The sequence below is a fragment of the Zingiber officinale genome, chromosome 9A (assembly GCF_018446385.1).
Source record: "Zingiber officinale cultivar Zhangliang chromosome 9A, Zo_v1.1, whole genome shotgun sequence".
NCBI classification, from domain to species: Eukaryota; Viridiplantae; Streptophyta; class Magnoliopsida; order Zingiberales; family Zingiberaceae; genus Zingiber; species Zingiber officinale.
In genome coordinates, this window is record NC_056002.1 from 98,205,051 (window position 1) to 98,276,663 (window position 71,613).

General features: G+C 39.7%; 6 protein-coding genes and 1 pseudogene across 6 annotated transcripts; 4 read left to right on the plus strand and 3 right to left on the minus strand.

Moving 5' to 3' along the window:
- The first annotated feature begins 556 nt into the window (after positions 1–556).
- Positions 557–1,465, plus strand: LOC122019362 (probable pectinesterase/pectinesterase inhibitor 13). The gene has a single exon (XM_042576835.1). The coding sequence runs from the start codon at positions 557–559 to the stop codon at positions 1,463–1,465; it is 909 nt and encodes a 302-aa protein (XP_042432769.1).
- An 11,503-nt stretch (positions 1,466–12,968) lies between these two features.
- On the plus strand, positions 12,969–13,845 carry LOC122019363 (pectinesterase 3-like). The gene is made up of 4 exons (XM_042576836.1): positions 12,969–13,110; positions 13,175–13,268; positions 13,349–13,503; positions 13,730–13,845. The coding sequence occupies exons 1-4, from the start codon at positions 12,969–12,971 to the stop codon at positions 13,843–13,845; spliced, it is 507 nt and encodes a 168-aa protein (XP_042432770.1).
- An 8,641-nt stretch (positions 13,846–22,486) lies between these two features.
- Positions 22,487–36,765, plus strand: LOC122020471. Its single transcript, XM_042578416.1, has 5 exons — positions 22,487–22,654; positions 22,804–22,835; positions 24,292–24,483; positions 36,258–36,322; positions 36,415–36,765. The coding sequence occupies exons 1-5, from the start codon at positions 22,602–22,604 to the stop codon at positions 36,469–36,471; spliced, it is 399 nt and encodes a 132-aa protein (XP_042434350.1). The 5' UTR covers positions 22,487–22,601; the 3' UTR covers positions 36,472–36,765.
- Positions 36,766–37,066: 301 nt separating this feature from the next.
- LOC122019364 lies at positions 37,067–38,506 on the minus strand. The gene has a single exon (XM_042576837.1). It carries the CDS (start codon positions 38,504–38,506, stop codon positions 37,067–37,069), a length of 1,440 nt encoding a protein of 479 aa, XP_042432771.1.
- Positions 38,507–41,686: 3,180 nt separating this feature from the next.
- LOC122020029 lies at positions 41,687–42,517 on the plus strand (annotated as a pseudogene).
- A 546-nt stretch (positions 42,518–43,063) lies between these two features.
- On the minus strand, positions 43,064–44,817 carry LOC122020028 (fructokinase-1-like). Its single transcript, XM_042577738.1, has 4 exons — positions 44,346–44,817; positions 43,919–44,251; positions 43,553–43,669; positions 43,064–43,482 (listed from the first exon to the last, which is right to left on the minus strand). Exons 1-4 carry the CDS (start codon positions 44,736–44,738, stop codon positions 43,354–43,356), a joined length of 972 nt encoding a protein of 323 aa, XP_042433672.1. The 5' UTR covers positions 44,739–44,817; the 3' UTR covers positions 43,064–43,353.
- Positions 44,818–51,155: 6,338 nt separating this feature from the next.
- On the minus strand, positions 51,156–54,452 carry LOC122019365. The gene is made up of 6 exons (XM_042576838.1): positions 54,355–54,452; positions 53,707–53,783; positions 53,433–53,508; positions 53,272–53,335; positions 53,143–53,194; positions 51,156–53,064 (listed from the first exon to the last, which is right to left on the minus strand). The coding sequence occupies exons 1-6, from the start codon at positions 54,450–54,452 to the stop codon at positions 52,925–52,927; spliced, it is 507 nt and encodes a 168-aa protein (XP_042432772.1). The 3' UTR covers positions 51,156–52,924.
- Between the last annotated feature and the right edge of the window lie 17,161 nt (positions 54,453–71,613).

A 71,613-nucleotide genomic window follows, 5' to 3' on the forward strand; every position in this document is an offset into this window, starting at 1 on the left:
TTAGTTGTTTTGGGGAACTTTTTTTTGTAATCAATACTTTAGTTGTTGTTAATGATTAATCGTATTTTTTCAAATTTTATTGTTTCTTGTCAATTTGTTAATGTTTTGTTATTTTAAATAGCAGTATTGTGTGACTTCTGATTTAATTATATTTCTTAGTATCAAACTGATTTCAGTACACCAAAATTTTTGATATAGAGAAATCTTTGATATGGCCGATATGCAATTTATACTATACCGAAAATTTGGTATACCGAAGTTTCGAAATGCCAAATTTTTAGTAAGGTATCGGTACAAATTATTTTGCACAGAATGATACTCATAATTGCAATAAATCAGAATATACAATTCTTAATGTATTTATTAGTTAAACTAGTTTTGATGGGTTCCTTAGTGAAACATTAAACAGCAATAAAGAAAGATTGTGGATTATTTTGTAAAAAAACATTGAGATTCAACATTATATATGAGTTTGTTTCTTAATCCCACACCACCACTCCCTCCGGAGCCACAATGCCCGCCTTCCAAGACTTTATCAACCTATCTGAGCGTCGTCATGCCGAGCGAGCGCCACAAGCACATGATTATTGCAGCCAATTCTCTCTCTATGATCCTTGTTGTCGCCATTTGCGCGGTAGTTGCCATTGTCAATAACTCCAAGTCCACCATCGCCAATTCCACTTCTTCCTCCTCCACCTCCTCCTCCATCTCCTCCCATAAATCCTCCTCTACCTCATCCTCGTTCACCTCCTCCTCCAACTCCACCAAGTGGTTTCAAATTTCCAATGCCATTCAAGTCCTCTGCTCGCCGACTACCCACCTCACCATCTGTGAATCCAACTTGAAAGACGCAGTGAATGCTATATCTACCCCTAAAGACCTCGACCGTGTCGCCATAGACGTCATTGTCGACGAGGTCAGCAAAGCATTCGAGCACTCTGACACGGTCGGGACGATGGCGGTAAAGAGCGCCGTGGAGGTCTGCCAAAAGCAGGTGGCGGAGCTCAACAGCGCGCTGAATGCCATCGACGCTTACCACCTGAACCAGCTCCCGGAGCAGGTGCACGAGCTCAAGAACTGGCTCAGCGCGGCCGCCACTTACCAAGAGACCTGCATCGACGGCTTCCCTGACGGGGAGCAAAAGGACAAGATACTGGCCGCCATGACCACCGCCAAGCAGCTGACATGCAACGCTTTGGCCATCGTGGGCCGCTTGTCCTCGTTCCTTTCGCTCATCAAAATCGGCGGCGGGAGCAGCAGCCGGCGTCTCCTCGCCAAGGACCGATTGATCGAGGAGGATGGGGCTCCCAACTGGCTTCGCGACGGCGACGTCAAACAGTTTCTCCTCGGCGGCGCAGTCAAGCAGTTGACCCCTAACATAATAGTGGCCAAGGACGACAGCGGAGACTTTAAGACCATCTCTGAGGTGCTTGCTAAAATACCGAACTCCTACGATGGCAGGTAGCTTCATCTCATCCTTGTCTCATGCTCAATCCCCTTCTAATTAGAAATCATTATTGTGTTCTTGGAAGTCGATGAAGGTATGTGATCTACATGAAGGAAGGCGTGTATGAGGAGTAGGTGGTGGTGGACATGATCAACGCCACCATGTATGATGACCACTTGAGGAAGAGTGTCATTATCAAAAGCAAGAACTTCATTGACGACACCACATTATTTGAAATCGCCACTTTTGGTAATCGGCCAATCGGAATTAGAGCTCGAATTGTTGGTTAAGATTAATGAATGATAAATTGAATTGTGGTACTGGAAATATCTATAATTAATTAATTTAGCGGTGATCGAGCATGGATTCATTACGATAGTGATCGGGTTCCACAACATGGTGGGGGTTGTGAAGCACTACACGATGGCACTCCATGTTCAGTCAGACTGCACCATCTTCCTCAACTATCACATCGAGGAGTACCAGGACACACTCCATGCTCACACCCACCGTACAACATGGAGGTGTATCAGGACACGCTCTACACTCACACCCACCGTCAGTTCTATCACGGTTACCATATCCTTAGCACCATCGACTTCATCTTCGGCAAGTGTGTTGTGTGACTATTACAGTGAAGGATATCATTTATGTTGATTTTAAAGTTCTCATTCATGCATATCTTAAAATAATTAACAGTCTATTATCTTCATCTTGCATCTATTTCTACAAGTGTGTTGTGTGCCTAATACAATGAAGGAGCAAATGTGAGATGTCACTTCGCATTCGTTTAGAAAGTTGTTTGATCCAAATACAAATTATAAAGTATTTTCTTTTTTTTTTTTGGATAAGGAAATGTTCTTGGATAAGAAAAAAAATACTTCTTTTATAATCAATATATATATTTTAGTTGATGTTAATTGTTGTTGGTGAACTTTCTTTTGTAATCAATACTTTATTTATTGTTAATGATTGATCATATTTTTCAAATTTTATTATTTGTTGTCAATTTATTAATATTTTGTTATTATTAACAGGAGTATTGTATGACTTCTGAATTAATTATATATTTTAGTGGCAAAATGATTCCAGTATACCAAAATATGCGGTATAGCGAAATCGTCGATATGATCGGTATGCAATTTATAATATACAGAAAATTCGGTATACCAAAGTTTCGATATACCGAATTTTTGGTAAGATATCGGTACAAATTTTTTTACACAAAATCATTATCATAATTGCAATAAATCAGAATATGCAATTCTTGATGTATTAATTAGTTAAACTAGTTTTGATGGGCTCATTAGTGAAACATTAAACAACAATAAAAGAAAGATTGTAGATTATTTTGTAATAGAACATTGAGATTCAACCTTATATATGAGTTTGTTTCTTAATCCCACACCGCCACCGCCATTGCCTCCGGAGCCACAATGCCCTCCTTCCTAGACTTCAACGACCTATCCAAGAGCAACTGCATTGAGCGAGCGCAACGCGACAAGCGGTTGATGATTGTCGTTGATTCCGTCTCTGTGATCCTCATTGTTGCCATTTACACGGCTGCTACCGTTGTCTATAACTCCAACTCCACCATGGGGTTTCAAGTTTTCAATACCGTTCAAGTCCTTTGCTCGTCGACCGACAACCACACCATTTGTGAATCCAACTTGAAAGACGCAGTGAACTCTACGTTTACCCCTAAAGACCTCCTCTGCGCCACCATAACTGTCATTGTCGACGAGGTCGGCAAAGCATTCCAACACTCCGATGCAATCGAGTCAGCGGTGGTAAAGAACGCCGTGGAGGTCTGCCAAAATGCAGGTGGCGGAGCTCAAAGCGAGCTGAATGCAATGAGCTTACAACCTGAACCACTTACCAAGAGACTTGCATCAATGGCTTCCCCGATCGGGAGCAAAAGGACAAGATGCATGCCGCCATGACCACAACCAAGTAGCTCACCTACAACGCTTTGGCCATCGTCAACAGCTTGTCCTCGTTCCTTTCGCTGATCAAAATTGATGGCGGTCCCGGAAGCCGACGTCTCCTCACCAAGGACCAACGACTGATCAGGGAGGAAGCTTTTCCCAATTGGCATCACGATGGCGACGTCCGGCAATTTCTCCTTGGTTGTGCAGCCAAGCAGTTGATCCCTAATGTGATGGTAGCCAAGGACGACATCGGAGACTTTAAGATCTTCTCCGAGGTGTGTGGTAAAATATCAAGCTCCTACGAGGACAGGTAGCTTCATCTCATCCTTGTCTCTCACTCAATCCCTTGGTAATTAGAAATTGTTAATGTGTTCTTGGAAATCGATGCAAGTATGTGTTTTGGTAAGTGCTGATCGGAATTAGAGCTTGAAATTTTGGTTAAGATTAATGAATGATGAATTGAATTATGGTGGTGGGAATATCTATAATTAATTAATTAAGTGGTGATCGGGCATGGATTCATTACGATAGCGATCGGGTTCCAGAACACGGTGGGGACTACGAAGCACTAGGCGGTGGGGTTCCATGTTTAGTCGCACTGCCCCATCTTCCTCAACTGCCGCATGGAGGCGTACTAGGACACGCTCTACGCTCACACCCTCCATCAGTTCCACCGCGGCTACCTCATCCTTTTCACTAACGACTTCATCTTCGGCAAGTGTGCTGTGTGCCTACTACAGTGAAGGATATCATTTATTTGATTTTAAAGTTCTCATCCATGCATATCTTAAAATAATTATCAGTCTCTTATCTTCATCTTGCATCCACTTCTACAAGTGTGTTGTATGCCTACTATAGTGAAGGAGCAAATGTGAGATGTAATTTCACATTTGTTTAGAAAGTGGTTTGATCCTAATGCAAATTACAATGTATTTTTTTTTTTTTATAAGAAAATTTTCTTGGATAAGAAAAAAAAATCCTTCTTTTGGTATTAATATATACTTTAGTTGATTTTAATTGTGGTGGGTGAACTTTCTTTTGTAGTCAATACTTTTGTTGCTAATGATTGATCATATTTTTTAAATTTTATTATTTGTTGTCAATTTATTAATATTTTGTTATTATGAACAGTAGTATTGTGTGACTTCTGAATTAGTTATATTTCTTAGTATCAAAGTGATTTCTGTTGGTGCAATATCCCTTAGGTCAAGGTTGACCTGGTTGACCAATCTTGAGTCTTGGTTTGAGTTTCGATGTTTGAGAATATATTGGGTTTAGATGATATGGACAATGCAGGTGCAGTTGTTCATTTGGGGAGATTGTTGATATAATTCCCGTTTGATCAAGGTTGACCAGTTGAGATGTGAAGGAGAGTCAAGTAGGTCAAGGTTGACCGGATACTTGACTGGAAAGTCCTGGTGAGTGAAGCCAGACAGAAGGAAAGTCCTAGTGAGTGAAGCCAGGCAGAACGAAAGTCCTGGTGAGTGAAGCTAGGCAGAAGGAAAGTCCTGGTGAGTGAAGCCAAGCAGAAGGAAAGTCCTGGTGAGTGAAGTCAGGCAAAAGTAAAGTCCTGGTGAGTGAAGTCAGGCAGAAGAAAATCCTAGTGAGTGAAGATAGGTGAAAGTCCTGGTGAGTGAAGCCAGGCAGTTGGAAAGTCCTAGTGAGTGAAGCTAGGCAAATGGAAATCCTAGTGAGTGAAGCTAGGTGAAAGTCCTGGTGAGTGAAGCCAGGCAAGGGAAATCCAGATGGGTCAAGGTTGACCAGACATCTAGTGGAAGTCCAAGTAGGTCAAAGGAATTGACCGGATACTTGTCACGAGGAGAAAAGTTCGAGTGGGTCAAAGGGATTGACCGGACACTTGGTGAGAGAGTCCTAGCTGGTGAAGGGTGATCGAATGCTAGGTTTTATGTACCAACAAGTTATGGTTGACTGGATGTTGGTTTAGGAGGCTTTAGACTTGATTTTAGGGAGAAATCATGAGCTGGATCGATCAGCCGATCGATTGGCTCATGCCCAATCAATCGACCGATCGATTGGGCGAGTCTTCGCGACAAGCCTCCTCCCAATCGATCAGTGAATCGATTGGGACAAGTGCGCGATCGCACAGAACAGCGCTGAATCGATCGGTCGATCGATCCAGATCCCCCAATCGATCAGTGGATCGATTGGGAGCTGTGATTTTGCGCGACAAGCCCTGGATCGATCAGCCGATCGATCCAGGCTATTCCAGAGAGCACAGAGGCGCTCTGGATCTATCGGTTGATCGATCCAAAGCCTCCCCGATCGATTGAGAGCAATCCAATCGATCGGGATCCGATAGTTGGCGCAGATAAAGGTCGTTGGCGTGCGTCTTTTTCGGCAGACTTTGCACTATTCACTCCAGATCCTTGACAGCAACTCCACAACTCTCTCTAAGCTCCAGATCGCCAGTTCTTGAAGGTTCTTGGAGGTTCTTCCAAGTCAAGAGGCGGATCAAAAGCAAGAAGAAGAAAGCTAGGGTTAGGGTTTCTTGTATTCATTATAAGCTTTGCTTATACTTTTGTTCCCTTTCCTTTCTTTCTGTATTGAGAATCTTATAGGACTTCTCCACCTTCGGTAGTTACCGAAAAGGAGTATTTATTAGTGGAGGTGTGTGTGCGTGCGTGGATCCTTGGACTAGTCACCTCTTGTGAGGTGGATACCAAGTAAAATCCATTTGTTAGCATTGTTGTAGTTGTTTCTTGTATTTCCGCTGCATAACTTTGAAGAAACAAGCAACGTCAAGCACAAAGGAAGAATCGAGCTATTCATATTCACCCCCGCTCTTCATCGAAATCATTGCCGGAAGGGGCAAACATAACAAGAAGAGCTAGAGGGTGAAGAAGTTGGAGCAAAATTATCAAAGTCAAAGAATTCAAGAAGCTCAACTTCAAGATGCAATTCCAAGATGGACTTGGATTTGACATAGGGTGGCTCCACCGTACACATCTACAAGCTTCGATCTTTGGAAATCAAGGATCTAAAACTTCTTAATGATGGAGATAGAGCAATGGTTTGCTCTTATGGAAGGCTTCGAAGCTCCAACGAATTCAAAAGGCAAAGTTCTCAAGAGGAGCAAATGGAGCCCGGAGCAAGTCCAAAGGTGCGAAGCAAATGACAAGGTAACCAAATTATTTGTTAATTTATTACCTAGCACAATTCTATGCAAAATTGGACAATATGAAGATGTCAAAGAGCTTTGGAGCAAGTTGTCTAAGCTCCATGAAGAACCCTCTACTGTACCGAATCAAGAGGAATCCAAAGAGGGTGACTCATTGGAGCAGGACCAAGAGGAGGACTCCGAAGTTGAGAAATACTCAACTTCCAAAGAAGAAGTCCAAGAAGAAGCCTCGTCTTCAAAGGAATGCAATGAAGAGGGCAAGGAGAGGGTATACTCCTTGTTCCATGTACAAGATGAAGATGAAGAAGCCTCCACCTTTAGGATTGAGGGGGAGCAATCTTCGATGACACCGGATCAAGAAGGAGGAGAAGTCTCCACATCCGTGTCAAAAGAAGAAGAGGATGAAGAAGCTTTCACCTCCACAAGTCAAGACAAATCTATTGGAGGAGTATCAAGTTCGGATCAAGAGGAAGCTTCTACCTCCGGATCAAAAGGAGAAGACGCCACCCCTACAAGCAAAGGTATAACAATTTCAATAGAAGATAACAAAAATCATATCATTTGCTTTGAGTGTAGGGAAAAGGGGCATTACAAAAGTAAATGCCCTAAATTGGCCAAGAAAAAGGGCCAAGTGGCACAAAAGGGCAAGGCGAAGCCTAAGGAGATCGCTCCCGAAACAAAAAGGAGCAAGGAGCACATTGTGTGCTTTTTGTGCAATCAAAAGGGACATTACCGGAGTCAATGCCCCAAGGTGAAGAAGGCGGTCAAGGCTCAAGGAGGAAGCACACCTCAAGGGGGAGTCTCCAAGGTAAAAAGAAAGGTATCATTTATTGAGCCTACTCCCTTGAACAATGGTAAAAAGCATGCTAAGTCAAGTTTTTATCATTTTAATGCTATTTACCATAAGAATAGAGAGCATGATAGCATTAAGGAAAAACGCATGGCTCTCCATGCTAAAACTACCACACCTAGGGTTAGGAAGGTAGATGGAATTTTAGGCAAGAACTCTAAGAATTTTAGCTACAAGCCTAGAAACAAAAATGCTCATGGACTTAATGGAAAACCAAAAACTAAGGACTTAGTGATGGAAAATCAAGTCTTGAGGTCAAGACTTGACAAACTAGAAAAGACTCTAAAAAGGATGGAAAATATCCTTAAAGGGAAAAATGAGCAAAATCTAGGTTTAAGACAACAAGGGTCATCCAAGGGCCATAGAGGTTTGGGATACAAACCTAAAACCAAAAGGGATGTACCTACTTACCATAGAGTTCCATATAGTTATGGAACAAACCCTAGGTCTAGTGGTCAAGTCAAGGATACTAGGGAGGTTATTCCTAAGAGTATTTTTACAACAAATGTGACTAAGACTTCTAAGAAGTCCAAGAAAGTCACAAAGAAGGTCACAAGGGAAACAATCCCTAGGGTTGACCTAGAAAATGTGACCAAGGCTTCTAAGAAGCCAAACAAGGTCACTAGAAAGGTATCTAGGGAAGTTATCCCTAGTGAGTACCTAGAGCATCCAAGGAGCACCAATAGGTTTTGGGTTCCTAGGAGCATCTTCTCTACCCCATAGATGGGTTAGAGAGTGTCAACTCTAAGTGGAAGGGTAGTTAACCCAATCATGACGAAGTTGACGCTCAAGGAGCATTTTCAAGGTTACTATTAACCTTTGAAAATGAAAAGGATAAAGGGGTTACTCTTGGAAAGAGTAAAATGTGTCATATTTTGAGAAATTGGATGAAATTTTAAATGACACAATTTGAGAAAATCATAAGAACTACCAAGTTGGGATTTCGGTATGTTCTTAGGAAGTTAAAGGTAAATTTAAGCTTTAACTCAATTGATTACTCTCTAAAAGAATAAATTGTGTCAAAATTTGAGGAATATGCTTAATTTAAATTGGCACAAATTAGGAAAAGAAAAAGAAATGTCAAATTTGGTTTTTGACATTCTCTTGGGAAATAGCGGGCAATCTAGGGTTTAAATTTTTAAGTTAGCTATGGGTTAAGGATACTTAGGTAGGTAATCTAGGTATTTTATCTATGCTAACTTGCCATGCTTTGCTTGCCCATCAAATGCCATGACATCATATTTATTTATTTGTGTTTGCACTCATGCCTTATTATGAAAAACACAAAAATACCGTGTCATGTCATCCATACATCATATAGTTATAGGAAATTTTCTTTTGAAAATTATTTCTTTTTGATGTATGCCATAACATCATCATGAATCAATTTAATTCCTTGTTTATTAAGGACTAATGATATTAATTAACAAGTAACATCCTTGTTGGATGTCTATAATTCAAAAATGCCTAGATAGATATGCATGATCCCTAGATTAGGGCAAAACCAAACTTTACATCTCACAAAGACCCATAAGGTGACTTGTATGTGTTTTAGTGCACATTAGATACAAGTGAGATGTTAGGATGATGAACAAAACTCAAGATGTTGATTTAGTGCATTCTTTTGAGTTTTAAGTTCATCAAAACACATAGTTATGTGTTTTTCAATCATTGGGAAAGCTAATGTACAAGTCATGTGCATTGAGCCCAAGGAACATGGTTGGATATTGATTTTGAAAATTATTTTAAAAATATTTTTGGAAAATCTTGGTGAAAGCTATCTTTTGATAGTAATCATCATTGAATAGTTGAGCACAAACTAGAGGAAAAACACTAAAGTTTCTCTAAGTTTTCTAGTTTGTGTCAATCTTTGAAAATATGAAGTATTTTCTTAGAAAACTATTTTTCCATGATACTATATGCCCTAAATAATGTCTACAATGATTTTCATAATTTTTCAAATTTTGTAAAATTTTTGGGGAGTTTCTGAAATTGACTGAAATTGTATTTCAGCCTTTTCAGAGCTTCAATCGATCAGTGGATCGATTGAAGTGCCTCAATCGATCGGGTGATCGATTAAGAAGGTAAATCCCGCAAGCAGAAGCTCTCTGGATCGATCCGTCGATCGATCTACACTATCTGAATCGATCAGTGGATCGATTCAAGAAGGTTCAATCGATTGGGACCAACTCCAATCGATCGAAGATGCTGATTTTGGCTGGGAAGACCTAATTTCAGCATCTTTGAACCATGGTTAGTCTATGTAACCATTCCTATCCCCTCAAAATATATTTGTAGACATAAAAAGGGTGCTTTCATGTTGAAAACAAGGATCAATTAGTTAAGGAAGACTAAGTAGAGGTTTAGGTTGATGTTTGGTTTCATTATTGAACATTTGAACCTCTAAACTTCTAAATTCGGGTTTCCTAAAGGTTTAGGGATTCCAAGTCATTGTTGGTGCAATGACAGAAGGTACGACCATGTCTTTAGGGGGAGGTACTCTTTAAGACGTGAAATTTTTTTTTTTCATAAACCTTGGAAGGTGGTTAACCTTCTTGCGTGAAAATGCTCAAGGTTGAGCATTTGAAATTAATGGGGAGTGGATATCCTCATTGTTTAAGTGGTGTTTGCTCATGGATGGACATTCGATACAAATGAAGGGTATGAGACCTTCATTTGGGTTATTCAAGTGGTTAATGCTCAAGGGTGAGCATTGATGATAATGAAGGGTATGAGATCTTCATTATCGTGTTGATCACAACGAGTGAAGTTGTGAACAACGATATGTAACTCTTCAGGGGGAGAGTTTGTGTTTGATGTGTGCCAATAGGGGGAGAATGTGTGGTTTAAGTTAGGCCTTCATTTCCTGAAAGGAGGAGAATGAAGGGAACCATCATTCATACTTTGGTATGAAGAGAGTTAAGACTATGGGATTAGCTTAACTCAAAGGTGTCCTAACTTAAAGGTATTGTCAAACATCAAAAAGGGGGAGATTGTTGGTGCAATATCCCTTAGGTCAAGGTTGACCTGGTTAATCAAGCTTGAGTCTTGGTTTGGGTTTCGATGTTTGACAATATATTGGGTTTAGATGATATGGACAATGCAAGCGTAGTTGTTCATTTGGGGAGATTGTTGATACAATTCCCGTTTGGTCAAGGTTGACCAGTTGAGATGTGAAAGAGAGTCAAGTAGGTCAAGGTTGATCGGATACTTGACTGGAAAGTCCTGGTGAGTGAAGTCAGGCAGAATGAAAGTCCTAGTGAGTGAAGCCAGGCAGAAGGAAAGTCCTGGTGAGTGAAGCCAGGCAGAAGGAAAGTCCTAGTGAGTGAAGCCTGGCAGAAGGAAATCCTAGTGAGTGAAGATAGGTGAAAGTTCTGGTGAGTGAAGTCAAGCAGTTGGAAAGTCCTAGTGAGTGAAGCTAGGCAAATGGAAATCCTAGTGAGTGAAGCTAGGTGAAAGTCCTGGTGAGTGAAGCCAGGCAAGGGAAATCCAGATGGGTCAAGGTTGACCAGACATCTGGTGGAAGTCCAAGTAGGTCAAAGGAATTGACCGGATACTTGTTACGAGGAGAAAAGTCCGAGTGGGTTAAAGGGATTGACCGGACACTTGGTGAGAGAGTCCTAGCTGGTCAAGGGTGACCGGATGCTAGGTTTTATGTACCAACAAGTCATGGTTGACTGGATGTTGGTTTAGGAGGCTTTAGACTTGATTTTAGGGAGAAATCATGAGCTAGATCGATCAGCCGATCGATTGGCTCATGCCCAATCGATCGGTCGATCGATTGGGCAAGTTTTCGCGACAAGCCTCCTCCCAATCGATCAGTGGATTGATTGGGACAAGTGCGTGATCGCATAGAACAGCGCTGAATCGATCGGTCGATCAATCCAGATCCCCCAATCGATCAGTGGATCGATTGGGAGCTGTGATTTCACGCGACAAGCCCTGGATCGATCAGCCGATCGATCCAGGCTATTCCAGATAGCACAGAGGCACTCTAGATCGATCGGTTGATCGATCCAAAGCCTCCCCGATCGATTGGGAGCAATCCAATCGATCGGGATCCGACTGTTGGCGCAGATAAAGACCGTTGGCGTGCGTCTTTTTCGGCAGACTTTGCACTATTCACTCCAGATCCTCGACAGCAACTCCACAACTCTCTCTAAGCTCCAGATCGCCAGTTCTTGAAGGTTCTTGGAGGTTCTTCCAAGTCAAGAGGCGGATCAAAAGCAAGAAGAAGAAAGCTAGGGTTAGGATTTCTTGTATTCATTATAAGCTTTGCTTATACTTTTATTCCCTTCCTTTCTTGTAGGGCTTCTCCGCCTTCGATAGTTATCGAAAAGGAGTGTTTATTAGTGGAGGTGTGTGTGTGCGTGGATCCTTGGACTAGTCACCTCTTGTGATGTGGATACCAAGTAAAATCCATTTGTTAGCATTGTTGTAGTTGTTTCTTGTATTTCCGCTGCATATCTTTGAAGAAACAAGCAACGTCAAGCACGAAGGAAGAATCGAGCTATTCACCCCCCCCTCTAGCTACATTTTCGATCCCAACAATTTCGGTATACCAAAGTTTTCGGTATAGCAAAATCTTCGATATGATCGATTTGCAATTTATTCTATACTAAAAATTTGGTATACCGAAATTTCAGTATACTGAAGTTTTGGTATATCATGATATTTAGTACACCGAAGTTTGGGTATGTCAAATTTTCGGTATACTGAATTTTCGATAAGATATCGGTACAAATTTTTTTTACAGAGAATGATAATCATAAATGAAATAAATCAAAATATACAATTCTTGATGTATTCATTTGTTAAATTAGTTTTGATGGGTTCATCAGTAAAACACTAAACAACAATAAAAGGAAAATTATGGATTATTTTGTAAAAGAGCATTGAGATTGAACCTTATATATGAGTTTGTTTTTAATCCCACACAGCCACCACCTCCGGAGCCACAATGCCCGCCTTACAAGACTTCAATGACCTATCCGAGTGTCGCCGCGTAGCAAGCGCATGATTATTGTCGTTAGTTCCATCTCTATGATCTTCGCCGTCGCTATTCGTGTGGTAGTTGTCGTTGTCTATAACTCCAAGTCAACCACCACCACGACCACTACCAATTCCGCTTCTTCTTCTTCCTCCTCCTCCTTCATAAATCTTCCTCTTACTCATCCTCCTTTAACTCCACCAAGGGGTTTCAAGTTTCCAACTCTGTTCAAGTCCTTTGCTCACCGAACTACAACCACACCATCTCTTAATCCCTTGAAAGACGCAATGAACTCTATGTCTACCCCTAAGACCTTGTCCATGCCATCGTAGCCATCATTGTCGACGAGGTTGACAAAGCTTTCAAGCACTTCAACATGATTGGCATGATGGTGGTAAAGAATGCTATGAATGAAGGTATGCCAAAAGCTGCATAAGTACGAGGTGGTGGAGCTCAACAACACACTGAATACCATCAACGCGTACCACCGGAACTATCTCCCAAAGTAGGTGCACAAGCTCAAGAACTGGCTCAGCGGGGTTGCCACTTACCAAGAGACCTGCATCGATGGCTTCCTCGATGGGGAGCAAAAGTACAAGATGCAGGCCGCAATGACCACCTCCAAGCAACTCACCTGCAACACTTTTGCTGTCATTGGTAGCTTGTCCTCATTCCTTTCACTGATCAAAATCAACGGTGGGAGTGGCAGTCGACGTCTCCTCGCCAAGGACCATCGACTGATCGGGGAGGATGGTTTCCTAATTGGCATCACGACAGCTACGTCCGACGATTTATTCTCGACCGTGCAACGAAGCAGTGACCCCTAATGCGACGGTGGCCAAGGACGGTAGCAGAGACTTTAAGACCATCTTCGAGGTGCTTGCTAAAATACTGAGCTCCTACAACAGCAGGTAGCTTCATCTCATCCCTGTCTCATGCTCGATCCCCTGCTAATTAGAAATCGTTACCGTGTTCTTGGAAATTGATGAAGGTATGTGATTTATGTGAAGGAAGGCGTGTATGAGGAGCAGGTGGTGGTGGACTTGATCAGTGTCAGCATCTACAGTGACAACTCAAGGAAGAGCGTCATTATTAGAAGCAAGAACTTCATCGACGACACTACATTATCTGAAACCACCACTTTTGGTAATCGCCCGATTGAAATTAGAGTTCGATTTTTTGGTTAAGATTAATGAATGATAAATTGAATTGTCGTGGTGGGAATATCTATAATTAATTAATTAACTGATGATCAGGCACGAATTCATTGCTATAGTGATCGGGTTCTACAACATGGTGGGGGTTGCGAAGCACTAGGCGGTGCCTCTCCATGTTCAGTCGGACCGCACCATCTTTCTCAACTGCAACATAGAGGTGTACCAGGACACGCTCTATGCTCACACGCACCATCAGTTCTATCGTGGCTGCCTCATCCTCGGCACCATCAACTTCATCTTCGGCAAGTGTGTTGCATGCCTACTACAGTGAAGGATATCATTTATGTTGATTTTAAAGTTCTCATCCATACATATCTTAAAATAATTAATAGTATATTATCTTCATCTTACATCTACTTCTACAAGTGTGTTGTGTGCCTACTAAAATGAAGGAGCAAATGTGAAATGTCACTCCGCATTCGTTTAGAAAGCGGTTTGATCCTAATGCAAATTATAAAGTTTTTTTTTTTCAGATAAGGAAATTTTCTTGGATAAGAGAAAAAAAATACTTCTTTTGTAATACACACACTTTAGTTGATGTTAATTGTTGTTGGTGAATTTTTTTTTGTAATCAATACTTTATTTGTTATTAATGATTGATCGTATTTTTCAAATTTTATTATTTGTGGTCAATTTATTAATATTTTGTTATTATTAACAGGAGTATTGTGTGACTTCTGAATTAGTTATATATTTTAGTGTCAAAGTGATTTCGGTATACCAAAATATATGGTATAGCGAAATCTTCGATATGGCCGGTATATTTATTATACTATACCGAAAATTTGGTATACTGAAGTTTCGGTATACTGAATTTTTGGTAAGGTATTGGTATAAATTTTTTACACAGAATTATTATCATAATTGCAATAAATTAGAATATGCAATTCTTGATGTTTTTATTTGTTAAACTAGTTTTGATGGGTTCATTAGCGAAACATTAAACAACAATAAAAGAAAGATTGTGGATTATTTTGTAAAAGAACATTGAGATTCAACCTTATATATGAGTTTGTTTCTTAATCCCACACCGCCTCCAGAGCCACAATGCCCGCCTTCCAAGACTTCAGCGACCTATCCGAGGGCCCCCGCGTCGAGCAAGTGTAGCGCCACAAGGCCATGGTGATTGTCGTCGATTCCGTCTCTATGATCCTCGTTGTTGTCATTTACATGACTACTGCCATTGTCTAAAACTCCAAGTCCACCACCGCCACCACCACTGCCAATTCCGCTTCTTCTTCTTCCTCCTCCCATCAATCCTCCTCCTCTTACTAGTCCTCCTCCAACTCCACCATGGGGTTTCAAGTTTCCAATATTGTTCAAGTCCTTTGCTCGCCGACTGACAACCACACCAATTGTGAATCCAACTTGAAAGACACAGTGAACTCTACGTCTACCCTTAAAGACCTCGTCTGCACAGCCATAGCCATCATTGTCGACGAGGTCGACAAAACATTCGAGCACTTTGACGTGATCAGGACGGCGGTGGTAAAGAACGCTGTGGAGGTCTGCCAAAAACTGCATAAGTATGATGTGGCGGAGCTCCACAACATGCTGAATACCATCGATGCGTACCACTTGAACCAGCTCCCGGAGTATGTACAAGAGCTTAAGAACTGGCTCAGCGCAACCGCCACTTACCAAGAGACTTGTATCGATGGCTTCCTCGATGGGGAGCCAAAGGACAAGATGCAAGCTGCCATGAGCACTGCCAAGTAGCTCACCTGCAATGCTTTGGCCATCGTCGACAGCTTGTCGTCGTTCCTTTCGCTGATCAAAATTGGTGGCGGGAGTGGCGGCTGGCGTCTCCTCGCCAAGGACCAACGATTGATCGGGGAGGAAGGTTTTCTCAATTGGCATCACGATGGCGACGTCCGACGGTATCTCCTTGGCCATGCAGCCAAGCAGTTGACCCCTAATTTGATGGTGGCCAAGGACGGAAGCGAAGACTTTAAGACCATCTCCGAGGCACTTGGTAAAATACTGAGCTCCTACTATGGAAGGTAGCTTCAACTCATCCTTGTCTCTCACTCGATCCCTTGCTAATTAGAAATCGTTAATGTGTTTTTTGAAATCGATGAAGGTATGCGTTTTGGTAAGCGTCCTATCGTAATTAGCACTCGAGATTTTGTTTAAGATTAATGAATGATGAATTGAATTGTGGTGGTGGGAATATCTATAATTAATTATTAACCGACGATCGGTCATGGATTCATTGCGATAGCGATCGGGTTCTAGAACACAGTGGGGACTGTGAAGTAATAGGCGGTGGTGCTCCATGTTTAGTCAGATCGCGCCATCTTCCTCAATTGCTACATGGAGGTGTACCAGGACACACTCTATGCTGACACCCACCGTCAGTTCTACTACGGTTGCCTCATTCTCTGCACCATCGATTTCATCTTCGGCAAGTGTGTTGTGTGCCTACTACAGTGAAGGATATCATTTTGGTTGATTTTAAAGTTCTCATCCGTGCATATCTTAAAATAATTAACAATTTATTATATTCATCTTGCATCTACTTCTACAAGTGTCCTATGTGCCTACTATAATGATGAGATGTCACTTCGCATTCGTTGAGAAAGTGGTTTGATCCTAATGCAAATTACAATGTATTTTCTTTTGTTTTTTTGGATAAGGAAATTTTCGTGGATATGAAAAAATTCTTTTGTAAGAAATATATTAATTGTTGTTGGTGAACTTTCTTTTGTAATGAATACTTTAATTGTTGTTAATGATTCATCGTATTTTTAAAATTTTATTGTTTGTTGTCAATTTATTAATATTTTGTTATTATGAACAACAGTATTATGTGACTTCTGAATTAGTTATTTTTTAGTGTCAAAGTGATTTTGGTATACCAAAATTTTTGGTATAGCGAAATCTTCGATTTGACCTGTATGTAATTTATACTATATTGACAATTTGGTATATCAAAATTTTAATATACCGAAATTTTGGTATATCAAAGTTTCGGTATCTGAAATTTTTAGTATACCGAAGTTTTAGTATGCCAAATTTTCGGTATACTAAATTTTTGATAAGATCTAAGTATAAATTTTTTTGCACAGAATGATAATCATAATTGCAATAAATCAGAATATGTAATTCTTGATGTATTTATTGGATAAACTAGTTTTGATGGGTTCATTAGTAAAACATTAAACAATAATAAAACAAAGATTGTCGATTATTTTGTTAAAGAACATTGAGATTCAACCTTATATATGAATTTGTTTCTTAATCCCTCATCGCTGTCGCCTCCGAACGCAGAATGATCGCCTTCCAAGACTTCAGCAACCTATCCGTGTGTCGTCGCACCGCAAGCACATGATTATTGTCGTCGGTTCCGTCTCTGTGATCCTTGTTGTTGTCATTTGTGTGATAGCTGTCGTTGTCTATAACTCCAAGTCCACCGCCACCACACTGCCAATTTTGCTTCATCTTCTTCCTCCTTTTCCTCCTCCCATAAATCCTCCTTCTCTTACTCGTCCTCCTCTAACTCTAACAAGGGGTTTCAAATTTATATTGAGCATGCATGATTATTTGAGCATGCATGATTTTTCAAAATATCTACTTGCATTTTCAAATTATCATTTTCTAATTTTAATTTATCATTTTCTACTTCTAATCTTTTAAGATCTTCCGACGGACAAGATTTATCTAAAGTTAATTTCAGCTTTTTATTTTCTTTTTCTAGCATGCAACAATCTTTAGTTAATAATTTAACAAATTTAAACATTTGGTCAAGTGGTAGAGATCGTACCTGACTTACCTTGTCGATATCTGATCCTCCCCCTGTAGAGTTGCTTTCCTCCAAAGACTCTCCCCCTTCATCGATGCTCATCTGGGATGAATTTTTGTGTCCTCGGGAAGGAATTCAACTATAAGCGTTGTCCCGACAATTTCTTCGGTCTCAGATTCTTCTGACGACGACTCAGTGCCCATCGAGGAGTCGGATTCGGCTTCAATCGGTTCTTCGTGGAGCTTCAAGAACTTTTCCCAGAGTTCTTTTGTACTTTGGTAGTTGCCGATTATGTCGAGATCCTTCACCGGTAGTACACTTATGAGATGATATTCAACCTTACCGTTTGACATGAAATCGTCACGTTGCTCTTTGGTCCAGAGGCGTTTTCATTTTCTTCTCCGTTCGCATTCTTTGATTCTTCATAACCATATTTCATTATTAGTAAAATACCGAAGTCTGTTTTAAGAAATACCTCCATTCGTTGCTTCCAAACGTGAACTCCCCCTTGAACTTTGAGGGGTATATGCTTGGTCCGACCATCGTCTTTGCTTCGATCGACGGTTAGCCCTCCTGAAGTGTCCTGGCTCTAATACCACTTGTTGGGGACCGTTGGTGGCCGACTAGAAGGAGGGTTGAATAGTCCTGCACAAAATAAAAATAAATACCCTTCTCGAACTTATAACTTAAACAAGCACTTGCATAAATAATTAAATAAACAGAAAGACGAGGCTCACAGGATTTATTTGGCTACAACCGGAGAGGTTGTTAATCCAATGAAGTTGAAGTGCAATAAAGATCTCCTTCAGGCGGAGAAGCCTCTTACAGCGTTCAAGCACAGAAAATGAGAAGCTAAACTAAACAAGAGAAACGTACAAGTGTTGAATATCAAATTGCTTGTTCATTGAAAAGCTTCTGGACCAAGGCTGTATTTATATCCTTGGTCAGGGCGCCTGGAGGGTTTCAGGCGCTTGGAAGGGGATAAAAATTTATCCTCTTCGCAACAGATCATGGTCAAACGTGATCTGGTCAAAAGTCGCATTTCGGGCGGCCGGAAGGGTTCTGGGCGCCCGGACTCTTAAAGTCAACTTTGTTGACTTTTTGTGGTCCAGACTCTTTACTCTGGTTCTGCTCACCTCGATCCAGATCTTCCGCTCCGTTCGCTTGGGTGATTTCGGCCAACCAAAATAAGGCTCACCCGAACCCAATTTCAGCCTTCTCGAGCAGGCTTCCACTTCGGCTTCTCGTCCCTCGAAATCATCGCGTGCTTCCTTCTCTTCCGCTAGCATACTCATCTACAGCTCTTCGTCCCTCGGACGCACGGAGCCCGTCAGCTCTTGTAACACCCATAGGATCCCTAGAAATTTTACATAAATTATGCATGATTAAATGTGTTTTATGTGGATCCTTTTTTAAAAAAATATATATAATAAAAAGAACCAAAAAGATGCATGACAAGGATTGAACCTTGGACCTCTTAATAAGTGGTTCCATATTATAACCAGTAGCCCCAGTAGGGGTGTGCTGTTAAAAAGAGGACGAAAATGATAGTTAAAGGTAGGAAAGGTGAAGACCCCCTTCACTTAAGAAGAAAAGTTTGAGTTTTCTTCTTCTTCCTCCAATGAAAATTTCATTTGTCTTCTTCTTTTCATGAATGAGAGTAAGAGAGCTAAGGGAAGAAAAGACCATTTTTCCTTCTTCTTCTCATTATGAATAAATAAGAAAAATGAGTAGGAAAATTTCATTTGTTCTCTCTTCCTTCTCCTCCTTCTCTCCACCGAAAACCAACCTCTTCTTCCTCACCATTGCCAAACCAAGCAAAGGAGCTTCTCTCTAGGAAAAAAAAGTTTCACCAAGCAAGGTTACTTTCCTTAGTAAATCAAGCGAGAGGAAGTAGGTATCCCCCTCACCTGCAGTACAAGTAGCCTCCTACGATTTCTATGTTTGAAAATGTTTTAAAAAAAATTAGGATGTTATCTTGTAGGGTTCGACCATGCTAAGAAAGATGGAAACATGCTATCTATTAGTTTTTGGTCATCTATGGTTATTAAATAGTTTTATGGACTCATGTTGTTTAAAACTTGGAATCACACTCTTGAAGTTTCGGCCATGAAAAGATAAAGTGGTTATTAGAAAGTTTAAGATATAAACTATGCTTGTTCATGATTTCTTATGGTTTGTACCTCACTACATGATGTTAGGTTAAGGTTTTTCATGTTGATATTGCTTAGATTTTTTGGAACCTTGCTCTTTAGGGTTTGGCCATGTATAGATAAAGACGTTTAGGGAAAGTTTAAGATATAAACTATGCTTGTTTATGACCCCTTATGGTTTATAACTCACTACATGATGTTAGCCTAAAGTTCTCATGTTTAGGTTGCATAAAAGGGTAGATCCATAATTTAGGGTTTCGGCCAAGCAAGAAACAAAGGCATAGGAGGAAGTTTAAAAATTTAACTAAGCTTGTTATGATTCCTCATGATAAATAACCCATTGTATGATATTTGCTTAAAAGGTTTTATGCTTCAAGTTGTTAAAAACCTAGATGTATGTTCCTAGGGTTTCGGCCAAGAAGGAATAAGGAGACTAGAGGAAGTTTAGAAACTTAACTATGTTACTAATGATTTCCTCATGATGTGTACCCACTATATGATGATTGGTTTAAAAGTTTCTAGTTTCATATTGTTTTAAAAAAAAAAGAGAGAGAAAAGAGAATCCAAAACCAAGACATGTATGTTTCGGTAGCGGAAACAATTATTTATTTGTAACTAAACTAATCATCATGCTTATCAACTGAACACCTGGTGAGTGAAGTCAAACATTGAAATATCCAAGTGAGTCAAAAGGTGACCGAACACCTGGTGTTTGGAAGTCCAAGTGGGTCGTGGAAGACTAGATACTTGGCACCAGGAGAAAAGTCCAAGTGAGTCAAAGGATTGACCGGACACTTAGTGGAAAAGTCCCAACAGGTTAAGGGTGACCAGATGCTAGGCAATGAGGAATCCTAACAGGTCACGATTGACCGGATGTTGGGCAAGGAACCCTAGGACTTGAGTTTAGGAGCTAGGGTTGCCAAATTGATTAGGATAATCGATTTGGCAGAGCTTAAACAATTAAGCACTATTCTTAATCGCTTAAGAGCTTAGAGTCGCGATCGAATAGTGAGGTGTCGACTTGCTTAGGTTAAGCAATTCAACAGGCCTTAAGCGATTAATGTAATTACATAAGAAACCTTTTGTTCAAAATAGAAGTTGTGGGAAGTGATTAAGTAGGGAAGCTTAATCATTTACAACTTTTCTTGCGATCAAGCAGAAGGGAGTGGAATCAATTAGGCTAATCAATTACTCCTCTCTTAAGCGATTTGGGTAATCGCTTAAGGTTCAAAAATATAATCGTTTTGAGCAAGTTGCAAAGGTGGTAATCGCTTAAGAGATTCTTAAGCGATTAAGGTGCTTGAAGAGCCCTAGAAAAGAGTTGACACAATCACTATTTCAACACTCTCTCGCTATCAGTTTCTCAACCACACACGATCAGTTTTTGGAAACTTAGAGTGAAGTGATGTGTATTTCCAAGTTGATCAAGAGGTGCTTCCAAGCAAAAAGAGAGCAAGTTAGGATTTCATTGTTGTAATCTTATAAGATTTCGATTATATTAGCTTCTCATCTTTTTCTTCTTTTATTTCTTCGTGTGTGAATTTGTACAAAGCTTCTCTGCCTCCACAGTGTTTCCGAAAAAGAGCTCTTTCATAGTATATATGTGAGAGAGGGCCGAATCCTTGGAGTAGTCATCTCAAAGAGGTGGATACCAAGTAAATCCTTGTGTTAGCATTAGAGAATTTTTTTACTTCAAGTATTCCATTGTAAGATCATCTTAATCGAAGCAAGCGACCCCTTAGTTCCAACAAATATGATAGTGCATAATTTTTTTATTGTAAATATTATTTTTTCTTTAAAATTAATAAAAATAAAATAAATTTGGAAGTTATTCATTTTTAAATAAATTCTTTTTTTTTTGAATTTTTTGCCCTTTCTACCTGTTCCAATAATTCAGTTATTTTATTAAACTTTTTAAAAAAATTATTTCAATAAATTCACATTGTTATAAGTTTACAATTATAATTTGAGTAAAATATAATTTCATAGCTATTATAATTTTATATCTATAATTTCACATGAATTATAGCGGCTAAAAAATTTTAATGGTACAATATGAATATGAATACTGTTGAACATATCCACCTAGCTAGTTCAAAGTTTAAACTTAAAATTGACAGTAAAAGAATCAAAACTAGTCAAACAATGTATTTAAAGGCAACTATATCATTTTATAGGAGGAATTAGGGGTGAATACAAGTTCCAGTAAATAGAATAAATTGATCAAGTGGACTGAATTTAAAATTTTAATTTGGTTATTTTAAAATTTTATTTTTTTTAAAAAAAATCAATTATATTGATTAATTCAATTCATTTTAATTTTAAAATCCCTTATTCAAATAAATCAAAATAAATAAATTCCTAAGTAGGTGAATATATAAATTTCTAATTAATAGTTAAATTTTTTAAAAATTTAATTAAGTCAGTTGAAAACTAAATTAGTCATATTTTAACTGTCGATTTATTAGATTTTTATTAAAAAAAATTGATCAGAATTGTCTATTAGAAAATTTTAATTTATTAATTTTTATTAATTCGATTTTAATTTGATATTCCAAGGTGAGCACTTGATTAAAAAACATTAAAAAATAATTTTAATAAAAGATGCTTCTATAATGAAAAAAAGATCATTTAAAAAAAATTGATAAATTCAAATAATTACTGTGATAATATATCATAGTCGCAAGAAATTTTTTCATCGGACTATCAGGATAAATCGATAAGTACACATATAATTTAGAAATCTAATATCTTTTACTTGCGTATCTAATTTTTTTAAAAAAATTCTTAAGTAACAATCTGAAAAAATTCTTGCAAATATATATTTTAAGGTCGTCACTCTTAAGTAGATTATAAGCGTGAATGCATAATTTTCTTATTGCAATTATTATTATTATTTTTTAAAAATTTGATATAAATAAATACATTTCGAAGTTTTTTTTTTTAAATTTCCTAGCCCTTTTTCATATTGTTCCAATAATTTAGTTATTTCATTAAATTATTTATGGGCTCCTAATTTTGCTTCCCCTTTCCAATCGAGTCGCCATCGCTCCGGGCGAGAGGAAGGGGGCGGGTGGTGCGCGCGCGCTCTCCCTCGATCGCCGGCTTCTCTTCGCTTTCTCGGCTAATATGCTGGAGACCGACCCTGAGAACGCCAAGCGGTTCGCACCTCCTCCTTCCAGGTCAGTTGCTTCGCGTTCCTTCGGTTGTTGATGCGATCGATCGATCCGGGGACGCCTGACTGCTGTTCGTTCAATTTCCTATCGTTTTAGCCACTGGGAGTTCCCCTGATGCCTGCTTGATTATTGTTTTTTGCTCCTTGGTGTTGCAGGAATCGATCCCTCAATCGGCGCAAGTCTGGAGGTATCGTGCCTTTCTAACTCTACACCTTCCTTAGTTGAGATTTGTTGGTTCTTTAGTGTGTTGACCATTTCCGGTGCACTTATGGCCGTTTAAATTTAGCTTTTGTGGGATGTCAATTGATGAGCATATGGGTCTTAGCGTTTTCCTGGTACCACGGGATTTGTGGCTCCTTGATCCTTTAGATATGTTCATGTTTTAGTTTCAATTCTAGCACAAATGCCTTCTAATCTGTAAAGAAGAAAACTTTGCGTATATTAATAAAGCATAAACTTTGCATATATTAATAATAAACATGGGTAGAGGAGACTCTCAAGGATTATAACCTAATTTTCCTTTTACTCTAACATATTATATCTGCTTACTCTTCTTCCATTGGCAAATTTTGTGCCAACAATTGCAATCCTGTAATGCTCCTGGTTTTCTATTGGATCTTTGTTGATCAGTGACTACAAATCAATGCTCATGAATCTGAGAACTATTTATTCTTTATGTTAATACATTTATTTGTTTAATTTTTTTTGCACGACTTCAGAGATTTTTGATAATGCTCCATTCATTAGGAGTTAGATTTGTACCAGATCAATTTGATCAATCATACACACTAAGGGGATTGTTATTTTGGGTAGAAAAGGTCATGAATACTAATAACCATACTAAATATTGATTTTTAAAATATTTTTTCTGTTTCTTATTATGAGTTATTTCTCCCCTGTGCATTGACGGATGGATTCACCTTCTGTTATCAACAATTAAAAATCATAAGATGCTGGAAAATTCAAAATCATGCAAGCTTCTTCATTTTGTCTCTAAATTAAAACCAACCTTTATTTTCCAATATGCCTTCCCTACATGTCCATTTGAATTTTCTTCTTTAATAATTTCATCTAGGAACTCAAAAAAAAAAAGTAGTAGTAAAAGAGTGAAACTCTCTCTCTCTCTCTCTCTCTCTCTCAGAGCAAATGTTTTCCAAGTTTAAATAATGAATATCCTGCATTAAGGCTGATATGCTTAAAGGAAATATTGCCTGATTGAATTAATGGATTACACTTCTCAGCATAATGCATATTAGCAGTATTCCTGCTTTGTATGGATGTCTTAGAATGACGAAAAATAGTATTAGTATGCTAGTGCATTAATTGAATCATATTAATTAACATGCCATTTAGATTTTTAGTCCTTCACTTCATATACAAAATGAGCAGATATGGAAGCAAACATCAGAATATTTGGGTGTTATATCCAATCAATTTCATCTGAAAGAAAATTTTCATCATCTCTCATCTTTTTGTTGTAAATAAATTGCTCACTTTGGAAACATGAACCCCAGATGATTTGGCTATGCAAAAAATTTCATGCATATTACTTAACTGCTTTCCTGTATAGGTAATATTCTATATCTCTGTAGTCTGTATTTATTATATTTTGATGATTAATTGGCTGCTCTTGTCTTGCACAGATAGATATGATAAACCTAATTACTCACAGGCATCTGAAGCTGAAAGGAATCATGCATCTTATCCTAGGAACTTTACTGCAGTAGAGCGCGGAGAGATCCCCATCAGTAATATTGCAAATGAAAACACTCGTTCTAAGTTAATACCTCTAGAAAGGTGTTCATCCAGTGAAGCTGTGCAATTTTTAGCTGAACGTAAGTAGGCATTTGCATGTTTTTCTTACTTATTAGAAATTAGAATTCTTCATAATTCTTTTCAATCAACTTTACTTTATATTAGTGTAATTGTGCCATTGGCTTGACCGCATCTTAGTTAATAGAATATGCCATAACCTTTCTCTGGTTATGCAATTCAATTTTTTATGTGGTTCAAAGGTCTTACTTTATAATATGATTTATCCTGATTGAAGATAGGAAAGGGAGGGGAGGAGGGACACCTGGAGAGAATGGATTAAATGTTGTTTACATAGATGAGGAAGAGGGAAAATATGTTAATGAAAAATATCATTTGCATACCACTTATTCAACCTTCCCTCCATTCCAATGCACTTAGATCCTAAATGCTTGCAGAATTAATTATCCTTGTATATATATATTTGACAAATATACCTCTAAATCACAGAACCACATCTGTGAGATTGTCTTTGAGTCAATCCTGATCCTTCTAAATGGAATTGTCCTCCCTCCTCTTCTCACCTAAGCTGCGACTTTGGAAAGGAGTCTGTAGCTACTCATGGGGGTCTGAGGCGAGGCTCATTGCAGCCAAGATGTGTAGATGGGTCGCTAAGGCAGCAATGGCAGCGTTGACGAACGGTTGAGTTCATGGACATATTGTCAGATGCATCGCAGGCCTAGATGTTGTCCAGCATTATGAAGCTTATAGCAATGGGAGTGATGATGCCTAGGCTGCCTCTAAATGAACTATCATCAATTGAATAAGAGGGTATTTTTATCTTATTGACACTCCATTCCCTCTTTCTTCAGCCCAAAATTGGCCAGAAGCTTCAGGCCAATTTGAAAGTAGATGTCTCAGCATGCATTTCCCTCTCCTATTTTACCGAACTTGGTCCCTTCTATGTCAACACAACCTAAGAGTACACCTTGTAGCTGGTTACTTGATTCACTGGTTTGCTATAATTTATGAAACTGCTATATATCTTTTAACTAGATTCCTTCTTTGGTTATCATAGACCACCTATTGCTAGGATGGAATATAGAGGGAATGACTGCGTGGATCTTATTAAAGCTTTATTAAGGCTAGCAATATGTGCCTATGTCTTTTAGATCACTTTCATTTATGTCAAGTGGAGATGAATCTCTCACATCTTTTACCTCTACATCGCATTACTCATGTATGAACATGACCATATTATTTTAAGCTTTTTCTTTTATTTGTCATCATAGTGCTCCTTAGCTGCTTGTTATATCATATTGACCATTCACACCATTCTCAAATTCTCAATAATACTCATAGCAATCTCAATATTCCCTCTTCAATTTTTCAATAACAAGGTATTGAGCTATCAGAAGTTCTACATGAATCTTATGGAGTTCTATATAAGACCAGTTATATTGCTTTGTAATTGCTTTTTCTGTCTTTTTTTGCCATATGGCCCAGTCTTAATTTTTCAAGAACTGTTGTCCTTGTGTAAATAATTCTTGACTAGCTTCTTCCGATTTTCAATCTGGATCTTTGCAAGACTATTATATTAGAGCCATTATCCTCTGGAAACTACTTGCTATATTCAATCTTCATCACAAGTGCAACTTCTGTATAATTTCTGCTTATTCAACCAAGACTTTAATTCTTCAGAAGCACTGTCTGCTGTTGGTGCATGTTTTTTTGGAGTTCACTCCTGTATTGTGCAGATAACTTTTCTTAGTTTTCTCAGTGACAAAAATACTTCACTCTTATTTTGTGGTTTTTTTATGGGCAAAAATCAAAAGATGTTTCTTTATTTTCAAAATTATCAAATGGGTGCCCCTATTTTAATTATTATCAACGTGACACTCCACTTGTAGTAATATACCCATGTTGGGTTCGTCGGGCCGCGAAAACCGCTTTTTCGCGTCGCGGAAACCCCGAGTCACCCAAAGCCATGGATCTCGTGCAAAGATTCGTAAACAAAATTTTTCGAAAAACCTTTTTCTTGTACGAGTTTGTAAAACCTTTAGATCTACACTAAAGTTAAGATCATTACCCTTGTAGCGAAGCCCTTCGCGTTCCCGCTTGTCCAAGATGTCGCCGGATCTCTAGTTGTCAAAGTAGACAACCTCTATATGTATCCACACGGACACAAGTAGAAGGAGATGACCAAAACACAAGGTGTGCTAGCACCAATGGAGTGTTCGGCCAAGGAATGGGAGAAGGAGAAGAGAGAGCACCCAAGGGAGAAGAAGAGTGAAAAATCAATGAGAGGAAATTCAAAACAACCCCTTAGCCATCAAGTGGCCGGCCACTCTAGGAGGTGTAACCCCCACATTAATTCCAATTAATGTGGAGACCATTAAGAGTTGTAACCCCCATGAGGTGGCACTCTAGGATGATGTGGATCAACACTATTGGTCCACATCTTGCCACCTCACTAAATGACATGGCAACAAGTGTAACCTCCTCATTTAATGTGGGCCGGCCACATTAAATGCTATGGAGGCTTGTAACCTCCATGAGGTGGCACACATTGATGATGTGGAGCAATCCTATTGGTCCACATCTTGCCAACTCACTAGTGATGTGGCAAAAAATCAAGTCAAACATGACTTTTTCTCTTCCTCTCAAATCAAGTCAAACTTGATCAAATCTCTCTCATGGTTGATCTAATCCAACCATATGATTCAAGCCAACTTAATATAATGAATCTAATTCATTAAATTAAGTTGATTTAATGAGTCATAATCTAAATTAGACTCATTGAATACATGAATCAACTTGAGTCCAACTCAATTAGCCCAATTTGGATTACTCTTAATCCAATATGATTCATCAAATGAATCTAATTCTCTTGGTTCAGAACCAAATCTCCATCTAATTGTCCTTAGTGTGTGACCCTATAGGTTCTCATAACGTTGGCAATGTCCTAAACCCATTTAGGAGCATAAGTAATGAGCGGTATCTAGCAACACATCATTACTACCCAAGTTACAAGAATGTCGAGATCCGACATCACCTTGTGACTACCAATTGTGACTCCTCACAATATGTGACATCGTCCTTCTATCCTGACATCTAGATTGATCGATGCGAGGCCGTGTCATCCTCTAATCAATCTAAATCAACTCCAAGTAGACTCACTCGATCAAACGAGCTCAACATCTAATGTCGACTCATTTGGGCACGGACTTCGTGGTCTAACTCTATCAAGAATACCGATGTCGCCTCCCGTCATATGGGAGGATAGATCCCATCTACATCACTCACGTCCTCTACATAATTCGTTATATACCCGAGAATCGCCTTTATAGTCCACCCGATTACGGGTGACGTTTGAAACCAAAGTACATAACTCCTTATGTAGGGATCCACGGTGACTTCAGTCAAAGGACTAATAGTCATACTAATAGCCACGAGAAAGTATATGACACTCATATAACGATCCACGATACTTTCTCACGGCGGGTCATTCAAGATATTCTCTAACGATACCCACGTGTCGACGATATCTCTATATCCACGACTCAGTGAGATCAAGTCATCGAGTCGACCTACATGCTAGTCTTGTATTAACATTGTCCCCGAATGTTAATACTCGACTAGGAATGATTTAGAGTAGTGTTCCTATATCATCTCACTATCGATTCAACCAATCGATTGATATAGGTAAGAACCTTCTACTCTAGGACGTTACTATACTTATTTTATCGGCACTAATACAAATAAGCATAATAACCAAAACCAAATGCCTTAATATATATACATGAATATGATATACATGAGTCCATACAATCATCAAATGATTGGCTCTAGGGCTCTAACTAACAATCTTCCACTAGCACTAGTGCCAATCAATATAGGCTCTAAGGCCTAATGACCTAGTGTGACCATCACGTTTCTCTGTGCCAAAGCCTTGGTCAAGGGATCTGCGATGTTAGCCTCTGTAGGTACTCTGCAAATCTTCATATCTCCTCTATCGATAATCTCTCGAATGAAATGGAAACGTTGTAGAATGCTGTGAACTCGCCACTCATAACACTACCATTCAAGCAAAACACGAACCTCGATTGTGATCTTTAATCATCCTGATCGGTCGGAAGCTAGCATCAGTAACCCTTTACAGCTAGCTTATCATTGCCTCCATATATCAAGAAATATTCTTTAGTCCTTCTTAAGTACTTAAGAATATTCTTGACCGCTATCCAGTGACTTTCACCTAGATCCGACTGGTATCTGCTAGTCATACTCAAAGCATACGAGACATCAGGTCGAGTACATAACATGGCGTACATGATCGATCCTATGGCTGAGGCATAAAGGATCTGATCCATGCGGTCTCCTCTCTAGAAGAGGGACCTCGAGTCTTCGAAGACTCACGCCATGTGACATCGGCAAATCCTTCGAGTTCTCGTACGGCAAACCGTAGAGTACCTCATCAATGTACGATCGACTTGAGCCAAGTAATCTCTTAGATCTATCTCTATAGATCCGTATCCCAAGAATGCGGGATGCCTCACCTAAGTCCTTCATCGAGAAGCAACTCCCTAGCCAGGTCTTGACGGACTGAAGCATAGGGATGTCCTTCCCAATGAGTAGTATGTCATCCACATACAATATGAGGAAGACAACTATGTTTTCTACAACCTTCTTGTAGACAAGGCTCATCTTCGTTCTTGATGAAACTAAACTGCTTGATCGCATCATCGATCGAAGATTCCGACTCACGGCCTCTAGCCATTTCTGAATCTGTCTCATCACAGCTTCATGGTGGTAGGCTCATCCTCTATGAGCACAATGTCATCATGGTCGACAAGAGAAATGAGTATCTCTCAGTCTGACGACGTACCCTATCGGACCTGCAAGAGGTATACTTGAACTGGTTGTTGTTCCTCAACTCTTTGTGGAACAACATCATCCACAACACTTTGGGTTCCAGCTCAACTTCCATCAAGGCATCTATTGTTCGCATCTCGAACTTCTTCAAGATCGAACGCTCTCCCACTAGTCTTTCTAGAAACAAAGTCCCTTTCTAGAAAGATCCCGTCTTTGCCACAACACTGGGAATGTATAAGTAATATCCCTTAGTTTCCTCGGGATATCCGGTAAATAGCACTTGTCGGATTGGGTCCTAATTTATCCGAGACTTGACGTCGACGTAAGCCTCACAACCCCAAATCCTCATGAAGACACCTGGCATCTCCCAGTCCATATCCTATATGGTGTCTTTATCACGGTCTTGGATGGAACTCGGTTGAGAATGAAAGTTGCCGTGTCTAGGCATAACCCCGAGGTATGTCGGAAGATCCGTGTGACTTATCATAGATCGCACTATATCTAATAAGGTACGATTCCTCCTTTCGGACACACCATTCACCTGTGGTGTTCCAGGAGGAGTGAGTTGGGATAGAATCCCACACTCGGCTAAATAGTCACGAAACTCACGGCTTAAGTATTTACCACCTCGATCTGATCAAGTATTTTAATACTCTTGCCGGTTCTCGACTTCATTCTTGAATTCTTGAACTTTCAAAGGATCTGGACTTACGTGTCATCAAGCACACATAACCATATCTACTGAAGTCATCAGTAAATGTGATGAAGTATCTATAACCGCCTCTAGCAGCAACATTGAAAGGGCCACATACATCACTATGTATGAGTCCTAACAAATCAGTTGCTCTCTCGCTGTGCCCACTAAAGGGAGTCTTGGTCATCTTGCCTCGTAGGCATGACTCGCATATCTCATATGATTCAAAATCAAATGAGTCCAGCAAACCATCCTTATGGAGCTGGGATAAACGCTTGTCATTTATATGACCTAAGCGACAGTGCCAGAGATAGGTTTGGTTCAAGTCGTTCGATTTGAACCTCTTGGTACTAATGTTATAGATAGGGATCTCAAGGTCTAGAATGTAGAGTCCGTTTATCAGAGGTGCACTACAATAGAGCATATCTTTTAAATAAACAGAACAACATTTGTCTTTTATTATAAAAGAGTATCCTTTCTTGTCTAAACAAGAAACTGAAACTATGTTCTTAGTTAATGCAGGCACATAACAACAATCGACTAAGTCTAGTACAAGCCCAGAGGGCAGAGATAGAAAGTAAATCCCTACAGCAACAGCAGCAACCCGTGCTCCATTGCCTACTCGTAGGTCCAATGTCCTGCTATTTCTCAGCGCCTGACATCAAGATAAATGTGAGAAGCACATCCAAGATCTAATACCCATGATGTAGAAATAGATAGATTGACTTTATAACATATATACCGGAAGTCTCACTCGCTTCTTCTTAAGATCCTCCAAGTATACCTCAGTTCCTCTTCCGGTTTGACCGCAGCAAGGTAGCATCCTGGCGACCCTCCTTAGCTTGCCTTTGCCTCGGTTTGGGACTTTCCCTTACCTTTGGGCTCGCCTCGTGCTGGACCATCGAATGGGCTTAACCTTCTTAAGGTTAATCTCGTAGTTCATAACATACTAAGTAGCTCGGGCAGTGGCTCGCTGTTATAGTTGAGAACGAATTGACTATAGCTATCCGCAAGGACCTGCAAGATCAAGCTCTTGGCCAGTGGGAACCCAGTCTTTGTAGGTTCTCATGCACTCCAATCATCTTGAGTACATAAGGACCTCACAGGAGCCCTGTCGACATCTTGCGAAAGGCCTTAGAGATCTCAAATCTCTCATGCCTCGCTTGTCCCCGATATAGTTGGCGAAGATGCTCAACCATATCGTAAGCGCCCATCAACTCGTGTTGCTTCAGCTCCGAGTTCATGGTCGCGAGCATTAGAGGACACATCTAATGCGTCATCTCGATGCTTTCAGTAAGCATCCCTGGCCACTGGCGATGGCGGGAGGAGCCTCGAATGGGCTGCTCCAGCGTATAGTTTACGTTCCCGAGTGAGAACTATTCTCAAGTTCCCGTCCAGAAATTCGCTCCGTTGAGCTTGTCCTTCTCGATGTGAGAAGGAATTCGTGTTTGACGTCATGGTTATCTACAACAGAAAATTTGCAGAAATAAATATCATATTCTTTTAAAATCATTTAATTAGGCCTTTAACTAAATGATGCTCCCACTGAATACAATAATTCTTGTGGGACAAGATCCACATCATACTAACCCTTGAGTTAGCTTTGGCTAATACTCCCAAGGCTTAGTATGATCGGTAGGTAACGATTACCAATTACATCTCTATGCAACTCTTGTTTATAGAATCAATATCCGCATTTATATTAAAACTCGAGTTAGCTTTGGCTAATACGCCCGAGAGTTAATATAAACGTGATTTGTCCTACCCTTTCCAACTGTTGGAATAATGCCTATAGTTGACTCGATCCAACCGAGTAACTAGGAATACTCAATCTAATTGAGTTTGTATTCACCCATGCGTTGATAGGCGGGACCAAGATTGTCCCTCCGTACCCTACCAAGATAATATGTATTGCTCTGCTTTGGCAGATTCAACAATACATGTGATCGAGGTAGTGATAGGTATCACGGCACGGTTAGGCATTTAGAGTTGGTTCGATCTAGATCTAATCTAATCGAGAAGGATGCATCTTGTGCACGACTTAGATCTAATCTAATCGCAAGGGTGCATCATGTGCACGACTTAGATCTAATCTAATCGTTAAGGCACTAATTAATTAATTAATTATTAAACATGCATCAGATACATAACAATTAATTAATTAATCTATTTGTGATTTAGTCATGGCCCTACTACGATCTTCTCAAGCCAATGAGAAGATCGAATGGTCAACCTAGGGTCAACAACTTCTCCAAGCTCCTCCCTTTGACCACCTTGTGTTGCTCGTGCCCGCCTCGGAACTCCGTCTCGTGTGGACCCTCCACCGCTCCAATTTATACATTACAATTTGAAACTCGAGTTACATTCGAGTCTAAATCTAATTTACAACCAGAATAAGAGAAAGGCACGACGCGCTGGCCGTGAGAAAAAAAAAATACAGAACACACAATCATATGACGGCACACAGGCCGTATTATGAATTACAACACAAATCCAATCTTATTGGGTATTTTGGGCCATGACTATCACAAATTAATATATAATTCAAAATTATATATTTTTCATAATTTTTCTGTAATTTTAAAATAATTTTTACAATTTTTATGAGTAAAATTTCCCGGCGGTCCCATTTAGCGGTTTCGGGCGCAATCGCGGAACGGATCCCCTTGCGGGGCCCAGGGGTAGCGCCCCTACCCGCGATCTAACCATCGCGAGGGTTCCTATGCGATCCAACAGTGCCTAAACCCGCTGTCCCAAAACGATTTGGGTCGAGACATTGCCGTTTCGGAAAAATCTTCCCGGCGAGTTCGATTTTAGCGATTTCGGGTGCAATCGCGAAGCAAATTCCCTTTCGGGGTTAGGGGCAATGCCCCTACCCACGATCTAACCATCGTGAGTTGCTCCTTTGCGATCTAATGGCACCCGACCCCGCTGTCCCAAACGGATTTGGGGCAAACGGCCGTTTAAAGAAAACTTTCCGAGTGGCAAGCCTACAAGTGCCGAGACACTTGTGCTTCGCTTCACGGAAAATTACTCATAAAAACTCTAAAACTTAATTTTTACAGAAAATCACAGAAGGTATATTTTTCATAAAAATACAAACGAACTCGTACAAGTCTTTGCACGTGGCTCTGATACCACTGTTGGGTTCGTCGGGCCGCGAAAACCGCTTTTTCGCATCGCGGAAACCCCGAGTCACCCAAAGCCATGGATCTCGTGCAAAGATTCGTAAACAAAATTTTTCGAAAAATCTTTTTCTTGTACGAGTTTGTAAAACCTTTAGATCTACACTAAAGTTAAGATCATTACCCTTGTAGCGAAGCCCTTCGCGTTCCCGCTTGTCCAAGATGTCGCCTGATCTCTAGTTGTCAAAATAGACAACCTCTATATGTATCCACACGGACACAAGTAGAAGGAGATGACCAAAACACAAGGTGTGCTAGCACCAATGGAGTGTTCGGCCAAGGAATGGGAGAAGGAGAAGAGAGAGCACCCAAGGGAGAAGAAGAGTGAAAAATCAATGAGAGGAAATTCAAAACAACCCCTTAGCCATCAAGTGGCCGGCCACTCTAGGAGGTGTAACCCCCACATTAATTCCAATTAATGTGGAGACCATTAAGAGTTGTAACCCCCATGAGGTGGCACTCTAGGATGATGTGGATCAACACTATTGGTCCACATCTTTCCACCTCACTAAATGACATGGCAACAAGTGTAACCTCCTCATTTAATGTGGGCCGGCCACATTAAATGCTATTGAGGCTTGTAACCTCCATGAGGTGACACACATTGATGATGTGGAGCAATCCTATTGGTCCACATCTTGCCAACTCACTAGTGATGTGGCAAAAAAAATCAAGTCAAACATGACTTTTTCTCTTCCTCTCAAATCAAGTCAAACTTGATCAAATCTCTCTCATGGTTGATCTAATCCAACCATATGATTCAAGCCAACTTAATATAATGAATCTAATTCATTAAATTAAGTTGATTTAATGAGTCATAATCTAAATTAGACTCATTGAATACATGAATCAACTTGAGTCTAACTCAATTAGCCCAATTTGGATTACTCTTAATCCAATATGATTCATCAAATGAATCTAATCCTCTTGGTTCATCATATGAACCAAATCTCCATCTAATTGTCCTTAGTGTGTGATCCTATAGGTTCTTGTAACGTTGGCAATGCCCTAAACCCATTTAGGAGCATAAGTAATGAGCGGTATCTAGGAACACATCATTACAACCCAAGTTACAAGAATGTCGAGATCCGACATCACCTTGTGATTACCAATTGTGACTCCTCACAAAATATGTGACATTGTCCTTCTATCCTAGACATCTAGATTGATCAATGTGAGACATAGACCGTGTCATCCTCTAATCAATCTAAATCTTGAACTCCAAGTAGACTCACTCGATCAAATGAGCTCAACATCTAATGTTGACTCATTTGGGCATGACCATGCACTTCGTGGTCTAACTCTATCAAGAATACCGATGTCGCTCCCATCATATGGGAGGGATAGATCCCATCTACATCACTCACATCCCTCTACATAATTCGTTATATACCCAGTAATCGCCTTTATAGTCCACCCAGTTACGGGTGACGTTTGACGAAACCAAAGTACATAACTCTTTATGTAGGGATCCATGGTGACTTCAGGTCAAAGGATTAAGTCATACTAATAGCCACATGAGAAAGTATATGACATTCATATAACGATCCATGATACTTTTTCATGGCGGATCATTCAGTATACATTCTCTAATGCATACCCATGTGTCAGCTTGATATCTCTATATCCATGACTTGTGAGATCAAGTCATCGAGCTGACCTACATGCTAGTTTTATTGTATTAACATTGTCCCTGAATGTTAATACTCGACTAGGAATGATTTAGAATAGTGTTCCCTATATCATCTCACTATCGATTCAACCAATCGATTGATATAGGTAAGAACCTTTCTACTTTAGGACGTTACTATACTTATTTTATCTGGCACTAATACAAATAAGCATAATAACCAAAAACCAAATGTCTTAATATATATACATGAATATTATATACATGAGTCCATACAATCATCAAATGATTGGCTCTAGGGCTCTAACTAACAACCCATACACCCCTCTTTTCCTGAAGGTTGAAAGAGTGAATAGTTCTGAAATTATTTACTGTTCTAATTTGAAACAAATGTCATTCAAATTATTTTTGTAACTCTAGATTTATTACAAAAGAGCATTCACACTTTAATTGAACAAGTATATATTGTAATTTACATTTGAATATGCAACTGTTTACTTTTGCTAATTTGGAGGTAAAAATCTTCCTAACTCCATCTGCGCCAACTTGGTTGGAAAGTGAATATTGACATATATTGGCATTCAATCAGACTGCTCACTTTTCAATAAGTTGGGATAAAGAGGTTATAATGAACTACTATAGTTGACCCTTTGACAAAAAGTAAAATCAGGGTGCCTTTTTTACGATTTTACAAATAAAGGCCGCCTTTTTGTTTTTGCTATTTCTTTTAATGGGTCCTCGTCAATTTCTTTCTGCACAAACAAAAGATAGTGATCTTATACACTAATGATGCTAAAGGTAATTTCTATGTGAAGTGCAGTATCAATTTTATAGTTTCGAGGTTGTAGTGCATCTATTGGATGATCCATCCACTGATGTACTTGGTGAGTCACATGCTTATTTGGTTTTTATGACTACTTGAATATAGTTCATGTTTTATGCTACAATGTTTTATGCTCAGTGTTCTATATGCCCGTCAAGGTAACCAGGTAAAAGAAGAGTAGTCCTGCTTCAATTTTTTTTTTTTTTTTTGCTTGGTTTATCTTTAAATTTATGGTTGTTGGCCTAGATTCTTTGTTACTTAACTCATAATCTTGTTCTTGACCTGCCACTATTGCTCATGTGAACTTTCTATTCCAAGTATGATTTCAGAGAACGCTATTATAATTTTTAACTTAACATCATCGTATCAGAATTATGGACTGTTTCCTTCCTGAAATTTGCTTGCTTCTCGTTTCTTCTCAAATTTCATTGCCTGATGGAATCACCCCTGAGACGTACTTTAAATTTTCAACAACTTGATTTCTGTTTGTTACCTTCATTGGAACATTTTGTCCTACAAGTGAACTTTGAACATTTTGTTCATTGATTCTCATACTGATTGAATGGATGTAAACAAAAGGAACAATTATTCTTTTGTTTACATCAACTTATTTTCTATTTTTCTTTATCCATCCACTTTTGTTTCTTTTACAGAAAAGCCAGTTGTGTACTCGGGAGCCAGTGGATCGTCCTGGGTTCACTCCAAGCTTCCCCAACAGGCATGAAATTAAGTTCTTATCCTGCTCCATCTCGTCGATTCATACTATGTTTTTAAATTTCATTACATCGTCTCATTGTATCATATGAGCAGATGGACTTTCTTGGAGAATTACAACGCAAGATCCAAAGAACTAATACTAGTGCGTGATCTGTCACCGGGAATTTTATTTTCAAAGAACCTCATTTGAATTAGTGTCATGAAACTGCGACATAGAATTTGTATGGAATTATGCTCGTATGCATACTAAACCTAATTCAGGTTATTTTCATAGAACTAGATGGAGATGAGCGTTGCAATGCCCTTCGATGTTGTCACACGCTTGGCTTGCCTGCAGTCAATATGGAATGATCCTATTGCGTTTCCGATTTGTTATACTGTTGCTACTCGTTGTAATAGGAGCTTTATTGAAAATTTAAGATGTCCCGGTGTTCTGGTTGTTGATGTGCACTTCTACTGCAGTAGGATGACTTGAAGATAGCTCTTGTTCCTGCTCTGATGGTCTAGCGCACTGTAATATGCCACATTCTTTGCAGTATGGAGTGAAGTTCCATAAACAGAAACAAGCATTGAAGTGAAGTTGGAGATTCATGAGTCGTCGTTTGGACGAATACACAATAATGGTTCTTCATGAAGCAAGTCTGGAGTGGAACTTCAACTAGTACAATTTAGAATGTAGTTTACAAGGATTGAACAATGAAAAGCTAATATAAGGGAGTAGAACAAGTGAAAGGTATAAGGTATGTCATACTTCAAATAAGTGGTTCTTGTAGGACATTGTCCAGTCAGAATCATCAGAGGCTGCAACCACGATCCCCTCCATGCTGATGGATTCTGCCGACGAAATCGGTCCTCGTATAGGACCTTTGGCGCCAGTTTTTTCAGCTTCAAACACAAATTCAACAGATCCAAAACCAGCTGCTGCAATGTGTCCATTTTGATTATTGCCCCCATTACTTTCCATGTGATCAGATATCAAGCTTGCTCTATCTTCTTTGAGGCAGTTGAGATCATCCTCGTCGTCTGAAAGCCATCGATAGCCTGGCATTCTTGTCTGATCAATGTTATCAGATGGCGACAGATGCTGAAACCGGTCTAAATCTACAGAGTTTGATGAAGTTTCGATCGATCCAAACTGGAAACTAAGCCCGCAGCATGTTGTTTGACGATTTGCATTGTGCCTTTGTGGCCTTGGCTGACATAAATTGTTGTTCTTTGTTGAACTTGAATGCAATGAAGGTGCAGAGGTAACATGGTCTTCAACCAAAGAATGTCGAGGCTGGCGATGTTTGCTTTGGGATGTCTTTGCAATTCTCTCTAGGATCGAAGAGAAGGGACTGACACCGTCGCCGGAGGTCGGAGTTCGCAGAATCATGACACCAGATGGTGGTGTTGTTTCCGAGCATGGAGAATTGAGCTCAGGCGATGGCACTTCTTCATCTTCACCAGGTGAAAGTAGCCAATCAATGGAAGCTTCGGCAGGACAATGACCCAAATTTCCATTTTTTGAAGGCGAAGATAGCCAGTTTATGGATGCGGCGGCTGGTGGTGGAGGTGTCACAGAAACCCTAATTGGATCAGCAACTCCGCCATTGAACTCTGGAATCTCCAGCTCTCTTCCTCCGCCCACGGAGAGTATGCCTCTAGGCCTGCATTTCCTCCGGTCGTGCACTCCGACGATCACATGGCCTGCAGCAAAACACGCAGGCGTGACTGAGGAGTTATCCGTGGGGACCTCCGGCGAAATGGAAGCTTGAATAGGAGGAGTGGCGGAGGAAGTCGGTGTGGTCGTCGACATCTGCTTTGAGAAATTGGTGGAACCGATCTTCCTACGCACAGCCTTCGCGGTGATCTTGGAGTTGAAGGCGACGTTTCTCGAATTGGGAGGCGCCGACCGGGGACTTCCCGTCGCCGTCTTCGATCCGTCGGCGAGCGATTCTTTGGAAGAGGAATCACAAAACCTAAAGCGGCCAGCTTTGGATGCTCCGGAGGCGGCGATTGAAGGAGGGAAGGAGCCTCTGCTGCGCTCCTTCAGCGGATCCAGTTTCTTCGCCATTGGATCCTTGGAGCTCCTCTTCCTCCTCCCCGACGTTGGAGCTGCGTTCACGGCTTCTCGCCCCATCTCCGACGATAGATCCGTTGGCAAAAAGAGAAGTGCCTGGGGATACGACTCCTTCGGAATCATCGCCACGCGACGTTGATCGATTATATACCCGAACGAGCGGTACGATTTTGCGCTCTGGCGCATATGATTTATACAGTTATATTACGGCAGATAACTACGAGATCGATTTTCAAACGGACGTAAAATGCTACGTTATTGTCGGACACGTGTCCGTGATTTATTCTCTTTTAGAAATTGTACGATCATCCCGAAATTTCACCTTTTGTCATGTTGATTAAATCGAAGAGAATGACGGACGGCCCAGATTGACTCTAGTGTGGTGCCGTTGGGTTAGCAAAATTTCAGTTGACTCCACGTATTTTCAACATTCAACTAAAAAAATACTAACCGATGGTAAGCATTAAGCAATTAACCCTATGAATATGTATAAATTACATTTGTAACCAAATTAGAGTTTTTGTTCTTGTTAATGATTTATTAATTTGTCATGTTTATTTTAAACCACAATAATTGTTTTGGCATTGCCCGTATGCCAATTTATTTTATTTATCATTCAAAAGATATCTTACTTTCGGAAAAATATATATATATAGAAGTGACACCTCATCATTTTTAATACTAAAATTATACAACAATGGCAGTGAAGAATAATGGTTCTCAGTAGATAATTTTATTCAGGTTTTTTTTTTAGTTCGTCCTAGATTTTATAAAAGAATGTGAATTATAAAGTCAATTTATAATTGATGATTAAATTAATCAGTAGACGAAAGAGATTTTTTCCCAAAGATATAGATTCATCGAAAATTGATTTCTTATCAATTATAATAAATTTATCATCCTCTAATTAATAATGAACATCCCATGAAGATATCAATGAAGGATAATTGTAAAAGTATCAATGAAGACTACACAAGAGATTCTGTTTTTTTTTCCAAATGAGATGCATAGTTAAAGGAAGACACCTTCATATGCAACTCCATTCCGATAATCTAAACTACTCATGGTCACTCTTCTCTAAAAGATATAATGTTACAACTTATTATGTAAGGGCGTCCTGTCAATAAAACTAAGATCAACTTTTACCCTCTGTTTGGAAGGAGGTGAGTAAAGGGGAGGGAAAGGTAAATATGGGTAAAAAAAATTTGTACACTTGTTTGGGAGAGAGTGAGTCATGAAGGGGAAGGGGAGAGAAGGGTAAAGCTTCCTCTTGCATGCTCGGGAATCAGCGAAATTCCTTACACCCCAAATTGGGGTGTAAGGAAGGGTAAGGAAAAATTATCCCAATTTTATCCTTATTTATATTTTCACATGCAGATTTATTAAAAAAAATAAGAGGATATTTTTATAAATTTGTATATTTAACTTTCATTTCCATCCTTTTGAACTTTCCCTCCCTTCCAAACAATGGCAAGATAAATATATTACTTTCCCTCCCTTCCCCTCCCTTCCCCTTCCATCCCCTTCCATTAATGAACCTTACCTCACCTCATCCAAACAGAGGGTTAATGACTACAAAATATCCCACTAGTAGTCTCAACCCTCATTATATGTGTTTATGAACAAGTTTATTGTTCGACTTAGTAAGAACTTGTTTATTGATCATGCTCGAAAGTCAATGAGATGGATGTTGGGGATGTGGCACTCCCGCTGACCTCCTGTGGACTTCACTCCGACCTACAACGCAAGTGGCGTTAATGCCGAGCCAGGGAAGAGGTCCTCGACGATGACCTTCCGACGCTCAAGTCAATCTCCGGCGAAGAAGAAGAAGCAAATAGCAGAGCAATAAGAAGACTGTAGCGCAACAGTAAGATATCGTATAGCTCTGCTGAAGCTTGGACCCCCCTTTATATAGAGCTTCGGTAGCGCGCATACATGCTTTCCCAGGCGAGCAAGCATCTTGAACCTTTCACTGAAAAGACTTGTTAGTAAAGTATCCCTGACACAGTACCATAACAATCCGAGCATATCTCTGAAGTGACAATGGAAGCTTCCGTCGTACGATCTTCTGTCTGACCATGCTGCCTGTCAGTGACACTAGCTCCCAAAAGGATGTTGAAAGATAGTCTGCTGTGTCTGTTGTTTGGTCGAGCGGAATAACCGCTCGCCCAGAATTCCACTATTCCACTGTCCACGCGCTGTCAGCTGTCGGGCCGAGCAGGATAGCTGCTCGGTCGGAAGTCCACTGTCCACATGCTCTATTGTTGGGCCGAGCGGGATAACCGCTTAGCCGAGGTCGAACTTTGTCGATATCATACTTTACTGTTTGGCCAAGCGAGATACCCGCTCGACCGAAGTTGAACTCTTGATGTGACGCCTACTGTCTTGCCGACCGACTGACCGGCCGATATTGTCCACTCGTTGATCATCTTGACTTTGATCCCACTGTGGCAGCGGGGGTGGGGTCCTTCATCATCACCGCATCATTTATATTCATTCAATATACATAAGATTAATTAAACAAACAAGTTTGAACATCTCGTTAATCTAAACAAACAAACTTGAGCACATATGTATTCAACTGGTTAACGTTCGTGAACAATGTTCACGAACCATATTTATTAATAAAATTCTTTTTAATATGTTAAATAAATAAATAAATTTAAATTATCAAGTTCAATTATCAATCAAATAACTAAAAGTTTCAAACAATTAAATAATATTGAATTAAGAGCTCGATAATGTCTAAATGAATCAAGCTCAAACTAAACTTGAACTAAGCTCGAGCCAAGTTTGAATTGAAAGTTCGATAACATCTAAATGAACCAAACTCAAGCTAAGATTCAAACAAGTTCAAACTCATAAAAAATAAATCAAGTCAAGTTTGAATAATCATTTTAAAAACTTGGTTCATTTTAATTAAGCTCGACTAGACTCGGCTATCTTATCAAATAATCTTGAACATCTCAAAATTCAACTCGACTTAACTTATTTACAACCCTAATTATTATCACGGGATGAAACCTTTCATTATTTATTTTCCTTAAGGACACTAAGGGATCATCCTAAAGGAACTATAAGATGATAAGGTTACCTATTACTATCAATTAACATCACAACCTATATCTCGATGAGAGAATTGACCCTCAACTTGTCAAAACTCAACTATCGATCCTAAATATTTAAGCTCAAATTTTATCTTTCCTAATCATCGCAACTATTAAAAATAAGGAGGACCAAAAAGCAAAAGTAAGAAGTAGCCGTTAACTCTTCCGCGGTCCCCAGATCGATCTACTTTCCAACGGTCGAATAGCCTTCCCCTGTTCTTCGACGCCTACAAATAAGGCTCCTCTGTCGCAGCACGAATCCATCAATCTCTGAATTCGATTTTACTCGAAGAAAAGATCTTTTTTGTGCCATCATTTTAGCTCCGATCAATGGGGATGATCTCGATCGCGTCTCCGCCGCCGGCAACCTCCTCCCCCGCCCACTGCCGCGCCCACAAGTCCTTCCTCCTCTCCAACTACGTCCTCCTCGGCGCCGCCTCCAGCTGCGTCTTCCTCACTCTCTCCCTCCGCCTAGTCCCCTCTCCCTGCGGCTTCCTCCTCGTCCTCCTCCACGCCCTCACCATCGCCGCCGCTGTCTTCGGCTGTGCCGCCGCGGCCGGCCCCTCCGCCCGCTAGTACGGCGTCCACATGGCATCCACCGTCCTTGCCGCCATCCTCCAGGGCGCCGTCGCCGTGCTCGCCTTCACCCGCACCGCCAACTTCCTAACAGACGGGCTCAAGTCGTACGTGCGGGCGGAGGACGGCGTGGTGATTCTGAGGATGGTGGGGGCGCTCGGCGTCGTCATCTTCTGCATGGAGTGGGTGGTCATGGCGCTCGCCTTCGTGTTGAGGTACTACGCGGCCGTCGACGGCGGAGGGAGCGCCATGAGGAGCGCCAAGGTGCAGCAGGAAGGGGAGTACGCGGCCACCGGCCATTGGCAGCCTTTCCAGGTTTAGTTCAATTGTGTCTGGCTTTTCAATTAATTAAACTATTGGGAAATGATGTAACATTGATTTATCAATTATTCGATTTTAGGTTGATGTAATATTTGATTTATTTATCAATTATTTGATTGAACTATCAAAATTCAGAAATAGGATTTCATCTTGTTGCAAGTGAGATTGTGATAGAAAAGTGCATGCAATGTGGTTTACTTATTCGCGTCTAAATTTGAAGTTGCGTTCGATCCAATAGACTCTGCCAAACTGATCTTCTCTAAGAATTGTAACAACATTTGATTTGAAATAGAGGCACTATATTTTGAAAATCATCCTTTATTTGAGACATTGATGATTGATATTTGGAAAATCTAAAATTATAGAGACAAATGAGAAGTATTTTGCCTTAGAACATACATTTTTGGAAAAGATGAGAGGACTAGCAACCATGTGCATGTTTGCAAAATTAGATTTCATAAAAAAAAATATGTTTTTGAGCATAAAATTACGCACAAATCAAATGAAAAATCGATAAATTCAATCAAACTTGACTTGGTTAACATCGAAACCCCTAGAGATGATCTCTAATGACAAAAGGTGAAGCCGCCATCTTATCTTATGGGCCAAGCAACTCAGGGGAGAAGGTAAATTACATAGAGAGTTCCTGCTACAATTGCATGTGTAGAAGAAACCATAAGAATTCAAATTTCCTTTTTTACTTGTCTATATATGTTCGTAACATTTATCAACCAGTTACATTGCCAAGCAACCCCTAAAGTCACCTCAAAAGAACTAAAACAAGAATGAAAAACATCAAAACCTAGTTACCTGCCAAATTGCTAGCAACAATTGGAAAGCCTTATTATCATGCCAAAAGTATTTAAAAAAAAAACACAAAATAAAACAGCAGAAACTCCAATGGCACTTAACTCAAATGCAGCGATGAACTTGAGATTCAAGACTAGGAAACATTTTTTTTCCCCCTTAGATTCCCTTCAGAAGCTTCAAGACCTCAGCTTCATTTGGCAGGGCAGGAATGGCTCCCTTCTTGGTGGTGGTGATGGCTCCGCATGCGTTGGCAAACTTGAGTGTTTCCTTCAGCTTCTCCTCATTCTGCACGGATTGTATTAGCAAAGGGCACAAAAAGGAATGGATTCAAGGATCTGTCTGATGGTTAATTCACCTGTAGCACAGATTGGTCATTAACAATCTTGCGGAGTAAGGCACCAACAAATGCATCTCCTGCGCCGGTTGTATCTACTGTTTTGACTGCAAATCCGTTTAAACTCCCTTTGAAGTTCTGCAAAAAAATTTTGGGAACCGAGAAAGTGTTGTTCGAGTTAATCGCAAAGGAGGAAATTTAAAGAGAAGTTGGTGGAATTGATCCAGAATCAAGATGTTGAATGAGGGGAGTGTAAAGATCCAAACTTTGGAGGGATCTTGAAAAAGCCCAAACTGGAAATCACTAGAACAATGAATCTGGAATCGGAATTCCATCAATCTGAGTCCTAAAGAGGTATACGAAAAGCGCGATTCGTAAAGCATGTACCTTGGTGTAGTACTTGCAACCCTTCTCCCCGAGCGTCACGAGCAGAAGCTTGAACTCTGGCCGCCACAGAGTCAGCACGACCTTGTCCTCTACCGAATCCGTGCCGGTTAGGAACTCGAGCTCAACGTCGCTAACCTTGACGATGTCGGCCCGGTCCCAGATGCTCATGATCTGCTCCCGCGCATACTCCGCCGAGGGCCACAGAGGCAGCCGGAGGTTGGGGTCGTAGGAGAGCAGCGCCCCTGCTTTCCTCGCCACCTCCATCGCCTTCAGGTGCGCCGATCTGCACGGCTCTGTGATCAAGCTTATAGATCCGTAGTGGAACACCGCAGCCTGCAAATGACTCGAAAGAGATTTGAGCGAAATGGGCAGAAGAGCTAGGATTTTAGGTCATCTTCTCGAAGCGCACAAAGATCCAAACGCTTACGCTCTTGATGACGTCGAGGTTGAGCTCTCCCTCGGTGAGGAGCATATCGGCGCTAGGGTTGCGGTAGAACATGAACTCACGCTCTCCGTCGTCGCGGAGGGTCACGAACGCGAGCGCCGTGCGGGCGCCGGTGTCGAAGAGGACGCCGGCATCGTCAACGCCGTTGGAACGCAAGATGCCCGCGAGCATGCGGCCGAACTCATCGTCACCGAGCTTCCCGACGAAGGCCGCGAGACCGCCGAGGCGGGCCACGGCGATGGCCACGTTGGCAGGCGCGCCGCCGGGGGCCTTGATGAACCCCGGCGCCTCCGCCAAGGAAACCCCCGAGACGGTGGGCACGAAATCGATGAGCATCTCGCCGAAGCTCACGATGACGTCCTTCCCCTTCGCCATGGCCGCGATCGATCGTTTGCAGCGAACAGAGAGATCCAAGCCGAGAAAGAAGGGAAGAGAAGGGCGAGAGAGACCTTCCATCGAGGAGACGGCAGCCGTAATTTATAGACCAAAACCTATAGAATTGGTCAAATGACTTTTTCCAAAAAGCTCCTCAGCTTTTGGAAACATTAAAATAAAATAATAATCTGGTGAAAAGGGGGTGTTTTCATGATTTAAAAAATTACATAAAGCCATTGTTCTAAAAATGTGAAACTTGCCGGGTGAAACGAAAATTCTCTTTTTAGGGGTATTTCTTATCACCAATGACTTTATTTTATCTTCTCCAAGTTATTTAAAGTAATAAATAAACCACATAAATATATTTTTTTTTATTAAAAAGTAATGGATTACAACTTTAAAATTTTAAAATTAAAATACTTATATTTTATAAATTATAATTGTTTGATTAATTCTCACTAATTAACTAAATTAAAAAATTTGTATCATAATTATTTTGAAAGATAAACTTGGAAATAACAACTTTAATAATTACTAGATCCAAGTTAAGATAAATTCCTGAACTACTATGGATAAAGTTTTATAAATATATATATTTAACATATTTTTTACTTGATGTTGTCAACTTATTTGTAACTTTAATATATATTAACAAATTGATTTTAAATTTCATGGTTAGTAATCTGCATGCTGAATAATCTAATGAGCGATGCATGAAACAACAAGGCATCGAAAAATTGAAAAAGGTGTGGGTTGACCAATAGGTTTATTGCAAACAACCTTTTGTGTGCTTTTGTTTAGTGCATGCGTTTGAATTAAAACAAACTGTTAACAAATATAAAGGTAGTTGAGAGGGGCCACAAGCCATATCCCTACCTTTTGATAGGATCTCCAAAAGGATCTACATGGCCGAGCTCGGTCCGGATCCGGGTCTGGTCAACTTATTTTCATGTTGGGCTAGATCTGATATGGAATGGACTGTCCACCACCGCTAGCGATCTGATTCGAATGCTGCCGCTACATTCAGTACATACATATTTCAGACAAAATAGAGATGACAAATAACTGTATTTCCATTGTTGTAGCATAGGGTTTCCGTGACTACTACAAAGAGGCATGAGCAAAATCTTGAAGATATTTGGTGAATTCATCTAGCAAACAAGGCCCGGCCAGCAAGATTATTTTCCGACTACCGGCATCATGCACAGGGGCAAAGCCTCTTGGTATGTTGGTAGAACTGTAAATGAACCAAACGTTCGTGAACAAATTTTATGTTCGGCTTGATAAAAATTTGTTTATGTTCGTTCAATATACATAAGATTAATTAGACAAACAAACTTGAACTTGTTAAGCTAAACAAACAAGCTTGAACACATATGTGTTCAGCTCGTTAACATTCGTGAACAACGTTCGCGAATAATGTTCGTGAACAACGTTTATGAATAATGTTCATGAATCATATTCATTAATCAAACTCTTTTCAATATGCTAAATAAATAATAAAATAAATAAATAAATAAATTTAAATTATCAAATTCAATAACTAATTAAACAACTAAAAATTTTAAATAATCAAACAAACTTAAATTGAGAGTTTGATAATATCTAAACGAATCAAGCTCGAACTAAACTTGAATTGAGAGTTTGATAACATATAAACGAATCAATCTCAAGTCAAGTTTCGAACAAGTTCAAACTTATAAAATATAAATCAAGTCAAGATTGAATACTCATTTCAAAAGTTTGGTTCATTTTAAGTTCGGCTCGGCTCAACTTAATTACCTTATCAAATAAATTTAAATATCCTAAAATTCGGCTCAACTCGACTTATTTGCAACCCTCTATGTTGGTGTTGGCAATCACACGAAAGTAAAGACTTTGTCCCAGTGTACAAGCATGCATGCTCCAGGTTCTGCAACAACAATTCATTCCTTGGTCATTGCTTATATTGATTATGTATTCTTGGACTATTATAACTATTAAATAGGGAACATTGACAATTTAAACACTTTTAGTTTGTCTTAATAAAATATTAATTAAATGTTAAATATTGTGTTCAATATCATAAAATTAGATCTTAGAACACAAACCTACCAAAAAGTGATTGGTCATCAAAAGCAGCTTTGTAAAAGGCACTACCAAACCCTAGCTACCTTGCAAGATATGTAGCACGTGAATCAACCATAGCATTTAATTGAGTGCTACGTCCCACATACTCCATGATCGCCGTGTATAGGCTGTCAAATAATGATACCTGCTATGCTTTTTGACTTGTGAAGTTGACTTCTTAAAGAAGGGATTGCGACCCAGAGAAATTTAAGTAGCCAACTGCATTAAGTAGTATAGCATAGTTCTCGACTAAAATTAACCAGTTGAAAAAAAGTTTTTATCAAGTACTTTACCACCTAATCCAAGGTTAACAGATTATGACATCACTAACGAAGAAAAAAGAACTGCTATTGATTGCGAGGATACAAATTCTTTCTTAATTTCGATAATTTCAGTTAAAGGGCTGAACACAGCATTGCAGGCAACATGTAGTTAATGAATTTTGTTATGACCCGTTGGCCGGTAGAAGGGGAGTAAATTACTTATAAGGGGAGTAAATTACTTATAAGAAAAATAAATTTCTTTCTCGATCCTTTGATTAGTCGCATAATAACAATAATAAAAGAAATAATAACTTAAAAAGAGTAGATAAAAGTCAGAATTTTAATTAGTTACAACCTACATGGTTGTTAATCCAAGACGTTGAAAAGCTTACTAAAAGGTCTCATTCGTTGAAGGCGGAGAAGTCTTTTTACATACGTTAATAGCTCAGAAATGACTAGAAAAGTTAATATAGAAGTTGTTCAATATTTCCTAGGTCCGGAGAATTTTTTATAGTCCTTGGAAAATCTTATCCGAAACTGAAAGACGCATCCAACAAGATGAAAGACGCCTTTAGCGAGTCAAGCGAAGATAAGGTTCTATCTTCGCTAACGGTTACATTTTGCCCAGTCTAAGACACCTTCCATGGGTGGTTGAAAGCGCCTTCCATAGAAAGACACGGAGGCGCCTCCAACCAAATTAAAGGCGCCTCCAACAGTTCCGCAACTCCCCGTTGACTCTTCCGCTGCTCCGATCACCTGGGTGATTTCATCCATCCGGAATTGAGCTCATCCGGACTCATCTTCCGGCCTTCTCCTCGAGCAGACTTCCTCTCTAGCTTCTCGTCCCTCGAGTGTCCCGCACGTCCTTCTCGTCTACCGATGTACTCTTCCGTAGCACCTCGTCCCTCGGATGCACCGAGTCCGTCGACTCCTTTCTCGTGTCATCCTTCTCACTAACTGCGTCTTTCGCTCGACTTCTTGTGTTCCTAAGCTTCTACATACTTAGACACAATGATCAAACACACACAGAATCTAACTTAACTTGATTGATTATATTAAAACTATAACGAGATAATTATAAATTTTTCGAAATAAAAGAGTAAATTATGCTATACCATGTTCAGTGGCGGATTTAGAGGGGAAAGGGGGTGTGCTTGAGCACCCCCTTGCTCTCGGAAAATTCCATCAGTATGTTGTAGTCCGAGAGGCAGCGAGAAGAAAGACAAGCTCCGACTCCCTTCTTTGAGCACCCTCTTCCTTTTTTTGTTTGGATCCTCCATTGACCATGTTCTTGGGTGCAACTGCAACAACTTCTGCAGGTCGACCTGCCCCAATGCTCGCAGCGCATCCACCATTGCAGTGCATATATTTCTGCAAACTGGTTAACTAGCAACTTACTGAGAAACACATGGCAATTTGATCATGATTGTTTAACTATAGTTGCATTACATTTTTCGGCAAAAAAGGAATTAAGAAACAAACTGTGATAATTCATGATGTACGATATTACACCCAAGAATGTGTTGGTACTGGGAGTACCAATTAATTAAATTTGATTTTGATAATGATAAAAAATTTAAAGTTAAGTTGTATTGTGATGTAACAAGTTTACCTAAATATACAGGCACAATCTAGTTGAGGCTAGGTAACGAAGTCCTAGTCAAGAGATTGGGCAAGAAGTCTTGGTGGCACGAAATCCTGGTTGAGAGAATTAAGCACGAAGTCTTGGTCAAAAGATTTGGTATGAAATCCTGGTCGAAAGGATTGGGCACGAAGTCCTGGTAGGATGGACTGGGCAGAAGACTTTGTAGTTCGAGGACATCGGGCGAAAGTCCTTGGGGTCGCGAACACTATGCGGAAGTCTAGGTAGGTGGAGGATCGAGCGTCTAACGAAAGTCTCGGAGGTCAAGGTTAAATGCTACACAAAAGTCCAAACGGGTGTTTGGCAAAAGGAAACTCTCTGGTGAGGGCGCGTTCCCCATTGAGGAAACAATAGACATCGATTCGACCTAAGATTTCATTGGAAATCTAAAAGTCAGAACCGGACAATCTTGAAACTCCGGGTAAGTTTTGATGTGATCAACCGGATTAAGTTAGGTCCTATTATATTTGATCCTTGTGTTTAAGTGCGCAGAAACTTAGGAACACAAAAGGTCGAGCTAAAGACACAGTTAGCGAGAAAGGTGGCACGGGAAGCGAGTTGACGGACTCAGTGCATTCGAGGGACAAGGTGCTCCGGAAAAGTACACCAGCGGACGGGAAGGACTCGTGCGGCGCTTCCAAGGGACGAGAAGCCGAAGCGGAAGACTGATCGAGAAAAGAAGGTCGGAGATGTGTTCGGGTGAGCCCAATACCGGATGTCCGATCAATCACTCAAGCGTGGAGCATTAGTCGGACAAGTCAACCAGGCGCCTGGACCAAATCCTAAGCGCTTGAACTGATATGGTGCAGAAGAGGTGCCCCCGCGTAGTCGTTGCAGCGTGGATAGATTTAGGATCCACGTCAACAGCAATCTAGGGGCCCAGACCGATCCAGGCGCCCAGGAATGAATAAGCTACTTATCACTTAGCCGTTATAAAACGGATTGAGGTGACCAGCTAAGGCACCCGGACCGGGTCCGAGCGCCCGGGATGCGCCACGTCAGCAAACGATCACTTTGGCCAGTAAAGTTATAAAAGGAGGCTTGGGACTCGAGATTCTACACAACACTTGAATACGAACATTGTACTATCAATTTCTTAGTCCGTAGTTTCTTTTCTGAGCTTTTAATGTCTATAAGAGGTTACTCCGCCTTCATCGAAAGAGTCGTTTAGTGAGCTTACTTTGCCTTGGATTAGCAACGTCTCTAGTTGTAAACCAAGTAACTTTTCTACCTCTTATTCTTTAATTTATATTAATTTTTCTAACTACTTTAACTTGTGTTTGTCTTTCCTAAACAAGCAAGCAAAAAAAAGTGTTAAATTTTTAATAGGACAATTCACCCTATCTTGTCGGTCACATCGGGACCAACATGTCAAAATACTATATTTTGATTGTGTTAACTCTGTTTTACAAGGTATTTTTTTGTATTTGGACTAACATATTTTGCAGGAGCAAAAATGCATAAGTTAGCATCGGATGAACAGTGCTCGAAGCACCTCAAAGTTGTACGAAAGCGCCTCGGAGCTGGGCGAAGGCGCCCCCGAGTGGATGAATTTTGAGGATAAAGTTCTCGCTGTAGGGAGGCGCCCTAGAGCGCATGGAAGGCGCCTTGGAGCGCAGCGGAGGCGCTTGGAAGGCACCCTCAGGTAGATAAAGGTCGCAGTTCACACAACTTTTCATGACCGAAGCTTAATTGCATGTTTGGGAGGAGGTGAGGGAAGGAGAGGAAAGGGTAAAGAAGGAGAAGAAAAATTTAAAATCTTGTTTGGGAGGAAGTGAGCTATGGAAAGGAAAAGTAAGGAAGGGTAAGCTTTAACCTTCCTTACCCATGAAACGAAAGAATTTTTTACACCCCGATTTGGGGTATAAGGAAGGGTAAGGGGAATTAAAAAAATTTATGTTCTAATTTTATTCCTGTTTATTAAATTAATTTTTAAAAAAATCATTATTTTAGATATTCTTTACATCGCGATGAAAAACACTCACACCACTTGACTCCCACCGCCCGACGGTCGCACTTCGTCGATGCCGACGCTGACGCCGACTTTGATGCCGATGCCGACTTTGACGCCAATTTCGATGCCAACTTCGATGCCGATGTCGATGCCGATGCCGACGCCAATTTCGATGCCAACTTTAACAAATAAGCTACAAATGTTTGAATACGTAAGTCTTAACCAATAAATGTATGCAAGATGCACTATGTTCTTGAATGCACAAGTCTTTAATAAAAATGAGGGTAATTTTATAACTTTATATATTTAACCTTCATTACCCTCACTTTCCTCCCAAACATGGTAATACATGTTACATTAATAAACCTTCCCTCCCTCCCAAAGAATAAGAATATAAATACTTTATTTCCCCTCCCTTTCCCTCCTTTCCCCTCCTTTCCCCTTCCATTAATGAACCTTCGTCCACCTCATCTAAACAGAGGGTAAGGGATCAGATTTATATCTAGAGGCGCCTCGGAAAAGGCCGTAGGCACCTTCAATGCTCCATAAAAGTCCTATTCGAACAACCCTCTCTACAGAACTTCAATACAAGTGACAACAACTCTCTACATCTTCTATTCTTGCGCGCTGCTCCGAAAAGCTCTCCACAATGCCTAAACGTTGCCGCGACGGCAACTACGCACGAGCTTCCATTTCAAAATCATCGGTATAATTAATTTTAGTTTACTTGTACTTTTATTTCAAACTAATTGTGTAAACGCTCAAAATTTTAGTGAATTGCCCAAAGTAAACACTCAACAGTGTAGACCTTGGAGTAGGAGTCATCAAAAGCTCCGAACCAAGTAAAAGAAATTGTGTTAACATTAATTTTGTGTTTCTTATTTTCGCTGCGTACTCTCGACTGTTTTACGAAAATGTGAAAAAGCGATCCTACAGAATGTTCATACATGATGAATAGAAAGTACCAAGAACGCCAAGAGATCTAAAATGTAGTTATCAAATGCATCTAGAGACCATGAACTTTTTTGATAAGTGAATTTCTCTGCATCTAATCTACCTGATGGATCATTTTCAATCTGATGGTGGAGAAGGCCTGAAAACATTCACAAATTGGTGGTATTGGTAAAGACACCTATGAGCATGGAAGAATGTACCACCACATATATGCAACTGCCACATGTGCAGTTCATCAATAGAAATTATACTTGATTCCTCGTAATCAAAATATGCCTACATTGTTTTTTTATCGACTCCTATTCTCCTACAAGATTCAGTAGCTTTTGACATCATTAATACAATCGACACAGAAATAAGAATAGAAGATGTACAACGATATAATCAAGTTTATTAAAAGAAAATACTTACAAATCACATCTATTTAGCAGCAAAAGTCTGTTTGGAATACATGATTTTCCTCTCCAGCTGCAAACTGCATTACAAGATTCTCCAAGACTATTTCCAAATAAGATTTATGCATAACAAGTGTCATAACTAAATACCAAGCATACACAAAAACCAAGTACAACTACCTTCCGACAACAATGTCAATACCAGATAATCTTGCTTCAAAATTTGGCTTGTATTCCGAAATTTAAAGATAGCTCATAAATCAATATGTGAAAGCAATGATATCCTCAAAGCAAAATGCTCTTTGTTGCAATATGATGTAATTAACAGATGTTTATTACGGTAAAAGTTTAGCAGTACCTGAAAAATTTGATTGTAGTGAAAAACAATTGTGGAAATCACTTGCATAGGCTTTCTCTTGAACCTAATCAGAAACCTCACCGAATAAATATTATTAAACAAAGTCAAGAGTATTAATTAGCCTTCATCACTGAGTAATGGTTTTCTTGTGTGACATGGTACTAGCCACCAGGTTGTTCGTATGCGTTAATGCATAAGAACTGTTCTATGCAATCTGTAAATCTGCTTCATATCATGCCTGTGCTAGGCACTGAGCCAGCATGAGTAGATACTATAGCAGATATTTGATATGATAACATAACTTTCCAATGGAAAACCGACATAGGTAGCCCCAGTCATGCTAAACAAGAGTTGCAATTAGAAGAACATAATGTTTATACCCAAGATAAATGTTTTCCCTTCTATTTTTTATTTGGACAAAAATGAATTTGTCAAGGCACAAGATCTTATTTAAATGAACGTGTTATATGACAATAACCATTTCTAAATTCTACTTTTATAAGTTTCATTGTCAGAGAATGCCATAGTCACCAATGAAATTAGTAGAGATGATAAAAAAGAAGAAAGGTTGGCGTGACAGCATTACCACACTTGCAGAGTTATGACGACATCTTCTTCCAACACAGAATTCAAAAACACTAGAATAAGTTCCTAAAAGAGAGGAAGAACAAGAGAATGAATGAAGTAGTAAGAAATCTCTTCTCAACAAACTTAAATCTGTAACTTTACTTGCTGAGATTGGTCCAGCAATTTTCACCCTCAGAGCAAGATCTTTTTTGGTCTGTTAAGAAAGTGTGATGAATCAAAATTTCAAATTTAATAAAAGGTCAAAACAAATACAGAAGGGAGAAAAGTAACCCTGGATGGATCTAAGCAGCATGATACATATGAATTGCAACACTGTGAAACAAGGCTGCAGCCCCTGCAAATTGCATTATTGAGTTCAGCGTGTGATTTATTTTGAGAATAGGTGATCATAGAAATATAAATACAGTTTGAAGTTCGAAGAGAAAACTCACCGACAAGAAAATTGGTCCCCTTTAGCTGGACAGCATCGAGTCCATGAATCAACAGAAAGGGCAGTACATGCGTATCCTGCACGATTTTAATTAGAAAAAAGCAATCAATATCTCACTGAATCAGCAATGTTGAGTTTGAAACGCTTGAAAGAATGACATCTAAAGCTGAAAAGGATGAGGATCCGACACTAACATACCATAGACATGCAGCGACTCTAAGAAACCGGAACCATTTATTTAAAAAAAAAAAAAGAATAGAAAAAGTCACTCTTACCATTGTCATCTGATAATAAGTAGCGCCCCTGAAAACAGGATTCTCCATAATACCAATATCCTTCCTTGAATGAGTTTCAAACACAATCAGCATCTGGATTTCACACTTAATGCACTACAGCTAGGCAAATTAGGGAATTTTAGAGTAATCAAAAGTGTGATGGAATTTGACAACCGAAATTGTCCACTTTAGAGCCACAAATCTAGACAAGCTTTCCAATTCCTCCAGGTTCGGGTAGCATGACCTAGGCTATGAACATAAGCACAAAGTCACAAGTCACATCGAGAAAACCGGGCCACGGAGTAACAACACTCTTCATCAACCCTCTCGATTCATCTATATTGACTTTAATCTTATTCTCCTCAGTTTCTAACGCATTCGCTTCGCAACCTATAAAACTCTCAAGAATCTCACATGCCCTTCCTTCAAAAATAAAATAAAACAAAGATTCTCGTGTGCCCTAGCGAAATGACTAATAATCGATAAAACACACACACACAAAGCAATCAAATTTTACAACAATAACAGATTCCCAAGAGTTTTCTGGATCAATTGGATCGAATTCCCCCTGCAGTTAAAATTTTCAAATGAGAACAGAAACAGATAACAAGAGGGGCGATCAAGAGAAGCAGGCGTATGAGCAATTACCGAATCGCGTAGATTGAAGTGGGAAAGCTGACGGCTAGGAGGATCCAAAGGCTCGAGCAGAGCGCACAGGGAGCCAGATCACGGAAGCATTCCTCCATCTTGCCGGGACGAACTAATTAAGAAATGCTTTTGGCCGCGACTACAGCGAGTTCTTTTGTTTGCATGCACGTGGAAGTCACGTGTAAAATTGTGCGTTTAAAACTCAGAACGGCCTCCTCCGTTCCATCCTCTTCTTCTCGACTCCTCACGAAGAGAAAGCGGAATTAGGGTGGTTTTCACCATCGGCTCTCGTATTCCGGCGAACTTTCTGTCAGGTGACCTCTAAGGATTCTAGCGCCGATTTGCTGCGTCGGCGTCCAACCGATCATTGTGTGCTGCGAAGATTCATGGAGTATTTTGTTCCTTTATCTGAGATCCTCTTGCTGAGTTTCTTCAATAGGTTTAGAAATTTGATCTTTTGCCTTTGTTCCTAAGATTTGGGGCTCTATTTGATCTCCGTTCATACTGTCCCATTTGGATTTTAGTTGCTAAGATTTCTGATGTATTTTGGCAAATCTTTGGAAAGATCTGTTTCTATGATTAACAGTTTATTCTCTTGTTAACTGATACAGTGGGTTATGACAGTCTCAACGTGACAGTTAAAATCAAGAGCAGCAATCAACGTGTAATTTTCAATAGTATGTAGCTTTTCGCTAAATGGTAAGGCACTCGTGACGAGGACGGCCGACCTAGAAGTGTGTCGAACTTTTCCATTCTTATATTAAGACCTTATCAAATATTCACCGATTTTAAGAGATGTCCAAGTTATCATACATCCGATTGATCACATGTTTGGGTATAAACGATTGATCAATCTTATGATCAATCAACTTTATGAGTTTTTTCATCTGTCATTTTTTTTCATATAGTCGGTTGATAATAATTTTAATCAGATTTACACAATTCAATATTCTTGTCTCTTATATGCACAGAAGATAAGTGTAAATCAAATCTCTTTATAAATTCAGTCGAACTTCTAGATCTCAAATTCTCGCTTCAAAGGCAAACATTCTTTCATATGGATGATTGACTTAAAGTACTGATCGAATCTCTAGGGACTCAGTTCCTCATTTCTCAAAAGCAAATATTCCAACACATGGTTGGTCGACTAAATAACCGACTAAAGCTAGGGGACTTAACTTCATATTTCTTCCAGAACAGATCTTCAACACCACCCTATGCATAACTAAGCAGTTTAAGAGAAGAATGGATATATTTATAATCCATCTGAGATACACTTAGTAGACAACATGGTCAGAGAATCACAATAACCTATCAGAATAACAACCGTTTGTCAGAGAATATTCCTCTATTACAATATGAGCATTCACTAGAACCTTTTTCGAAGATGATTGCACTTCCCATCAACAAACAACTTATGAGAGTATATTCCTTCAACCGTCTCATTAATGACGTAAGTTACAAAAGACAAAAGAGGTGCACATATGAGTAACAGAAGATTCCTTAGAAGGTTATTATTGTACATCAGCCAAGCTGTACGTCTTTCCTTACTCAACAATCTCTGGCATTCTTTGTCATCACATGATTGTGGAGGTTATGAGAGATGTGGTGGGGATCTTATATGGCCGGCTAGAAGGGGGTTGAATAGTCGTGCACCCCAAATCGATTGCTTGCTACATATTCGTTAGTTGCGCAGCGGAATAATACAAAAACAAATACGAATACAAAAGTTAAAGACAATAAGGAAAAGAACAAGTGAACCACTACACGTTGTTTAACGTGGTTTGGAGATAAGACTCCTACTCCATGACTGCCCGTAAGGTGGACGATCACGATCCATCAGTGGATGACTTTCCGATAAATTTCGGCTAGCTCACGTAGCTCCTTGTGAGTGGAGAAACCTCACCACAACTCTCACAAGAACACTTGAGACGCTAGGGCACTGGTAGAATACTAATAGGGGATAACCACCTCTATTTCGTCAGCCTTAACCAAGCTCCAAAGTCTTGGTTATATAGGCCACGGTTTGGAAAACTCCGCCTACTAGTCGACTGACAAAACCATCAGTCGACTGCAATCTATGGATATTCGACCGTTACAACCCAACGACTCAATACCAGTCGACTAATCCACACTGGCCGAGCGAATAGAAGCATTTTGTTCGCTCTCAGTCAATTGCCAAGTCGACTGAACCAGTCAATTGATGAAACCACCAGTCGACTTGTACCCGAGTACAATCTCTCAGCACTCGTACCCTCACCCTTACAACTCACTTGACTCTCCGTTGCAGCTTTGACCTCTTGATTTCAAGTCTACTTCCTTTGGCTTTCTCCCTCGGATGCATTCAAACCCATGGATCGCCCCCAATGTCATCCTTCGCATATGTCTCGAAGTTGCTTCCCTCAGCCCTTATCCTTGCTGCCTTGCCCACGATCCCTCGGATGCTCCATCCTTCACCAGACTCGAAGCCATCAAGCTGAGTCATATGTGCATCATGCAAACTTGCGCACTCACATTCACATATCAAATACAAAGGTGAACCTAACTTAAACCCTTTGCCCAAACACCAAAATACTTGGTTGCACGGACCATTTGGATTGCTCCAACAATATGGTATATAAAGGGGGTCTTCTTCGTTGGCAAGGTACGCATTCTTTACAATGGTCTTACTTACGCGCACGCATTCTACTATTCTTCTCTCCATTTGCCCACTAGAACATCATACTGACTTGAGTCTCGGAAAGCCTTCGCCAAGGACCGCTTTCATGGTCTTTAGGCACTGACGTTCTGTTTGCTCTCTTGAGTATGTGCAGAGAAGAGAAAGGCACTCGGAGTTCTTTTCCTATTCTAGTTCATCATCTTTCTCTTCCCTGCAAAGTCTTCTGCCAGTCAACCACATCGACACTTGCCCAACGCATCATCTCTCCAGTTTTCAGATATGATCAAATTTGGTACCATTTGTGGGAACTTTCATTTGAATCTGAAGCGTAGAGATGGAAGAAGTTGGACGATTCACTACCATCACTGTCTCAAGAAGATTTTGAGTTGTCGGTCACAGCCCGGGCTCAAAAGATGATGCAACAACAACAATAAGCTGTTGTTGGCACATTGTCGCACAATCCGACTGCATCCAGGATGGGTCATCATATTGAGAGGACCCGAGTAGAAGGCTCGGCTGGGCTTCACCCAGTTCCTCTACCAGTGGCGAGATTTGTGCAACCACCCATCCCGCTGGTTAACTTACCATCTGTACCACCATTCCCGATAGCTTGCCACCGGGCACTATTTTGCACTCCGTTCGAGGAAGTAGGCTGAGAGGAAATGCCCTAAGTGTTGTCTACTGGGGATGCACCCGTGCGGGATGTACATAAGGGGAAAGCCTTGAGAGTCCACGACCCTCTCGAATGGGCAAGAGTTGTTGGGATATACCTAATGCGGTGTGTGCTAAAACACATTTCAAAAACATGCGCAGTAGAAAATAAAACAATAATAATTTCTAAATTATTACATCACACGCACCACACACATACAAGGATACAACATGCCAAACATGATCGCATAATTAATTTTTTACAGAAAGTAAATTTATGCTAGGTGTACCTTATCGATGACCTGTAACGAGAAGGGCATTAACCGTAGCGACATTGTTAAACCTCACCCCTATTCATATCCACGCCGAGCTCCTCAAGACAACTCCTTGAGTATAAGTCTCTCCTTCGGAAGTTACTAGCTACGAGCGAAGAAGAGGGATCAAGAGGAAGAAAAAGAAGAAGCACACAAGGGAGAACTTCCCTTGCTTGTTGGTTCACGACAACAAGGAGGAAGAGCTTCCCCTTGTTGGCGATGGCAAAGAGAGAGGGGAGAGGGAGAGGAGAAGAAAAATTGGGTTAAGGCTTTTAAAAAACCTTTAAGTCAATTAATGATCTCATATGTATAATTTTCTCTCAATCATATCAATATATAACTCTCACTAATGAGTTGGATTAGAAAACTCAAATCCAACCCATTATCCCTTAACCAAAAATTAGCACATTAACTCCTTGGTTTGATTCACAACTAAACTAAATTGGTTCATGACTAATTCATCATTACACCAAATATAGTCCAACTATTCCATAAAAGATGTGGCGCATCCACGCTTCCATTGCAACAAATATTTTCATATTTGTCTTATGTATGGTCCAACCAACGTTTATCTCTTGATCTAAGAATCCTATTCTTTAATTTGTTTTACGTCTTTTAGAGACTCATTAGTACGTGTGACTCAATAGGTTCCTGATTTATTTTGGTCGTCCATAATTAACTACTTAATTATGGAATATTCATGAGTAGCACCTAGTAGTACATCATGATCCCTAATTAGTCAAAAAATCATAGATGATCTTAGAATTAATTCTAAACCCTTCAGCCGCTACAATGAATTGTGCCTCGTTCCTTTCACTCGTCTTATACCCACTTGGTTCAGGGCATGGTCTATGTGGCTTATCCCCACTAGGCTGACTACGTCACACATAACCCAAGTAATACTTCCTCGTTCTGTGGATTTAAATTAGTCATACATGGTACAAGAGTCTCGCACTCTTAACATGTGATGCTTTGGCCAAAGATTTTGAGTAATAATCCTAACGAGTGACCATAGGGTATATGTCTCTTCGCAAGGAGCGGTGAATCCTCTATGGGCTATTCAAATATCTTCGAGCACTTCAACTTATACTCAATCATCCCGGGTCCACATCTCAATAAGATGCTTGCTTAAGATATTAAAGTATAAGTCTCCATGATCAAGATGACTTATATACCTCAAGTCGAAAGAAACTTACACTCGTGTTGTAGTAAAAACTTCACAGACATATCTATATATATGTAGAGAATTATATGAAATCTTATAGTGAGTCACTTCAATGAACTAGTTACCATAACCAGCATTCACGTTTAACTCTCGACATTCAATGTCTCCAGCTAGTGAGAAAACAGCTGCTTGGCTGAACTAAGGAGTATAACCCGTGCTAGTCTTATAAAATTGATGATATCCGAATGCGTCAATTCGACAACTAGGGAAATTACAATATATTCATAATTGCACATGTAGAGATAATCACTAGTTTCGATCCAATCACAAATTCTCTTATGCTATAAATTATATTATGGGCATTTAGTAAATGAGTTTAAGACAATCAAACATATAATATACACTCAAATAATTCTATACTTATCAAATAAATAAAAAAAATCGTAAGACGATTGTCTTAGGGTATCTTTCAAATTCTAACAAGTGCGTCGTTCTCCTAGAAGATATTGGGAGACAAATTGCCAAAACATTATCAACCCCTAACGATAAAGGAATATGGAGGGTCAATTGACCCCAAAGATCACCTCCTCAAGTTTGAGAATGCCACCCTCCTTTACTTGTGTATGGATGACATAAAGTGTCGAGTGTTTCTCACTACACTATCCGTCTTGGCACAAAGGTAGTTTAAGCGACTGTTGATCGAATCCATCTGTTGTTTTAAGGATTTCCGTAAGACTTTCTTTCATCATTTTGCCAGCAGACGTCATTACCACAAAACCCCCTTGAACCTCTTTTTGCACAAACAGGGGCCTAAAGAGACGCTCAAGGCCTACATCAAGAAATTTAATCAGGTGGTCATGAATGCCCCCTCGACCACCCCAGAAATCTTGGTGAGTGTTTTTTTCTCAAGGGCTCGCAGACAATAATTTCTTTCGCTCCCTTATCAAGAGGCCCCCAAGAGATTTCGAGCATCTACTCGGCTGAGCGACCGAGTACGTCAATGTCAAGGAGGTGTAGTCCGCCTAGAAGAAGGAAGTTGCCACACCCGCATTAGCTTCAGCTCTTGAGTGTCGAGCACCACCATCTCTTCCACATAAAGGACCCCGGGCAAGCCCTTAGTCTCATCATCAAGAACTGCGACCCCACACCATACAACACGTGGAGGCCGAGTGGGCAAGGTATCATGAGCCCCTAGATGGGCTTCACGAAGGTTTTGTACATTCCACTGGTCGGATACCTATGATACTAGGGATTGTACAATTTGGGGAATCGCCAGGTAGCCAACCAAGGGTTCCACTGACGCTCACTGTCACCCAACCGTCGTTGTTACCAGCGGTTGAATGGACCGCCGTGAAGAGACTACTGGGGCACGGAACAATGTCAAAGAACGCCCCAACCACAAGGAGATTAGGCTCAGGCTTCCGCCCAGGTCCAACAGGAGCATCCCCCTTGGGACGTAGTAAGAGGAGAACCACAATAACATTGCTCGGGGGATATTGACATGATCACTAGAGGTCCGGCCGACAGAGACTCCAACTGGGTGAAAAAGTCACACACCCACCGACTAGAGATCCACACGGTCGACTATAGTTAGGAGCAGCCCAAGGACCTTAAATAAGCTTCGGGCTCAAAGATCTAGAATGGGTCGAAGTGCCCCATGACAATGTTTTAATAATTAAGGCTATTATAGTTAATTATAACATCTATCATACTTTTGTCCATACAGGTAGCTCGGTGAACATCTTCTTCAAGTAGGTGTTCGAGCAGCTACAAATCGACGAAGGTAAGCTCCAACCCATGGTGACTCCGCTATATGAATTCATAGACAATGAGGTCAAACCGCTCTTCCAGATTGAGCTAGCCATATCCTTAGGAGAAAGGAACCCGTCATGAAGACACGTCGATCAACCTTTATAGTGGTGGACGCGCCCTCCGCCTATAATGTTATTCTAGGTCGTCCGACCCTAAATGAATTTTGGGCAGTCGTATTAACCTTCTGCCAAAAAATAAAGTTCTCCGTGGATGATCAAGTCGGGAAAGTTAAAGGAGATCAACTGGTATCACGCAAGTGCTTTGTTGACATTATCAAGGCAGAGGCCAATTCTGCTCGGAAGATCCAGCGGATGAAAGTCAACACCATTTGGGAAGCATCCCCGACACTTATTTATGAAAAAAAAAAGTGCAGATTCAGCCAGGTCACCCAGAGACTACCACCTAGATAGCTGTCGATCTGGCTCTAGAACTCAAAGTGTTAGAGTGTATACTAAAAGCCTAGCTTTTGGTATAAACATTTATCTAGAAATAAGAATCACATTGGTCAAATGTCTACATTTATGATAAATGTAGTTGCTCAATTAATTTATATTGTAGATAACATAGTGTGTAGTGTCACATACAGAAGATCATGTTATCGGTTCCTTATAAATTATAAACAGTAGCTCACGACCAAGATGGAAAGGAACAAACCATTGGAAGGTCGTAGTGTAATTAGGTATTAGTTTATCTTAACTATATAATTACACTAGTACACTTAAAGTGTATTGAGTAGGACCATTTGAGGTCGTTCCTTTTATACTGACTTTATAAAGGAACAAAGACCTCAGTTATTATGGAAGTGTGTGCTCTTAATCCTAATATAATAACAAGCACATATATTTGATATTTATTTCTTTAATTTATCAATGGGTGAGATTTAGTTCAATAAATCAATAAGCCCGATAAGTTGGGAAATGATATCACTTATAGTGTGTGTTGTTGATTATAGAAGGAAATTGTGTCCTAGTGATCTAAGTTGAGAATGTCCCCAAGAGGAGCTCATAAGGATTGTCATGTTAAACCCTGCAGGTGGACTTAGTCCGACATGACGATGAAGTTGAGTGGTACTGCTCTTGGAGCTAGATATTAATTAAGCGAGTTGTCAGTAACTTACTTAATTAGTGGACATTTGTTATCTTAAACACAGGGAGACTAACACACTCATAATAAGAAGGAGCCCAAAATGTAATTTGGGATTGGTGCGGTAGTTCAATAATAGTTCTTTAGTGGAATGAATTATTATTGATGAAATTAAGTTGTGTGTTCGGGGCGAACACGGGATGCTTAATTTCATCGGGAGACCAAAACCAATTCCTCCTCTCGGTCCCTATCGTAGCCTTTAGTATATAGAGATTTATACTCACCGCATACCCACCTTCTTACCCATCCAATGGGGCCAGCCAAGCTAGCTTGGAACCCAAGCTAGGGCCGGCCAAGACCAAGTGGATGAGCCATGTAGGTGGCCGGCCAAAGCTTGGGTCCCAAGCTTAGGTGGCCGGCCACTAGAATATTAAAAGGATTTTTATTAAAATTATTTCTTATGTGGATATCATGATTTTAAAAGAGAGTTTAAAAATTAAAAATTTCCTTTTATAGTTTTCTACAAAAGATTAAGAGAAGAGATTAATCTCTTTCCTTATTTGTAGTTTAAAATGATGGTTTTAATTTTTGGTAAAAACTTTCCTTATTTGTAAATTATCTACATGTTTAAAAGAGAGTTTAAAATTTGAAATCTTTCCTTATTTGTTGATTAAAGGAGGATTTTAAATTTTAAGAAAACTTTCCTTTTAACCATGTTCATGATTTAAAAGAAAGTTTAAAAATTAATAATTCTCTTTTATTAGTTTCTACAAAAGATTGAGAAAAGATTTGATATCTTTCCTTATTTGTAGATTAAAAGAGATTTTAATTTTTAGAGATAACTTTCTTTTTATCCACATGTTTAAAAGAAATATTTTAATTTATTAAATTTCCTTTTTATAAACCAATCATGAAGGGATTAAATTATTGGAGAAATTTTTTAAATTTCTGGAGACAAATTAGGAAGTTTTAATTAATTAAAACTCTCCTTGTTTGTAGCTTTTATGTGGCCGGCCAAATAAAATTGAGAAAGAAAATTATTTTAATTAAATAATTTTTCCTTTTCAATGGAAAAAGAATTAAGGAAATTTTTATTAAATTTTCCTTATTTTCCAGGATCAAGGATTATAAAAGAGGGGGTAGAGGAGGCTTCAAGGCTAACGACTCTATTCTATTTTTCTCCCTCTTTTCTTAGGTGGTGTGGCCGGCCCTATTTCTCTCCTCTCCTCTTGTTGGCCGAAACTTATCTCTTGGTGGCCGAAACTTATCTCTTGGTGGAGCTTTTGTTAGTGGCCGGATCAAGGAAGGAGAAGAAGGAGAGAAAGCAAGCCTCGTTTCTAGCATCCCTTGGAGCATGGTGGTGGTGGCCGAACCTCTTCATCCTAGAAGATGTTTTGATGGCCAAAACTTGCAAGGAAGAAGAAGGTGATTGGTGGTTTCTCATCTCGGAAGAACGTTGCCCACACAACGTCCGAGGTTAGAAGAGGAATACGGTAGAAGATCAAGGGGTCTTTCTAGAAGGTATAACTAGTAATTTTTCCTTTCCGCATCATGCTAGTTATTTATGGAAATAATACCAAATACAAGAGGCATGCGATTCTAGTATTTCGAATATGTTTTTCGATGTTGTGTTTTTTTATTTTTTTTTCCTTGTGATTTGATTGTTCTTTTCGGTTAACCTAAAGTTATTTTAGGAAATTAAATATTAGCTTTCCATAAAAGGTTTTGTCTAGTCGGTGGTGGTTGCTCCCATATCCAAGAAGGTCATGTGCCTCGCCACGTCAGTACTGGGAACCAATTATGGAAATTAATATTTAATGAAATTAATAACTTAAGGTGATTTGGGTCGAACGTGTTAAGTTCCGTAGGAGACCCAAGTCAAAACCTAAAAGAACGAATAGATTAAGTTTTGGATCAAACGTGTTAAGTTCCGCAAGCGATCCAAAATTTAATTTAAAAGAACACATGGTAGCTAGGAAAAGGTTCAGACCTTTGTACAAAATTTTTGTACAGTGGAACCTCTAGGTTTTCCGAGTAGCAACCAACACAAAGAAGAGCTCGTTGCGTGTCTAACATGAAATAATGATATCTTCGCCTGGGAGCCCAAGGAAATCACGGGTGTCTTACCTACGGTCATGGAGCATGTGCTCTATGTCTATCTAGATGCTCGGTCGGTCTAGAAAAGAAAACCATATGTTGGAGCTAAGCAAAATAAAATAATCCGGGCGGAGGATAAACTACTAGAGGCCGATTATATTTGAGAGATACATTTTTCGAGCTGGCTAGAAAATGTGGTCTTGGTAGCAAAGCTAGGGAATAAATAGAGGGTCTGCGTCGACTTCAGAGACTGTAATAAGGCGACCTTAAGGACTTCTATCTCCTGCATCGCATCAACCAGGTAATGGAGTCTACCTCTGGATGTGAACTAATATGGATGTTGGACGCGTATCAGAGATATCATCAAATCCCGCTAGTCAAGGAAGATCAAGAAAAGGTTAGCTTCATAATCGCTGAAGGCACTTACTGCTATAATGTTATGTCATTCAGACTAATAATGCAGGCGTAATTTACCAATGGCTCATAAACAAAGTGTTCTGGAAGCAGATCAGACAGAATATGGAGGTTTATGTAAATGATATCCTTATCAAATCTCTCTGAGCAACCAATCTCTCATCTTTATGCTGACATCGAGGAGACCTGCTAAACTTTAAGGTAATACAAGTTGAAGCTCAATTCTAGCAAATGTCTGTTCCGAGTGAAGAGCATGCATTTTCTGGGTTACATAGTCATCGGGCGGGGAATATAAGTCAATCCTAGTAAGGTGTGTGCTCTCTAAGATATGGCTCTCCTACGCAACTTGAAGGAAAAACAAATGTTGACCAGGTGGATCACGACGTTATCCCGCTTCATATCAATATCGGATGACCGGAGTTTACCTTTCTTCAAGATTCTCCATCGAGCGACTAAATTTCAGTGGGATGTTAACTGCGACAAGACATTCTAGGAATTGAAGAATTATTTGTCCGCCCTGCCGATACTTGCTAAGCCAATAATAGTAGGTGAACCTTTGTGGGTTTACCTGTCTGCAAATGAGTATGCTGTCGAGTCAGTGTTGGTGAGGTAAGAGGAAAAAATATAACAACCTGTATATTTCTTAAGTTATTTATTAAAGGGGGTTAAGTGTCGCTACACCACACTTGAGAAATTAGCATACAAACTGGTCTTAGCTGCTCAGATGCCACGTCCTTATTTTTTATCTCACCCAATCATCGTACTAACCAACAACACCTTAGGCTGAGTGCTTGTCAACTGGGACGCTTCAGAGAGGTTGATCAAGTGAACCATGAAGCTCAGTGAGTATGATATATAATATCAACCCCGAGCAGCCATCAAGCCTCAAGCCTTAGCATATTTTATAACAAAAATACAAAACCCAAGCTAGAAGAAACCTAGAAGATATATATGTTGGTCCCTTGCAGCCGGCTAGAGAGGGTGCATAGCTTGAAATAAGAACAAAGCACCTTTCTCATCTTATAGATTTATCAACATAAACACTTGTACAAAAATAATAAGCAAATTAAAAGAAAGAGGTACATATTTTACTTAGTTTGCAATCAGAAGATTGCTAATCTAAGATGTTGAAAAAGTCCACTAAAGTCTCCTTCATGCGAAGAAGCCTCTTACAGCAGTCAAAATACACAATTATAATAATAAACTCAAATAGAATTATTTTCAATTGTTCTATCTAGCTTATGAGATCAAGGTTATATTTATAGCCCTGATCGGGGTGCTTGGAAGGGTTCCAAGCGCTTGGACGTGGATAAAATTTTATCCAGGATGCAACGGATTGCGACACGTTGAGTTTTGATAAACTTTCTAGTCCGGGCTCCTGGAAGGGTTCCAAGCGCCCAGACAATGTCAATACGACCCCCGCCTGGCGAGGCACCCTGGGGGCACCCAGGTGATCCGAGCACCCGAACTGTCCAGGCGCTTGGACTTGGTCCAAGCGCCCGAACAGAAGTCAATTTTCCTGTTGACTTTTCAGTCCGTGCTCCGCTCGCTTGGATGATTTCAGCTATCGAAATAGGGCTCACCCAAACTCATTTTCTAGCCTTCACAAGTAGTCTTTCCCTCCAGCTTCTCGTCCCTCGGAACCGTCGTGTGTTTCCTTCTCGTCCGCCATCGTACTCTTCAACAGCACCTCGTCTGTCGGACGCACCGAGCTTATCGACTCTCTTCTGTGCCGTCCTTCTAGCTAGCTGCGTCTTTTGCTCGACTTCCTGTGCTCCTAAGTTCCTGCACACTTGACACAGAGCATCAAAACATAACAGGATCTAACTTGACTTGGTTGATCATATCAAAACTACCACGGGGTACTAACAATCTTTCCCTTTTGATGTGAGCAACCTGAAGTTAAGTTAAGATAAATAAAAAAGAAATAGTAATAGAAATGACAAGTACATATTTTTACATTTAAGAAAAAAAATAAGCAAAAATTAATGTGTCATTCCTCTAGACTTAATTTCTAGTTCTCCCCCATTGATCACATTAAAAATGAGGTATTCCAAGAAAATTATTTTTAATTATTCAAAAATTCATAGAATTTTTCTAATTGTTAAGCTAAATATCCAAAGTTGAAATTTTTAAGCAGTAATAAATTCCTTTCTATATAAAGATTCATTTTCGCTAAATTTTTTTAAAAAATAGTTTCTATGCTCAAAAAATCGTAAGAAATTTTCTAATAATGGAGTATAGGAAGTATATTTACAAAAAAAATGAACTTTCAAAATTTTAATTTTCAAGGATTTTTAAAATTAAAAATTTTTATTTAGATAAATAATTCATAGAAAATTCATCAACAGTAAAAAAATTTTTAAAAAACAATTTAGATACAGAAAATAATAAAGTTTAACAGAAAAATAAATTTTACAAAAAAATAGCACTGTAAAATATTTTTAAATTAAAAAATATAAATTTTGTTAAAAATTCATAGAAAAATAATACAATGGTCAAAAAATTTAAAAAAATTTTCTATAAATGAGTAATGAAATTTTATTTCTCGAAAAAATTAAATTCTAATAATTTCTAACAAAAATTATGTAAAAAAATTATTTGATAATTCTAAGCAAATAAAAAGTATGATATAGAAAAAAAATTAATTAATGTATGATTTTGGAACCTAAAATAGATTCCTTCCAACTAGGTTAATTAAAAATTTTTTAGGAATATACTTTGGTGACAATTTTCCAATTTAGCCCTGATGATATTTAAAATGCCAATATAATCTATTATAAATTCGAGCTTGTTGAACATGTGAACATGCAAGATTTTTTATTTCTATTTTCTATTTTTCATTTGTCCATTTTTATATTGTCGAAATCCTCTAATCGACAAATCGTTGCTAAAGTTCTTTTTAACTCATTATTTTTTTAATAATTTTTTATTTCTAATTTATAAGAATTTTTTGACAATATTTTTTTATAAATTTAAACAACTGGTCAGGAGGTAGAGATTGTACCTGACTTACCTTGTCGATTTTTGACACTCCCCCTGAAGAGATGCTTTCCTCTTACGTTGCTCCCCCTTCATCGATGCTTTCAATGCTCATTTAGGAAGAGCTCGCTTCGTCTTCTTCTCTTTGATGACTTGCCATCAGTGCAATTTCAGAGTGTGCTTCGATTTCTGACTCTAACGACATTTCATCCCCACATCGCCTTTAGGTTTCTATGCTTTGTCTGGATTAGTTTTTTGTTCTTGTCCTTGTTCTTAAATTTTGGACAGTTGTCCTTAACATGCCCTTCTTCATCGCAATGGTAACATCTTACCTTTCTTTTCCTCTTTTGCCTTACACTTAATTAAACTTATTAGTTTTAATCAACTTTTTGAATTTTCTTACCATAAAGACCGTTTCTGTTGGTGCGGTTAGCACTAATGGTCTAACCTACGTTTTGATGAATGACAAAATAGGTTAAGTTAGTTTTGTTGTTGATCTAACACTCTGACCGAGTGTGCAGGAGAAGCCCAGACAGGTCAACGGGCTGACCGGATGTCTAGCATGAAGCCCAGCTAGGTTGACGGGTCGACCGGATAGCTGGCACGAAGTCCAAACGGGTCGACGGACTGACCGGACGTTTGGCACAAAGTCCAGCTAGGTCGACGGGCTGACCAGATAGCTGGCACGAAGTCCAGACAGGTCGAAGGATTGACCGAACGTCTGGCAGATAAGTAAAGGTAAGTCACTGGAGGGGAGTGACTGTGAGGACGCGTTCCCGGGAAGGGAACTTAGGCGCCGATCCGACTTAGAACCATTTCAGAACTCTAAGTCGAGATCGTGACTAGATTCCGGTCTCGGAAAGATGGAATCTAAGTCACTCTTTCTATTTAAATTATGAACTATGCTAATAATCTGTTTTGCAGGAGATATGCGTGTCTCGGACTAACATTTTTTTTTTTTTTTTTGCAGGAAGAAAACTGCTGGAAAATAGGGTCCGAGCACCCGGGAGGTATCCAGGCGCCCGGAGGCGAACTTTTATCATCTTCGCATCATCACCATATGGATCCTTCTGGTTGGGTCAGCTACGTCACACCAGGGTGCCCTAAAGGTTCCAGGTGCCTCGAACCTCTTATATAAGGAGGGTCAAGGCTGAAGCTCCAACAACAACTGACAATTAGATCTTCAGTGCTCCTACGACGCTGCAAAAAGCTCACCGACAAGTTTATTTTTTTTCTATCTTAGTTTTCATAATTGTCGACATTTTTTTTTACTAATAATTCCTATACTTTCGTTGTAATTCTCATTTCGAATTATTAGTGTTGCCCACCGAAAGCACCCTTGTGTGCGGGCCTTGGAGTAGGAGTCGATACAGGCTCTGAACCAAGTAAAAATTACTTGTGCCATCTCTCTTTACTTTACTTTTTCAGTTGCGTACTCTCGTTAATTTTTAAATCAATATTTACCCCCCCCCTATCGACTTTCACGATCCAACAAGTGGTATCAGAGCAGGTACCACTCTGGTTTGGTGCAACCACCAATCAGACAAGGGGGTGAAACTTTCTTTGTTACTCATTTTCGGCTTTTAATTTTTCGCATAATTCCAAACTGGTATTATTACCTTTTTGGAAAGTTTTTCGTTGCAATTAAATCTAAATTGGTGCAACACCAATTTAGTTCTTTTTATTCTTAATTCTTCCCGCACTACTAATCCAAGACCAAGTCTTGGGATTTTGCTTGTCACTGCTTTATTGTGTGCAAGGTCATCATGTCTCAGATCGAAGGTTTCAGTACGATACGTCATCCCCTATTCAACGGGGACGATTTTCCATTCTGGAAGAAAAGGATGGAAGTCTACCTAAAGATGGACTTCACCCAATGATTGAGCATCACAAAAGCCTACCGAGCACCAATTGACAATTCCGAGAATCTACTTGATCCTGAACAATGGACGTCAGACATAAAGAAGAAGGCATCAACGGAGAACAAGGCGATCAACACGTTACAATGCGGACTGACAAGGGAAGAGCTGAACCGGGTAGGACCACACCATAATGCTAAAGAGCTATGGGACAAGTTGATCGAGCTGCACGAAGGGACCAGTGATGCTAAGGTAACGAAATGAGATTTGCTATTAAATAGAATATTTAATATAAAAATGCAGGAAGGAGAAACGACGAGTCAGCTTCACGCGAGGATCAAGGACATCCTCAACGGGCTCCACGCAATAGGCCACTAGATGGATAACAGAGATTTGATAAGGTATGCGTTAAACGCTTTTTCGCGTAATAGTTTGTGGGCATCTATCGTAGATGCTTACAAAATTTCAAAAAATTTATCTAAATTAAAATTAGACAAACTTTTTTGTGAATTAGAACTACACAAACAAACTAACGCTAGATCCGAGAAAGGTATAGCCTTATTTGCAGGTTCCTCCAAAGAAAAGAAGAACAAGTCTGAACCTGAAGAAGATTCTGACCAGAACTATGAAGATGAAGAGCACCTGGTGAACCTGGTAAGAAAGATGTTCACCAGGAGGAAGAGGAGCTTCAGCAGGAAGGACCTTCATAAGATCAATTCTCCAACAGAATCAAGGAATGTGACGTGCTTCGGATGCAACAAGAAGAGTCATTACAAGAATGAGTGCCCGAGATTAAAGAACGACAACCCGAAGATGACCAAAAAGAAGACCCTCAAAGCGACGTGGGACGACACCTCTTTGGACGAATCGAAGGCCGAAGATCAGAAGCACCAGACTCATCTTGCGCTAATGGCCTACGAAGCTGAGTCGGAAGGCGAATCAGAAGACGGGTCCAAACCCGAATCGAGCCATGAGACCATACTCGTTTCCGAAGGTCCCGAAGAGGTATATCTTAACTTAAATCGAAAATTCTTTAAAATTATTTCGTGTTTGAATAATAAATTGGTTAAATTAGAAAAAGTAAATGAATTACTCCTTGAAGAAAATCAAAATCTCAAGGAACAACTCACGAATAACAATCCAACTCAAGATCTAACACTTGAAGAGGAAAATTTGACACTAAAATTAGAAATTAATAAATTAAAAGATATGTTAGAGAAATTCACAACAAGATCTAAGAACTTAGATCTAATTTTGAACAACCAAAAAGCAATTTACAATAAAACCGGATTTAGCTATAAGTCAAGCTCAAATAAAACATTTAAATAATTAATAACCCAACACAAACCAACAAATAAAGCTTGGGTTCCAAAAACGTGTTTAACCATGCAAGTAGGACTTAATCAATATTACATACCTAAAAACAAAATATATTACGTAAATTCAAATAAATCAAATCAAAAACCAAAATACAAACCTAGACAAAAAAAATTCAAAATATAAATATTTTAAAACTCACCAAAACTCAGACTATCATCAAGTAAATTATAACTATAAAAGAAATAGACATAAACCTAGAACGAAAAATTAAATTAAAGGCCAATAATTCAAGGGAGGCTCCAGAATAGCTAGCACCTCCAAAACTAATCTACCCTGCAGGGTACTTAGGACTAATTAGAAAGGGGTTCAAGTTTAACTTGAAAAATGGTACTAGTGAAGTTTTGGATCATAGTACGTCAGGGAAGCTTAGTCTATGCATGTCTAAGAAGATATAACTTCGACCTGATTCATTTGGCTAAGTGGAACTTGTTGGGACCTTGACGTTCGCTAGAGGGGGGGTGAATAGCGTCTCACCCAAATCGTCGCTTCCTACGCTTGTTAGTGTACAGCGGAAATAAAAATACTAACAAACAAAAGCAAAGCTAACCCTAGAAAACAATAAACAAGAAGCAAACCCAATGACACGTTGTTTAACGTGGTTCGGAGATGAAGCTCCTACTCCACGGCTGTCTGTAAGGTGGACGATCCCGATCCGTCGGTGGATGACTCCCCGGAAAACCTCCGGCTAGCTCGTGTAGCTCCTTGTGGGTGGAGAAACCTCGCCACAACCTTGTACAAGCACGCTAGATCACTAGGGCACTAGGAGACTCTAATTAAGGTTAACCACCACTAATTTCGTCAACTTCAACCAAACTTCCAATGCTTGGTTATATAGGCCACGGG

Coding starts and splice junctions, on each gene's coding strand:
- LOC122019362 (XM_042576835.1), top strand. CDS start 557: ATGCCGAGCGAGCGCCACAAGCACATGATTATTGCAGCCAATTCTCTC.
- LOC122019363 (XM_042576836.1), top strand. CDS start 12,969: ATGACCACCTCCAAGCAACTCACCTGCAACACTTTTGCTGTCATTGGT. Junction 13,269..13,348: donor CTGAGCTCCTACAACAGCAG/GTAGCTTCATCT, acceptor AAATTGATGAAG/GTATGTGATTTATGTGAAGG. Junction 13,504..13,729: donor ATCTGAAACCACCACTTTTG/GTAATCGCCCGA, acceptor ACTGCAACATAG/AGGTGTACCAGGACACGCTC.
- LOC122019365 (XM_042576838.1), bottom strand. CDS start 54,452: ATGGAGGAATGCTTCCGTGATCTGGCTCCCTGTGCGCTCTGCTCGAGC. Junction 53,784..54,354: donor ACTTCAATCTACGCGATTCG/GTAATTGCTCAT, acceptor TGATTGTGTTTG/AAACTCATTCAAGGAAGGAT. Junction 53,336..53,432: donor GGGGACCAATTTTCTTGTCG/GTGAGTTTTCTC, acceptor TGCAATTTGCAG/GGGCTGCAGCCTTGTTTCAC.
- LOC122020471 (XM_042578416.1), top strand. CDS start 22,602: ATGCTGGAGACCGACCCTGAGAACGCCAAGCGGTTCGCACCTCCTCCT. Junction 22,836..24,291: donor CAATCGGCGCAAGTCTGGAG/GTATCGTGCCTT, acceptor TGTCTTGCACAG/ATAGATATGATAAACCTAAT. Junction 36,323..36,414: donor ACTCCAAGCTTCCCCAACAG/GCATGAAATTAA, acceptor TCATATGAGCAG/ATGGACTTTCTTGGAGAATT.
- LOC122020028 (XM_042577738.1), bottom strand. CDS start 44,738: ATGGCGAAGGGGAAGGACGTCATCGTGAGCTTCGGCGAGATGCTCATC. Junction 43,670..43,918: donor GTTGCAAGTACTACACCAAG/GTACATGCTTTA, acceptor ATTTTTTTGCAG/AACTTCAAAGGGAGTTTAAA. Junction 43,483..43,552: donor ATGACCAATCTGTGCTACAG/GTGAATTAACCA, acceptor CAATCCGTGCAG/AATGAGGAGAAGCTGAAGGA.
- LOC122019364 (XM_042576837.1), bottom strand. CDS start 38,506: ATGATTCCGAAGGAGTCGTATCCCCAGGCACTTCTCTTTTTGCCAACG.